This window comes from Myotis myotis, unplaced genomic scaffold (assembly GCF_014108235.1).
Source record: "Myotis myotis isolate mMyoMyo1 unplaced genomic scaffold, mMyoMyo1.p scaffold_m19_p_2, whole genome shotgun sequence".
Classification (NCBI taxonomy): Eukaryota; Metazoa; Chordata; class Mammalia; order Chiroptera; family Vespertilionidae; genus Myotis; species Myotis myotis.
In genome coordinates this window covers 175,608,553-175,667,906 of record NW_023416324.1, presented here as the reverse complement: position 1 = coordinate 175,667,906, position 59,354 = coordinate 175,608,553, and the positions used below count along the sequence as shown (strand labels likewise).

At 38.4% G+C, this 59,354-nt stretch overlaps 1 protein-coding gene across 6 annotated transcripts; it reads right to left on the bottom strand.

The window, feature by feature from the left end:
• Nucleotides 1–25,032: 25,032 nt before the first annotated feature.
• Nucleotides 25,033–58,551, bottom strand: DCUN1D1 (defective in cullin neddylation 1 domain containing 1). Of its 6 annotated transcripts, XM_036347370.1 has the most exons (10): nt 58,398–58,413; nt 51,125–51,195; nt 50,128–50,199; nt 46,165–46,381; nt 44,362–44,530; nt 43,750–43,761; nt 42,019–42,149; nt 31,668–31,750; nt 31,344–31,440; nt 27,902–29,794 (listed from the first exon to the last, which is right to left on the bottom strand). In XM_036347370.1, exons 3-10 carry the CDS (start codon nt 50,149–50,151, stop codon nt 29,715–29,717), a joined length of 813 nt encoding a protein of 270 aa, XP_036203263.1. In that variant the 5' UTR covers nt 50,152–50,199; nt 51,125–51,195; nt 58,398–58,413; the 3' UTR covers nt 27,902–29,714. The 6 variants fall into 6 exon arrangements, with proteins under 6 accessions (XP_036203262.1, XP_036203263.1, XP_036203265.1 ...); XM_036347372.1 differs by lacking the exon at nt 50,128–50,199 and having other exon boundaries at nt 58,398–58,466; XM_036347369.1 differs by lacking the exons at nt 27,902–29,794; nt 50,128–50,199; nt 51,125–51,195; nt 58,398–58,413 and adding exons at nt 25,033–25,187; nt 56,826–56,960.
• Between the last annotated feature and the right edge of the window lie 803 nt (nt 58,552–59,354).

Below are 59,354 nucleotides of genomic sequence, written 5' to 3'. Positions count from 1 at the left end.
TCACCACTCCTGTTCAATATAGTATTGGAAGTGTTAGCCATTGCAATTCGGCAAGAAGAAGAAATAAAAGGTATCCAAATTGGAAAAGAGGAAGTAAAACTGTCCTTATTTGCAGACGACATGATATTATACATACAAAACCCTAGAGACTCCATCAAAAAGCTACTAGACTTAATACATGAATTTGGCAATGTAGCAGGATACAAAATTAACCCCAAGAAATCTGAGGCATTTCTATACACCAATAGTGAACTTTCAGAAAGAGAGATTATAAAAACAACCCCGTTTACCATCGCACCAAAAAAATTAAGCTACCTAGGAATAAACTTAACTAAAGAGGTAAAAGACCTCTACTCAGAAAACTACAGGACGTTGAAAAAAGATATAGAGGAAGACATAAACAGATGGAAGAACATACCGTGCTCATGGATTGGTAGAATCAACATCATTAAAATGTCCATACTACCCAAAGCAATCTATAAATTCAACGCACTTCCCATTAAAATACCAACGGCATACTTCACAGATCTAGAACGAACTCTCCAAAAATTCATCTGGAATAAAAAAAGACCCCGAATAGCTGCAGCAATCCTGAAAAAGAACAAAGTAGGTGGGATCTCAATACCAGATATCAAGTTGTATTACAAAGCCACTGTTCTCAAAACTGCCTGGTACTGGCACAAGAACAGGCATATAGATCAATGGAATAGAATAGAGAGCCCAGAAATCGGCCCGAACCAATATGCTCAATTAATATTTGACAAAGGAGGCAAGAACATACAATGGAGCCAAGATAGTCTCTTCAATAAATGGTGTTGGGAAAATTGGATAGATATATGCAAGAAAATGAAACTAGACCACCAACTTACACCATACACAAAAATAAACTCAAAATGGATAAAGGAATTAAATGTACGACAGGAAACCATAAAAATTCTAGAAGAATCCAAAGGCAACAAAATCTCAGACATATGCCGAAGCAATTTCTTCACTGATACAGCTCCTAGGGCACTTGAAACTAAAGAGAAAATGAACAAATGGGACTACATCAAAATAAAAAGCTTCTTCACAGCAAAAGAAACCATCAACAAAACAACGAGAAAACCCACTGTGTGGGAAAACATATTTGCCAATGTCATATCTGATAAGGGCCTAATCTCCAAAATTTATAGGGAACTCATACAACTTAACAAAAGGAAGATAAACAATCCAATCAAAAAATGGGCAAAGGACCTCAATAGACACCTTTCAAAAGAGGACATTCAGAAAGCCAAGAGACATATGAAAACATGCTCAAAGTCACTAATCATCCGAGAGATACAAATCAAAACAACAATGAGGTACCATCTCACACCTGTCAGACTGGCTATCATCAACAAATGACAAGTGCTGGAGAGGATGTGGAGAAAAAGGAACACTTGTGCACTGCTGGTGGGAATGCAGACTGGTGCAGCCACTATGGAAGACAGTATTGAGTTTCCTTAAAAAACTGAAAATGGAACTCCCATTTGACCCTGTGATCCCACTTCTAGGAATATATCCCAAGAAACCAGAAACACCAATCAGAAAGGATATATGCACCCCTATGTTCATAGCAGCACAATTCACCATAGCTAAGATCTGGAAACAGCCTAAGTGCCCATCAGTAGATGAATGGATTAGAAAACTGTGGTACATCTACACGATGGAATACTATGCTGCTCTAAAAAGGAAGGAACTCTTGCCATTTGCAACGTCATGGATGGAACTGGAGAGCATTATGCTAAGTGAAATAAGCCAGTCAATGAAGGAAAAATACCACATGATCTCACTCATTCATGGATAATAGAGACCATTATAAACTTTTGAACAATAATAGATACAGAGGCAGAGCTGCCTCAGATTGTCAAACTGCAGCGGGAAGGCCGGGGAGGGTTGGGGGGCAGGAGGTAGGGGGGTAAGAGATCAACTAAAGGACTTGTATGCATGCATATAAGCATAACCAATGGACATAAGACACTGGGGGATAGGGGAGGCTAGGGGACTGTCTAGGGCGGGGGGATAAAATGGACATATATGTAATACCCTTTGTAATACTTTAAGCAATAAATAAATAAAAAATAAAAATAAATAAAAATAAAAAAGGCTGGCTGAGTGGAAATTCTACAACTAGAAGGAAAGAGAAAAGCGCATTGAGTCCGATAGGAGGTGCAGAGGTGTGGAAGTGTGGAGGTACGGAGGCACGCGAAAGGGGCTGGCAGCTGGGTACGCTGTTGTCTTCTTCAGTCGGGAGGGAGTTACAAGCTCCCGACTGCTCTGAACTCCAGTTCTGGGTGAGAGCCTGGGGACCTAGACTCATCTGGAGAGAAACTACTATCTGGCATCGGGCTGGAGGGTGAGGGCAGCTTTCTCACAGAGGTGCTTGCAGCGTTCACTGTTCCTGCACGGGGCCAAGGGACACAGACCCAGGGACCTATCAGGGGAGGGCTGATGGCAACAATTGCTGTTTGCACCACCCTGTGACTCCCTGAGACCACGCCCCATCCAATTTACAACCCCACCCAAGCTGTGCACAGAGGCTTTTGCATACGAATGGCCTGGCCTTTCTCTGCCTAAAAACCTGTCAAACTGCAGCTGGGTCAGAGAAACCCAGAGCTTCCAAAAGAAGGCCTAAGGCTCCTCAGCAGCCTGCATTACTTCACAGCTGCACCTCATCTGGGCACCTCCAAACCCCAAACAATGAGGAGAAATCTGTAGATCTCTCTGCAGCTCCTGCTGGGTGGCCTCAGGCAGTGGCAGACTTTACACCTCCTTGGAGATTCAAGAGCCAGTCTACCCAGTGGTTAGAGTGAGACCATCCAGATTATAACTCCTCACATCCATAAGAGACACACTCAGGGGACAGACTCAGTGAGCGCCAAAGCCCCACTGAAGCAAGTCCTGCCCCATAAGGGTGTCTCCAGCACAGAAATTCTCCCACTGTAGACACAACTTGTCCTCACAGCCACTTGACCTGGAGGTCAATTCCTATCAGCGATACCAACAGCAATAAAGGCTTAACTACAACAAGACTGTGCACACAGCCCACAGAGGGGTGCACCAAGGGTGTCCACCTCAGGTAATTAGGGAGGCTGAGCCATTGGGCCCTATAGGACACCTAGCACACAAAGCCACTCTATCAACACAGGGAAGCATAAAAAATGCAGAGACAAAGAAACAGGTCACAAATGAAAGAAATGGAGGAAGGCAAACTACTGGATATAGAGTTCAAAACCACAGTTATAAGGCTACTCAAGAATCTTCTAGAAACCTCTGAGAAATATAGTGAGACCCTCAAGGATATGAAAAAAGGACCAATTAGAAATTAAGCATAGTCCTAACTGGTTTGGCTCAGTGGGTAGAGCATCAGCCTGCGGACTCAAGGGTCCCAGATTCGATTCCGGTCAAGGGCATGTACCTTGGTTGCGGGCACATCCCCAGGAGGGAGTATGCAGGAGGCAGCTGATCGATGTCTCCCTCTCTCATCACTGTTTCTAACTCTCTATCCCTCTCCCTTCCTCTCTGTAAAAAATCAATAAAATATATTTTTTTTAAAAGAAATTAAGCATACACTGACTGAAATAAAGAATAATATACAGAGATCCAACAGCAGACTAGAGGATCCCAAGAATCAATTTAAAGATTTGAAATACAAAGAAGCAAAAAACACCGAACCGGAAAAGCAAAAGGAAAAAAGAATACAAAAATATGAAGATAGTGCAAGGAGCCTCTGGGACAACTTCAAGCATACCAACATCCGAATTATAGGGGTGCCAGAAGAAGAGAGAGAGCAAGATATTGGAAACCTATTTGAAGAAATAATGACAGAATATTTATATATTAGAGATGGTAGTGAAAGACCTCCCCTCACAAGAAACCTCAAGGCCAAATGGTTTTAAGATAAATTCTAACAAACTTTCAAAATAGCTAATTCCTTACTATGCAAGCTTTCCCAGAAAACAGAGGGAAGTGAGAGGCCTTCCCCAGCTCATTTCATGAAATTAGTGTAATACTGACTCCAGGGCCAGAAAAAACCCTCAAAAGAATAAATAAAATTATAAGCCCATTTTGTTTATATACATAGATGCAAAATTCTAAATAAAGTAATAGTTAAATGAATCCAACATAGCACTAAAAATAATACACCATGAAGAATCAGGATTTGTCTCAGTAATGCAAGGACTATTCAACATCAGAAAAATCCAATACACTTGTCCATATTAATGAATAGGGAAGGAATTATAAGATAATTTTAATTGAAGCAGAACAATCATTTTGCAGAGTTCAATACCTATCTATAAGTGTTAGCAAGGTAGGAATAGAAAGGACTATTCTCAATTTGGGAAAAGTTACATATATCCAAACCCTACAGCATATATCACACTATATGGATAAATCTCAGACATTTAAAATAAGAAACAAGATTAAGAGAGCCATTATTACCACAAATGTGCAACATAGTATTAGAAAGCCTGCCTAACACTGTCAGATAAAAAGGGAAGGTCATAAAAGGGGAATAAAAGTATATGTCCAAAATATTTACAGACCAAAGAAAACACCTTTAAATAATCCAGGGATAAAAAAAACAACTCATAAAAGAAATATAATATTCTGATTCAAATGACAAGGAAAATAAAATGTGTGGGATGTATCTTAAGCAGTGTATCTTAGAGGGAAATGTATAGGTTTAGTGACTTTATTAAAAGGTTTAATTAATGGACAGATATGCACAAAAAATGAAACTAGACCACCTTCTTACACCAGACACAAGAATGAACTAAAAATGGATTAAAGACTTAAATGTTAGACTTGAAACCATGAAAATCCTAGAAAAAAACATAGGTAATAAAATCTTGGACATTTCTCATAGCAATATTTTTTCCTGATATATATTTCCTCGAGCAAGGGAAACAAAAGAAAAAAAAATGGACCTACATCAAACTAAAAAGCTTTTGCACTGCAAAGGAAACCAACACAACCCACTGAATGGAAGAACATAGTTGCTGATACATCAGATAAGGGCTTAATATCCAAAATTTATAAGGAACTTATAAAATTCAACACGAAAAAACCCCAGTCCAATTATGAAATGGGCAAAGGAACTGAATAGACACTTCCCCAAAGAGGACAGACAGATGGCCAATAGACATGAAAAGATGTTCAACGTCATTAGCCATTAGAGAAATTTAATGTCAGAATGACTATCATCAATGAATCACCAAACAAGTGTTAGGAAGAATTTGTAGAAAAAGGAACCCTCGTGCACTGCTGGTGGGAATGCAGACTGGTGCAGCCACTGTGGAGAACAGTATGGAGTTTCCTCAAAAAAATTAAAAATGGAACTCCCATTTGACCCAGTGATCCCACTTCTGGGAGTATATCCCAAGAAACCAGAAATACAAGTCAGAAAGAACATGTACATTCCTATGTTCATAGCAGCACAATTTACAATAGCTAAGATTTGGAAACAGCCTAAGTGCCCATCAACTGCTTTATTTGACAGAGACAGAAAACACATTCTTCTCAAACTCACATTGAACAGTCACCAAGAAAGACCAACCAGATTATGGCCCATGAAACATATTAACAAATTCGAAACAATACTATGTCTGCTCTTAGACCACAATGGAATTAAACTAGAAATCATAACTGGAAAATCCTATTACATGGAGATCAAACACTTCTAAATAACATATGGGTCAACAAAGAAAGCTCAAGAAAATTTTACAACATTTCTTACTAAATAAAAGGGAAACCACAACTTATTTGTGGAATGCAGCAAAAACACTGCTTAGAAGAAAATGTAAAACATTGAATGCATATATTAGAAAAGGTAAAAAAAAAATCAATAATCTAAGTTTCTACCCTAGGAAATTTAAAAAGACCAAATTAAGTCCAAAGTAAGCAAAAGAAATAATAATCAACAGAAATCAGTGAAATTAAACAGAAAATAAACCAAAATTTTGTTCTTTGAAAAGATCAATACAACTTAAGCCAGACTAACTACAAGAACACAAATTACTAATATTAGAAATGAAAGCAAAGACATCACCACAGATACCAAGTACATTAAAAAAGGTAATGAAGTTTAGGAACAACTGTATGCTCACAAATTTGATGAATTAGATGAACTGGCCAATTCATTGAAAGATGTGTTGAAATTCACACAAGAAGAAATAGATTATTTGAATAGACCTATATTAATAGCCTTCAAAAACAGACAGCAGCAGGCTTAGGGTTTGCTGGTAAATTCTAACAAACATTGAAGGAAAAAAATTATACCAGTTCTCTATAATCTCTTACAGAGGATAGACTCAGAGGGAATACTTCCTGACTAATTCTATGAGCCCAGCATTACCCTAATACCAACACCAGACAATTATAGGCATTATAAAAATAAAACTACAGACAAATATCTCCTATGAACATAGACATAAAAATCCTTAGTAAAATGTTTGCCAATGAGTTGAAAGGCGCGCCGCCTGCCTCTCCGGGCGGTGCGGGAGGAGGAGTCTGGCCGCTGGGCTCTGAAATCCCTCCACGCCCGCCATAGGGCCTGGCCTCCCCGGAGCGGGTCCGAGTGTCCGGACCGGCTGCGTGGTGGCCTGCGGCGGCCGAGGGGTGGGGCCGGGCGGCTACCGACCACGGGGGGGGGGGGGGGGGGGTCATGGGAGCGGAAGGCCTCACCGCCTGGCTCTTTCCTCCCTTCCCCCGTGGTCGGCTCCGCGCTTGCCCACGCTGGGGCCGGGGGTTCATGCGGCCCTTGGGGCCCGGGGCCTGCGTGGGCCGACCGCCGGGCCCCATGGGGGGGGGGGGCATTGGCTCCCAGGCCCACGGCGGGAGCCCGGCGCGGGCTGCCACCCGCCCGCTGCCCCCCGGACCGGGCCCAGTGCAGCGGCGGCGGCAGCGGAGTGGGGCGCGTGCCCTAGCTCGGGGGGGGGGGGGGGGGGGGGGGGGGGCGGCGCCATGCTGCAGTGCACCGGCCCCATGGCCGGGCCTGCTTCGAGCGGATGCCGCTCCTCCAGAGCTGGGCCACTCCACCGGCCGCACCCCGTTTGCTGGGCCTGTGCCGCCCAGACGCACTGGAGTCCCAGTCTGCCCGCAGGCCGGCTGCGGGTGCTGTGCGGGGGGGCCGTCCTGCCTTGTGGCGGGTTCAAGTGGCAGCGGCAGGAGCCGGACAAGGACTGCGCCCTCCATCTTGCCTTGGTTCCTCCATTTTGGGACGGTGCCATGTGCTTCCTCACGGGAAGAAGCCGCTGCTAGCCACACCCAGGATTTCTCTGGACTAACCAATAATAATCAAGGGAAGTGCACGCCATCACTATGACCACATCCTGTACCGACTTGCGCCTGGCCAATCGGCGGGGCCCACAGTCCCCTCTCCTGCCCTCACTCCACCCCCCTTTAAAACTCCCTGTCCCATCAGGCCTCTCTCTCTCTCGGCCACTGGAGCTTACCATTGCATCGGTGAGTGTGGCAGGGGAGCCAAACCTAGGTTTGAAATAAATTACTCTTTGCTTTTGCATCGGACTGACTGGCTCCCTGGAGGTCTTGGGAACTTTGAAATCTGGGCACAACAGAGTGACGTTGGCATCATGGTGGTGTAAATCATTCCTTTTTTCCTTCCTCTTTGTCTTATAACAAATCAGAGATCCACCTACTTGTGCACCCAAAAATGGCTTGGACCAGGGAGGAGACTGAGGACCCAAAAGAGTGGCAGCAGCAGGTTACCATGACCTCTGACAGTGGTGGTAGGAGATGAATAGGGGGTCTACCTGGCCACTTGTGCTGCAGCTGGAGGGACCTGCTGCTCTCTCTGAGGAATGATTGCAGTAACTTAGGGGGCAGGAAAGGGAAGAAGGCAGACAGAGTTGAAAACACTTTCCCTGCTGTCTGCCTTGAGATTCTGGCACGAGGTCTGCCCATAGACCTTTGAGACCACCTCCAACTCTACTAGAGGATCTCCCTACCGGGCAGTGAACATACCCAAAACCCCTAGCACATACCTCCCTTCACTGCCACCACCCCTGCTTTTTGCCCTCCACCAGTTTTTTTGTTGTTGTTGTTTAATGGTGAGTCACCTCTGGTAAGAGAAACCAAAAACTTGTGCTATAGGGCCACTTTCTGTAAAACAAAAGAAGGGCTCCTAATTACCAACCTGTTAAACTGTTAAAGTCAAAGTTAGGCAAAGTCTTAACTAAATAAGAAAGGTATTCACTACTTCAGATATGGCAGCAGAGGCACTTTTCATCAAGCACTATGAAAAGTCAATAATACTATCACACAAAAAATACAATATTCCAGCAGCCAAACCCAAAGACACAGAATATTGTGATCTAACAAAATGCAAGATAGCTGTTGTGAAGAAATTCAATAAGCAGAAAATAAACAAATGGGACTACATCAAAATAAAAAGCTTCTGCACAGCAAAAGAAACCATCAACAAAACAACAAGAGAGCCCACTGTATGGGAGAACATATCTGCCAATGATACATCTGATAAGGGCTTAATATTCAAAATATATAAGGGACTCATACAACTTAATAAAAGGAAGACAATCCAATTTAAAAATGGGCAAAGGGCCCTAACTGGTTTGGCTCAGTGGATAGTGTGTCAGCCTGCGGACTGAAGGGTCCCAGGTTCGATTCCGGTCAAGGGCATGTACCTTGGTCAAGGGCATGTACCTTGGTTACGGGCATATACCCAGTAGGGGGTGTGCAGGAGGCAGCTGATCGATGTTTCTCTCTCATCAATGTTTCTAACTCTCTATCCCTCTCCCTTCCTCTCTGTAAAAAATCAATAAAATATATATTTTTTTAAATGGGCAAAGGACCTAAATAGACACTTCTCCAAAGAAGACATACAGAAGGCCAAGAGACATATGAAAAAAGCTCAAAAGTCACTAATCATCTGAGAGATGCAATCAAAACAACGAGGTACCATCTCACACCTGTCAGAATGGCTACCATCAACAAATGACAAGTGCTGCCACAAGGCTGTGGAGAAAAGGGAACACTAATATAGTGCTGGTGGAATGCAGACTGGTGCAACCATTATGGAAAACAGTATGGAATTTCCTCAAAAAATTAAATATGGAACTGCAATTTGACCCAGTGATCTCATTTCTAGGAATATATCCTAAGAAACCCACAACACCAATCAGAAAGAATGTACGCATCCCTATGTTCATAGCAGCACAATTTACAATAGCTAAGATTTGGAAACAGCCCAAGCGCCCATCAGCAGATGAGTGGATAAAAAGGCTGGGGGGGGGGGGTTGTATTATTTATACCATGAAATACTATGCAGCAGTAAAAAAGAATCTCTTACCCTTTGAGACAACATGGAGACCTGGAGGTCTCCCTTCCTCTCTGTAAAAAATCACTAAAATATATTCTTTAAAAAAAAGGAGAAATTGTGAATCACCATGGAAAACACCAACTTACAAAGATAGAAACAGAAGGAAAAGTAAATAATGGAGAGATAAAATGACCAGAAGGCAATAAAATGGCAGTAGTAAATCCTTACATATCATTAATCCCCCTGGATGTAAACGGATTGAACTCACCTATCAATGGCATTCAGTGGCTAGCTGGATGAAAACAAACAAAAAACAAGAGCCAACTTTATGCTGCCTACAGGAGACTTATTTCATCTCTAAAAATACATAGAGGCATTCCAAGCAAACAAACGAAAGAAGGCAGTGTAGACATACTTATATCAGACAAAATAGACTTCAAACCAAAAAGGGTAACAATTTGTCTCTAAATTGATCTATTCTTGTTCATCAAATTATGTTGATCATTATATCCCACATATGAGTGAGATCATGTGATATTTTTCCTTCTCCGACTGGCTTATTTCGCTTAGCATAATGCTCTCCAGTTCCATCCATGCTGTGGCAAATGGTAAAAGTTCCTTCTTTTTAATAGCGGCACAGTATTATTCCATTGTGTAGATGTACCACAGTTTTCTAATCCACTCATCTGCTGATGGACACTTAGGCTGTTTCCAAATTTTAGCTACAGTAAATTGTGCTGCTATGAACATAGGGGTGCATATATCCTTTCTGATTGGTGTCTCTGTTTTCTTGGGATATATGGAAAAAAATTGAAAGCATTTCCTTTGAGATCAGGAACAAGACAAGGATGCCTACTCTCACCACTCTTATTCAGTATAGTACTATTCAGTAAGTACTGAAAGGTCTGGCCAGAGCATTTAGGCAGAACAATGAAATAAAAGGCATTCAAATCAGAGGATAGAGTAAAATTGTAACTACTTGCTGATATATAGAAAATCCCAAAGAGTTAGTAAAAAAAAAAAAACTATTGGAATTGCCCTGGCCAGTGTGCCTCAGTTTGTTCGGCATCATTTTGTGCAGCAAAGATTGCCAGTTTGATTCCAGGTCAGGGCACATGCCTGGTTTTAGGCTCGATCCCTGGTAGGGAGTGTGCAGGAGGCAACCAATCGATATTTCACTCTTACATTGTTGTTTCTCTATCTCCCTCTCCCTAAAAATCAATTTTAAAATACATTTTTTAAAAACAATTGGAATCAATAATTTTAGGATAGAGGCAGGATCCAAAATCAACATGCACTAATGATGAAGCATCTGAAAAAGAAATAAAATGATCCCACTCTTGTGCATAAATACGTAGGAATAAAGTTAACCAAGGAAGTGAAAGATCTGTACAATGAAAACGACAAGACTTTGCTGAAAGAAATCAGTGAGACACAAACAAATGGAAAGACAGTCCATGTTCATAGACTGGAAGGATGAATATTGTTAAAAATGGCCATACTATCCAAAGCTACCTACAGATTCAATGCAATCCCTATCAACATACCAAAGGCATTCTTCACAGAAATATAAAAAGCAATCCTAAAATGTGTGTGAAACCATAAAAGACCCCAAATAGCCAAAACAATCCTGAGGAAAAAAGAATTAACATGGAAGTAACACGCTTCAAATTATATTATAAGCCGTAGTAATTAACATGGAAGTAACAGATTTCAAATTATACTATAAGCTGTAGTAATTTTTAAAAAAAGAGTATGGTACTAGCGCAATAACAGACACATTGAACAGTGGAACAAAATAGAGACCCCAGAATTACTGTAAGTCCAGCATATACCATCAGCTAATGTTTAACAAAGGAGCCAAAACCACCCAAGGAAAAAAGGATAATTTCCTTAACACATAGTGCTGGGAAAACTGGAGAAACATATGCCGAATGGTGATGTTGGACCCCTGTATCGATACCACTCAAAAATTAACTCACAATGGATCAAAGATTTAAACATGCCCTGGCCAATGTGGCTCAGTTGGTTGAGGGTGGTCCCATACAACAAAAGGTCGCTGGTTCAATTCCCGGTCAGGGCACACACAAAAAATTAATTAACATAAGACCTGATACCATAAAACTAGATGAAAAGATAGGGAAGAATCTTATTGATAGTGGTCTTGGCAGTGATTTTTTTGGATGACAACAAAAGAAAAAATCAACAAATAGGACTATATCAAATTCAAAAGCTTCTGCACAGCAATAGAAATAATTACCAAAATGAAAAAAAAAAGCCTGTAGAAGTGGTGAAAATTTTTACAGACCACATTGGAAAAAGGGTGAATATCCAAAATTTATAAAGAACTCATACAACTTACTAACAAAGAACAAACAATACAATTTTAAAATGGGCAGTAGAGCTAAATAGACATTTTTTCAAAGAGATCATCAAAATGGCCAACAGGCGAATGAAAAGATGCTCAATGTTGCTAATCGTCAGGGAAATGCAACTCAGAACCACAATGAGATAGCACCTCACACCTGTTAGAGTGGCTATCATCAAGAAAACGAGACAACAGGTGCTGGCAAGGATGTGGTGAAAAGGAAATTATCATACATTGTTGGCAATGTAAATTGTCCAAGCGCTATGGAAAACAATATGGAGATTATTCAAAAAATCAAAAATAGCCCTTGCTGGTTTGGCTCAGTGGATAGAGTGTCAGTCTGCAGACTGAAGGGTCCCAGGTTCGATTCCAGTCAAGAGCATATGCCTGGGTTGTGGGCTTGATCCCCAGTAGGGGATGTGGGGGAAGCAGCCAATCAATGATTCTCATCATTGATGTTTCTCTCTTTCCCTCTCCCTTCCTCTCTGAAATCAATAAAGAAAAATTTTTTTTAAATCAAAAATAGGTCTACCATACAATCCAGCAATTCCATTTCTTGGTACATATCCAAAGAAATTGAAAACAAGATTTCAACAAGATATACACACTCTCAGGTTTATCACAGCATTATTCACAATAGCCAAGATATGAAAACAACCCAAATGCCTATCAACGGGTAGATAAAAACGATGTGGCCCATATGTACAGTGGAATATTTAACCATGAGAAAGGAGGCTAGCCTGCCATTTTCAACAATATGGATGGGCCTTGAGCACATTATGTATGCTAAGTGAAACAAGATAAGTTCTGTATGATATCACTTATATGTGGAATCTAAAAAAGTCAAATAAAAAAAAAACCAACAAGAACCACAAAGCAACAAAATGGTAGTTGCCAGAGCATGGGAAGTGGGGGACAGGATCAGTCCTGTTTAAAACACAAACCTATAGTGAGTAGTAAATAAGCCATAGAGATCTAAGGCACAGTATAATGAGTACAGACAATACTATTGTACTATAATTATGTACTGTGACAATCATATTACAATATGTAAATGTATTAAAGTAGCATGCTATACACCTTAAACTTGCACAATGTTAAAAGGCATTTAAATAATAAAGTTTATGAAAGTGCTAAAAAAAAAAAAAAAGCAAATCCAATCCAGTGTTTATTCCAAGTGTGCAAGGCTGGTTCAACATTCTAAATTCCATGAAGTGCACACCTCAAGTGCATATGGTGTTGTATATTAATTATATCAATGTACCACATCAATATGCTAAAGTAGGAAAACTACATTGTCTCATCAACAGATACAGAAAAAGCATTTGATAAAATTCAATACTCATTCATGATTAAAAAACAAAAAAGCTCTCATCAAACCAGTAATAGAGGTCAGTTTCCTCAACGGAAGGACACCTTCCAAGAGAATCTACAGCTAACACACGTAATGATGAGAAACGGATTTCCCACGAGGATAGGGTACAAGACAAAGATTCCCCTTTCACCATCCCTTTCAAAATCATACTGGAAGTTCCAGATAGTGCAATAAGAAAAGGAAAAAATAAAACTGTCTTTCTTCACAGATGATATGACCATCTATGAAGAAAATAAATTTTAAAAACTTCTGGAACTAATACATGATTGTAGAAAGGTTGCAGGGCACAAGGTTAAAATATAAAAGTTAATCATTTACCAGCAATGAACAAGTGGAATTTGAAATGGAAAACAATACCAATTACATTAACTTCCCCCCCAAATGAAATAATCCAATTGTCCCCATCACAGTAAATGACACCATCATCCATACAATATTCAAATCAAATTTTTCTCTCCTTCCCTCTGATATATAATCCACCATTAAATTTTTTAAAATATATTTTTATTGACTTCAGAGAGGAAAGGAGAGGAAGAGATAGAAACATCAATGATGGAGAGAGAATCATTGATCAGCTGCCTCCTGCACGCCCCCCACGGGGGTCAAGCCCGCAACCGGAATTGAACCTGGAACCCTTTAGTCTACAGGCCGATGCTCTATCCACTGAGCAAAAACAGCTAGGGCTCCACCATTAAAAATTTAACCCCCCTTTAATATATATCTCTAGTCTGCTCACCCCCTCTTCTACCATTGTCACACCAGTTCAAGCCAGCATCACCTCTAACCTAGAGAGCAACCTACTAACAGTGGGGACCATTCTCCACAGTCATCATTTAAAAACCAAACAAGTTTGCTTCCTGGTAATGTCTCCAAAGTGTCCGGTTGTACTTAGAAATTCAGACTGAAGTGCTGGCTCAAAAAATCGTAAGAGATGTGGCTCCTGCCTATCCCTCTGACCTCATCCCATGCCACTCCCCCTCGCCCACTGCACTGACACCTCATTGCCTTCCCTTCTGTTCTTCAAACTTATGCCTCAGGGACTTTCCACTATGTTCTCTCTACCGGCACGTGGAATGTTTCCCTCTGCTATATCTTCATGTGGCTATATTTTCTTTCCTTTTGGAGCTCTGGCCTGCTGAACCAACTCAGAATCTAGAAGCAGGACTAGATAGATTAAAAATAAGTAAACCAAAAAACTCAGATATACCAAAGTTTGTGAACCAATAAGCTAAGGTTTCTTTTCCTTATGTCTATAAGTTACAGAGCTGTTAATGAACCCAGAAATAAAAAGCATCTGAGTATCCAATAAGTTTTCTTGTTTCCCTTAGAAATACTTTTCACATTTGTGCATGTAGTTGGTAGATAAGGCCACATATCACTGCAACATGTCCAACAGCAATATATAGGCCTAAAGAGAAGAGGTGTAACATTCTGTTATTACGTTACATAGAGAGTTGCAGTCAGCAGCCAGCCTGTTCCATGAAGTCATCCAGGGATTCACAATTTTTTTCATCCTGACGATCTGTCATCCAAGGGCATTATCACCACCTATTTGGTTGAGGTTGGGTTGACATGGGTTCTAGTTGACAGAAGATAATTTAGAAGTCAGGCTGTTTAAGACATTGGTCCAGAATTAAAGATTCATCAAATCTGCTTATTCTATTGGTAAGAACTTAGTCATGCTACACCTAACTAAAGGCAGGAACCAAACAGGTAACCACTTGCAGCTACAACTGTGGAAGCAGGGAAGAGCAGGTTTGATGGATTCTGCCAGTGTATGTGGAGCAAGATTTTATTTACCACTTAAGGTTACTCAAGGACATCTGTTCTACCGCAGAATGACCCAACAGATGGGAGCTAGTTGGTTGCATAAATTTCACATGAAGGCATTATGGAATCAGAGACTGTTGATATAGAAGGAATCCTCATTTGACTGATGTGAAAACAGACTAACCCTCAAAGTCACAGTGATCAGTAGTGGAATTTTTCTGATACTTGCACGTTCTCAATTCCCACAATTGCAACTCTAAGCTAGTATCAAGATGTACACACTGTGCTAGTTGGTTTGGCTCAGTGCATTGAGCGCCGGCCTCGGACTGAAGAGTCAAATGCATGTACCTCAGTTGCAGGCTCAATCCCGGCTCCCGTTGGGCCACATCACATGTGGGAGGCAACCAATCGATGTATCTCTCTGTGTCTCTATCCCTCCCCTTCCACTCTCTCTAAAAATAACAATGGAAAAAATATCCCGGAGTGAGGATTAACAACAACAAAAGATGTGCACACTAAATAACTGGCTAGTCATACAACCACCTCTAAGTTGCTGAGACATCGTTGAGTTTATTCCATGATGTCTCTGTTCCATACACTGAAAGCAGTATGCCTCATTCTGTTGAATTAATAAAAATCTTAAGTAAAATCTATTCCTTTCTAAAAATCTTGCCGTAGAAGAAAAATACTGATTGAAGAATATATACTAACGCAATAAGAAATAGCTATTGTGCAGTAGTGTTCTAGTCCTTAATGACTGTTATTCATGGGTTGATTGCAAAAGTAGAATCAGGTGCTTACAAATTGGAAAACTGTAACAATGTTTAAAGGCTTTGGAATTAAGTTACAGTTCAGATCTTGGCTCTACCACTTATTAGCTAGTTAGAAGTTACTGCCTTGGAGCCTCACTTTTTCTCATTGTAAGATTTCTCATTAATAGAAAGTTATAAACAAAAATTCATTTGATTAGGGTTACTTTACAAGTGACAGTCTAAATCCACCTGCTTCCCAGTCTGTAGGGAGCAGAGAGAGCAGCAACTTTAGAATGAGGTCAAACTACAGTCACTTCTACTAGTAATTCACAGTAGTTATGGTCTACAAAGTTGCCGTAAATACTGAAACACTGCTTCCAGGGAAAAACTGGTCCTGCAAGCCTCTGGTCACATTTCCATCAACCAATCCATATATAGCCTTGTTTTATTTGTGTTTCTCTTTAAAGACACTTCATTTAATATAAAGTGATTCATTTACATTGAACTCACAGCCTCATAATTCTAACTCATGCCTGAACAAAGCTAATCTAACACTTGTATTTTCTCTGTAAGGCACATCACAGCCTTCTTGTGCTTAGGGACACTAGCCGGCACTTCAGCACTATACTTGGTGGCCATTTTAAATAGCAAAATCACCCACACAAAGCACAAAAATGTGGGAAACTGAATATATCATGAAAAGACACTTGTTTACAGTCTGAGAGCTGAAACCTGATGGCAGAACATCCATCACCTTGTTCAATTTCAGCTAGGAGTGTGCAGGGCCGTCAACGCAAATTTCTGTCACTCGACATGCAGCCTCAAATGACTGCTTAGGTGCTGCCAGTACTGATTTGGGCATTACAAATAGATTTCAGAAAGAAGGCAAATTCAATACGAAATCAGGAAATAACCACCAATTATACATTTTTAATTGGTAAATCAATACCAAAGATGTAATGTATAGTCACTCTGTGTGTGCTGAAGAGTTCAGAATCAAATAAAGCATAGCCTTGTTACCAGTACTGTCCTACAGTCTAATGGAAGACACACAAGTATCATCATGGTGTGCTATGGTAGTGCTACTGAAACAATAAGGAGAGAGGGGGGTGGGGTGCAGAAGCACCGAGAAAAGCCATCCCCATCAGCCTGAGGCAGCAGAGCAAAGCTTCCCAAGATGGGAACTCAAGAAGAGGGTTGGTTGCTGTTGCTATTGTAAAAATTAGTATGAATCATTTAAAGGAAAGGGCGTGGAAAGTGGAAACTCCAAGGAAAGACTGTGAAAAGCCCCCAAGGTGCACCCACCCACCCACACAAAGGCTGCCATGAGCTGGGAGCAGGCAGGACGTGCTGTGCGGAGGAGCGGATGTTATCAGTAAGAACGCTCTCTTGCTCACTCACCAGCCTGTCTCTCCTGCAGCATCAATTCCCGTCTTCTGGATCCCTCACCAGCACACAACCATAACATTCTTTCTCCCACCTTTACAAAAGATTTCCTTGACTATGCTTCCCCTTCCGGCTACCACAGATTCTTTGCTACCTTTGTAGCGAAACTATTTGAGAGTTGTCTGTCCTCACTATCCCATTCCTCTCAATTCTCTCTTGAACCCACTCCAGTCAGGTTTTCCCTTTCCGTGACTCCGCTGAAATCTATTCATCAGCATCAACAATGGCTTCCATGTTGCCAAAGCCAGCATTTAGTTTGAGATGTGTGTTTTTTAGCGACTGCAGCCTTTGACATAATTCCTCTCTCTTCCTGGGAACAGTCTGTTTTTCCTCCAGCCTCACTGGTCGCCCCATCTCCGTTTTCCTTGCTGTTTCTTCCACACCAAACTGATCTCTTAATTTGGAATGTTTCAGGGCTCAGTCTTTAAACTTCTCTTTTCTATCCCTATTCACTCTCAGTGATTTAATCCTGTCTGAAAACTTTAAATACCATCAAAATCTGATGACTCCTAAATGTGTATCTTCCAATTCTTATCTCACCCTTTATCACCTGATTTATACATGTAAATAGCTACTCAAAATTTTATTAAATCATACAGGAATCATACACGTGTATCCTGAACTGAGCTCCTGATCCTTTCCTCCAAAACCTGCTTCTCTCATATCCTCTAAATCTTAGTTAATAGCAATTCCATCCCTCCAGTTGCTCAGGCCAAAAACCTTGGGATCATCTTTGAACTCTGTTAACTATGATAACCACACCAGCCCTCCCCCCTCCCCACCCACCTTTACGTATTGTTCCTCAGAAAATCCGGTTAGATCTACCTTTAAAATATATCCAGAGTTCTACTTCTTTTTGTCAACTCCACTGTTATTACCCTGGCCTAGGTTACCATCATCTCTCATCAAGATAATTGCATTTAGCATATTTCCAGGTCCACCCATGCTGTACCAATGGGTAAGAAATCCCTCCTTATATTACGCTAAATGAAATAAGCCAATCTGAGAAAAACAAATATCACATGATCTCACTTATTTGTGGAATCTAATGAACAAAATGAATTGACCAACAAAATAATACCTTAAATATGGAGGCATGGAGCAGACATACATACCTCGATGTGGGTTTGGGGGATGAGAAGAAATAAACCAAAGAACTTAATATATGCATAGCCCATGGACATGGGCAATAGGGTGGTGAATACCTGGGAGTGGGGGTAAGTAGGGGTGGGGGAGGGGGGGGAGGGTAGGAGATATCTGTAAAACTATAAATAAAAAATATATTTAAAAAAAGATAATTGCATGAACTTCTTAGTTGACATTAGTTATCGATTGTTGTGTAACAAATTATACCCAAACTGAGCATTTTAAAATAGACATGCCCCAGTTTCTGTGGAAACAGAGTATCTGGGTCCCTCACATTCAGGGTCCCTCACGAAGCCGCCGTGAAGCTGTCAGTCAGAACTGCAGTCTCATTTGAAGGCTCACCTGGAAGGATCAGCTTTGAAGCTTGTTCACGTGGTTGCTGACAGGATTGAGTTTCTTGTGGGTTGCTGGACCACAGCCTGTTCCCCGCTGGCTGTTAGCTAGAGGCCACCTTCAGCGTTTGCCACGTGGGCCTCTTAAAGGCAGCTCACAAAATGTCAGCTGGCTTCCGACAGTGAGCAAGTGGGAGCCAGAGAGAATATGTAAAATGGAAGCCACTGTCTCTATAGCCCAATTTCGGAAATGATATTCCAGCCCTTTCGCCATATTCTATTTATTAGAAACACGTTTCTAGGTCCAGCCCACTCCAGGGGATTGCACACCAGTGTGAAACTCCAAAGGCAGGAACAATAGGGGTGTTTTACAGGCTGCCAACCACAACTGGTCTGCTTTCATCTTACCCCCCCCTCACCCCCACCCCCACACACTTTTCTCAACACATCAGCTAAAGCAGTTTTGTTAGAACTCATGTAACAGCCTGTGATTACTCTGCTCAAATCAATGACTTCCCAACTCTAAGGAAAAGCCACAGCAGTAAAGTGGCCCACAAGGCCACAGACAACCTATTATCTTTGGCCTCCTCTCCATGTTAACTCCCTGCCTCCTCTCCAGCCTACTTGCCTCCTGGATGTTCCTCAAACATGGTACCAACTCAGTTTCTTTATAGTGGCTATTTGCTGTGCCTGCACACTTTTCTCAGATATATGCACAGCTTATTTCTTCGTGTATTTATTCAGCTGCCTCAGTGAGGCCCTCGCTGATCACCCTATTTAAAACTGCACATTCTTCTATCCCCTTCCCCTTTTTCTCCCTGCCATAGCATTTCTCATTATATATTGCAGGATAGTGTACTTACTTGATTACATCTTCACACACTAGAATGTAACCTCCATGAAGGCAATTACTTTGGTTATGTTCTGTTTACTGCCGTATTCCCAGGATAATGCCTGACACACTAAGGAATTAGAGGCATTTATGTGAATGACTGAATAAATTGTGACAGCTCTGGGGAGTCACCAACGGATCTTAAGCCTTTTAGATAAATCATTCTGATAACAGAACAAGTAACTGGAAGAAAAATAGACTAAAGGCAGAGAGAACGTATCAGCCAAAGCAGGCACTTAGACAATACATGATGAAAACTCAAACAACAGTGAGACACTAAGAATCAAGGACATCATATGGACACAGGAAATAGTGAGGGAAAATGAGGAGTGCTCCCCTAACTGGTCTACAAATTCAACACCACCTTCAAAATCCCAGATGTTTTGTTATAGCAGAAATTGACAAGTTGATGTTAACATTTGTATGGAAGTGTAAGAGGCCCCAGAATAGCCAAAACAATTTTTAAAAAGAACAATGTGAAGGGCTTGCACTACCTGATTTCAAAACTTTACTAAGTTACATCAAACTATGTGGTTCTGACATAAGGACATATAGATCGATGGGAATTGAGAAACACACACACACACACACACACACACACACACACACACACACACTTACTTGTATTTTCCTCATGGGTGCCAAGACCAATCAATGGGGAGAGAGTAGTCTTTACAACAAATGGTATAGGGATGACTGGATAGTCACAGTATACAAAAATTAACTCAAAACAGGTCAAGGATACAAAGATAAAAGCTAAAATTAGAATACTCTTAGAAGAAAATGAAAGTGTAAATTTTCTGACATTGGATTAAGCCATGGATTCTTAGATTTGATACCTAAAGTGCAAGCAACCAAAGAAAAAAAATAAATTGGACTTTAGACAAATTAAAGTCCCACGCCACAAAAAAAAGTTGTAAAAAGTGAAATGACAATCTAGAAAATAGAGAATATTTGTAAATCATACATCTGATGTAGATCTAGGAAAAGGAACTCAGACAAATCAACAATGACAGATAATTCAATGTAAAAATGGGCACACAGCTACCCAAACTGACTAATGAAGAGAAAAACTGAACAGACCAATAACTAATAAGGACACTGTACCTGCAGTGAAAAACCCCACAACGAAGAAAAGCCCAGGAAGCCAGACGGCGTCACTGGAGAATTCCACCAAACATTCAATACCGATCATCCTCAAACTCTTCCAAAAAATCGAAGAAAAGGGAATGTTCCAAACTCGTTCTGTGAAGCCGGCATCACCCTGACAGCAAAGCCAAAGACACACCACAAGAAAACCACAGACCAACATCCCTAATGAACACTGATGCAAAAAGCCTCAACAAAATACTAGCAAGTCGAATTCAACAGCGCATTAAAACGTTATACACCACGACCAAGTGGAAGTTATTCCTGGAATTTAAGGATGACTCAACATAGGAAAATCAGTTATTCTAATATGCCAAAGTAACAGAATGAAAGATGAAAACCACGTGATCATCCTAACTGGTGGAGAAAAGCATTTGACCCTTTGGATTAAGGGAAAAAAATCAACAAACTAGGAACAAAAGGAAACGATCTCAACATAATAAAGACCATATTACCAGTGATGGCGAACCTTTGGAGCTCGGCGTGTCAGCATTTTGAAAAACCCTAACTTAACTTTGGTGCCGTGTCACATATAGAAATTTTTTGATATTTGCAACCATAGTAAAACAGATTTATATTTTTGATATTTATTTTATATATTTAAATGCCATTTAACAAAGAAAAGTCAACCAAAAAAATGAGTCTGCGTGTCACCTCTGTGTCATAGGTTCGCCATCACTGCCATATATGAAAAGCCCACAGCTAACATTATACTTAGTGGTGAGATGCAAAGCCTTTCCTCTAACATCAGAAACAAGAAAAGGATACCCACTTTTGCCACTTATATGCAACATAGTACTGGAAGTCCTAGTCAGAGTAATTTGGCAAGTTGAAATAAAAAGCATCTAAACTGGAAGAAGTAAAATTATGTCTTCAGATGACAATCTTTTATGTAGAAAATCTTTTATGATAACATACAAACAAAACCCTCGTCTTTTTATATGAAGAAAATATTAACAGGCTTAAAGTGAGAACAAGTAATACAATAGAATTAGGGGATTTCTCACTACCCCACTTTCATCAATGGATAGATTATCGAGATAGAAAATTAATATGAAAACATTGCACTAAATGACATATTAGACCAGACTCCTGCAACTCAACAACAAAAATCAAATGACCCAATTTAAAAATGGGCAAAGGACTTGTATAGAATTTCTCCAAAGATATACACGTGCCCAACAATCACATGAAAAGGTGCTCAACAGTTCTAATCAGAAAAATGCAAATCAAAAGCACAATGAGATATCACAGTATACCCATTAGGATGGTTAGTATCAAATGAAAAAAGACAAAACAAAATAATTGTTGGTGAGGATGTGGAGAAATTGGAACCCTTGTGTACTGTGGGTAGGACTATAAAATGATGCAACTGCTATGGAAAACTGTATGCCAGTTCCTCGAAAAATTAAAAATAGAACTACTATATGATCAAGCAATTCCAATTATAGATGCATATACAAAAGAACTAAAAGGTCTGGTCTCAAGAGATATATGCACACTTAAATTTATAGCAACACTATTCACAACAGCCAAATGTCCACTGACAGATCAATGGATAAAATATGGTATACACCAGCCGTGGGCAAACTACGGCCCGAGGGCCGGATCCGGCCCGTTTGAAATGAATAAAACTATTGAAAAAAAAAACCATACCCTTTTATGTAATGATGTTTACTTTGAATTTATATTAGCTCACACAAACACTCCATCCATGCTTTTGTTCCGGCCCTCCGGTCCAGTTTAAGAACCCATTGTGGCCCTCGAGTCAAAAAGTTTGCCCACCCCTGGTATACACATACAATGACTATATCCTGTCACATGCTACTACATGAATGAAACTTGAGAACATCATACTAAGTGAAATAAGGCAATCACAAAGACAAATACAGTATAATTCCATTTATATATCTAAAATAGTTAAACTCAGACACAAAATAGAATGGTGTTTAACAGGATCTGAAGTATGAATATGTATTTTCAATTCCCTTATACTAGAGGCCCGGTGCATGAATTCATGCACGGGTGGGGGGGGCTAATTGGGGGGAGGGCCAGCTGGGGGGAGGGGCCATGGGCAAGTTGGCTGGCTGGCCCTGCCCCCTGGTCAAAGGGACAATTTGCATATTAGCCTTTTATCATATAGGATTGTCAAGACTGGAATTGCTAGGTCATATGCTAATTTTAACGTTTTGAGAAATAGCCAAACTGTTCCAACGCAGCAGCACCAGTTTACAGTCCCACCGATGTTCCAATCTGTCGACATCCTCAATACTTATCTTTTTTTTATTAAAGCAATCCCAATGGGTATGAAATGATATTTCATTGTAGTTTTGATTTGCATTTCTCTAATTACTAATTATGTTGAGAATCTTTTCATATGCTTATTGGACATTTGTATCATTTTTTGAGAAATGTCTTTCAAATCCTTTGTTCATTTGTAAATTGAATTGTTTTTTATTGTTAAAAGCTCTTTAAATATTCTGGATATAAGTCCCATTATACTTTTTAATTAGTGGTATATTTGTTGATATAATTACCACAGCTTTTTATACTATACTTCATTAATTGTGAAAGTATTTTCTAAAATACATTTTTAGGGATATCAAATGTCACCTTAAATATAAATTGCATATTTTAAAATTTAAAAAGCAACCACTGCTTTTTCAAACAAATGAATTCCAAACCAAGGAGTGGGAAGTATGGGACCCATAGGTTAAAAGATTAGAGATACATGCAATGTATGGACTGTCTTTGACTCCTAACTTGAACTGGAGGAAAAAAAGAGCCAACTTAAATACTAACTAGATAATTACTAAGAACATGTTAACACTGATGGTATTATGGTTTATGTAAGAGTCTTTTAGACATACATAGCAATTGCTAAGATTTACTTCAAAATAAATCCAATTGGGAAGATGGATGGCATGCAGATAAATCAAGACTAGCCATGAACTGATCATGTTGAAGTAGGTTCATTATACCATTCTATTTTTGTGTGTGTCTGAAATTTTCCATTTAAAAGTTATAAAGCACTATTGCAATGTCCACTGTGTGTAAGAACACAGGAAGCTGGCAGCAACTAAATACTACCAACTACATTTTTATTAAGAATTCCCAGTCATCTCAGAGCAAGAGCTCTGGGAAACTTAATGAGGGTGTGACATATCCATGCAGTTCTTTGTCAATGTGTAGGTAATACCACCAGTCACAGGCTAAGTACCTGTATCAACCAACCATGATACACACAATAGCACAGAGCACCAGCCATCAGCACCACTCAACTACGCAGTTCATCTCACCAGAGTTCACTACAGGACCAGAACTGCCACTGGAAGAGTGTAACTACCCCCACTGGCTACAAAAAATACTACCTTCAGGTAAATACATGTCTATTATAATTTTATAGCAATCTCCCAGGCCACCTCATACTCACCCAAATTGCACATCCAATAGACACATGGAAGGGAATTGGATAGTTTTTAGAAAGTTAAACATAAATTTTCCAACCAAAATAACAATTACATTCCTAGGAAGCTACCTAAGAGAAATGAAAACATACGTCCACACAAAGACATGTACATAAACATTCATACCATTCATAACAAAAATGTGAACAATCCAACGTCCATCAACTGGTGAATGGATAAACAAAATGTAGACTATCCATACAGTGGAACACTATATAAAGGAACTAAGTACAGGAATATACCAACTGAAAGAAGCCAGATACAAAAGACATCAAATTGTATTAATTTCATTTTTATATAGTTTCTAGACAGGGAATATTTATAAAAACAGATCAGTGTGGATGCCTAGGGCTGGAGCTAGTAGCAGTAATTAACTGCAAAGGAGCATGAGGGGAACTTTTATGGCTGATGGAAATGTTCTAACACTAGTTTGTGACGATGATTGTACAGTCTATAAATTTGTAATTAAATCGTATACTTACAGGGGGTGAATTTTATGGCATATAAATTATACTTCAATAAAGCTATATTTTTAAAGTACAGTACAACAAACTCTTAGGAATGACTATTTTAAAGCTCTGGCTGACAACCATTGTATCTTCAGTACAACGAATATATAATCAGGATTAAGAATATTACTAGCATTTGTTTAAAAACAAAACATGCTATTTTTAAAGGATTACAAGTACACACATGTCTAAACCTTACTGAGCAAAATATGACTTTTAGCTATGTGTAATGTTACCAAATCAGTCTACAGCTTTCATTAGCCTTTTCTCTTAGCCACTTTGTTTTCTCCTAACCTTATGCCCTACAGTATTCCTTTTAGTGAAAAATCCATTTGTTAGTGCCCAAGTTTTCCATTAGATACCAATTTTCTTAGAATATTTCATAATCTGAAATAAAATTTTAATATATATATATATTTAAATATAAAATGAGCATTATCCTTTTTTAAAAAAATTTGGTCATTAAGCTACTCACATGCTGCCTCTGGTAAGTTTCAAATTTTTTTATTATTTTAAATCAAGCTTTCTTTTCATTATTTCGGTTCAAATTATTTTTTGCTTTAAAATGATCTGATTCTTCTTTTCAGAGCAGTGCTGTTTTCTATGACCAGGCCAGCTTTAATTTCAGTTTGATTCCATCTCTTTCCAGTCCACTGAAAAACCTGTCGAAGAGGATTTCCCTCTAAGCCAGCCATTAAAAAAAATTTAACCAAACACTTTCCTCCCCCCCACCAAAAAATCTCATATGCAATGCCAAGTTCTACAAGGATGAAAGTAAAAAGCTACAGATGAAGTGGAAGAAGAGCCAGCCTGCTTGCTATAGCCCAACCTCAAGAAATACAGCAGCCTTAAGGTATGGCTTAAAAACCAATGTTCTAGGACAAGCAACACTGATTTCTGCACAGCACAAATAAACAAATAAAACATACTTAAGCAAAACTCGTAAGAAAAACTTGGATGTATAAATTAAAATACACGTTTTATAATCTCAATTTTAAAAATAGATAATTATAATGATTTACAAAATAATATGCCTTTAAAATTCCATAAATAAAGACATTGCTTTCAGGAATTTCATCTACTACAACAAACGCTGTGCATCTTTTATCAGAATTTCCCTCCTCATGACATTAAAAAAAAAGTCAAAAGCCACATTAACACAAAACATTGAGCCCAGTGGAAAGTTGTCATATAAATTAGCTGGTCAGCAGGAAATGCCAATTATCCAACAGGCCATTAAGAAAAAAGGATGGCAAGAATGCTCTGGTAAAACCATTTATGTAACTGTATTGAGATTAGAAAAACAAACAGCAGCATTATCTGCCTCCAGAATCAGATACAAATCAAGCCAAGTATTCAACCAAAATGGCAACAAATAGTAAGGATAAACCTGGGAAAGGAGGGTGTACTATTACGAATTTTCAAATTTATCTAAACTGTCAAATATAAACCCCTTCCCCTCAGAAATCAAAGGTAAAGGTATTGTAATAAAGAACTTCACATTTGTATAAAATAAAAATAGAAATTATTGCTATATGGTTGTAAAAATGGAGGCAAGTAAAGAGTTCAGAAATATACTTGTTTATAATCAATTAAATGGTGAGCCATAATTTGAACCCTAATTATCACATTATGTAGAAATCACAATCCAGGTATTGTGTCCTCAGTTATTGAGATATATGTTAAATAGTTCACATTTTAAAAACATTTTAGCATTACATTACCAAATTTGATAAAATCTTATCAAAACATCTATGTATTCAATATAAATCATATTGTTAAAAGTATAAACATTTAAAGAAAACTGCTGAGGTGCCAAATAAGTATTTTCTATTAAATATACACACATTTAGAACTACATAAATTAATTCTTGCTAAAAGTTGATTCAGGTTTACAAAGGCATACTTTGTGAACTATAATAAATTTCCCCAGCACCACTTTCTTTTTTTTTTTATTCCAAAATTATTTCATTAGGTTTAACTTTCTTCTGTCATTCATAAGTAAAAGTTACAGAAGGTTTACAATACGTAGTCTTAATAGTAACATGTTTTTAAAAAATCTAAGCAAAGTGCACATTAAACTAGCTACAACTACTCAAACTTCTTATCATCAAATAAAAAATAGAACACTTCATTCACTTAAGACTTTCTGAGGAAAAAAATAGTATACCTTGCTTAAATAAGAATTCCCCAGTAAGGATATTATATAAAAGATTTCCCATGTATTTTATTAAGTTTACTTTCTCTCATTAAAACTTTTTTTAAAAAGTCTAATGAAGAACACATACTTACAATGCCATATTACACAACTACAGTACTGTTAATTACATAAAAGCAGCCCAGTATAGCTGTAAACATTTTAAATGTAGTAAACAAGACTTGGCATGTCTTTTCTCCCTAAAACTTGCCATTACAATGCTCTTTCCAGGGAAATTATTCTTCCTGGATAAGTTTCAGGTATATTTTAGTCTTTAAAAATATTACACTGAAATAATGTGTGAAAAGATTTAGGCATGGCAATTTCACTGAAGCTTTTATTGCCTCTGTTGTAATATGACAGGGATTGTAAGGAACACAATTGAACTTACAGAGATATGCCGGTGATAGTCACTGAAGATAATCTTGATCTCAAGTATTTTTATATGTGGGCACTTCTAATTTTATACACTTTAGTATTTTAAAAGCATTATATTTTAAAATGTGTACCTGTTTTGACATTTGGCAAAGAGGAAACTGTACCTGTGGCTCAGTTTAAAACAAAGAATCAGCATGGGGAGTTTACCAGAATGAAAATGGAAACACTAATGAATTAAAGCAATTCAAGTGCGTGCATGCGTGCGTGCGTCTTTCAACCTCTTTCTCACAGACATGCACTCACATGCATGCACTCACACACACAACCATACGTGTAAGCATTTTTAGTACAGAATATTCCCTGTAACCAGACATTTATCCTCAGAGTAATCATACCACATTAAATCAGTCTTCTCTTTTCAGCCCTAGGAATAATATTGTTTAATTCTAAGATGCCATCATAGAGTGAACAACCTTAACTTTTATGCTACATAATTATATTCAAAGATTATGTATTTTTGTTTATAATTACACAGTAATTATAAATGTTTAGTACCAAACTGATGACAAATACTATTTTGTTGAAAAGGTCTTACATTTAAAAGGAAAAGTCTGTAAAACCCCAAGGCACTAGGCCATGAACCAATATCAGACTTTTATGAAAAACAATTTATAACAGGGGGAAAAAAACGAATGGGATCTCATTTCAAGACACCGCATACTTGAATTAATCTATCTGAAAACAATACCATAACTCAAAATCTTCAAGACAGGAAACAAAATAATACATATATCTTTTAAATTTTTTCATAATTGAAGTTCCTCTTTATATTTACAAATATGAAATCAGGAAATACTTGAAAGGGAAGCAGCAGGATTCTTCTTTTTTCTTCCTTTTTTTTTTTTTTTTCCCAAATAACCAATTCCAGTAACCTGAATAGAAATTTTCAAATTTTTCTTTTGGAAGAATATGATTGGAATATTAATAATTAATATAAGATCTGTGGGAAACATTCCTAGTCAACTTCAAAATTATGTAAATAAAAAGTGGTCTTAATATGTCATTTTTCTTAAAATCATTTCCACATCTAAAACGTACTGCTAATCTGAAATACATTCCTTTGATAATTTCAACATTAGATCTTAGAGAGTGCATGGATACAACAAGCAAAACCTATTCCTGTTAAAGTCCATAGGCATCCAACATTTGAAGTTTTACATTTTTTAACCTACCTTACAGAAATCTTTTAAAAAGCAATAAATCCTCCTTCATGTGTTAGGAAGTGAACAGGAAAATCAGCATTTTCAGCATAAAAGCAGTTCATAGATCTTGTAATAAATATAATACATACAAGATAGAATTCTGCTTTGATGTGAAAACATCAAATTTGAGTGAAACAAAAACAGTAAAGAGACTGAATAATTTACAAAAATAGAAGCCAGATTGGTATTTTGCATCAAGTGCATGCTTGCTTGAAAATCTTTGCTCCTGAAGTATTTGGCAACCACAGTGATTAGCAGTTAAAGCAGTTTCAACAAAATAAGGTCATCAAAAATGGACTATTTGTCTGAAAAAGCAGTACCTATGAGGATTGAACGTCATGGCTCATTCACAACCATTTTCAAAATTTAATTCCTACTATCTTCTTATAAATTAAGAAAATTTCATTTTTGTTCCATGGTGTGCTAAAAAAATAAAATAAACCCTCATGCCTAAATTTAGAATATTGTATTGTGTAGCAATCTAAAACATTCAAAACAAATTAAATAGTTTAACTTATTCAACAGGCATATAAGCATTTCAAAATCATAATGAAACCCAATTATGTGCTGCAGAATGTAGACAGTAGAATCTAACATTATGCAGACATTTTCTAAATAAAAGCTCTCTGTAGGACAACTATATATAAACATAGGTAAGATAAGTAGAGTAGGTCTGTGGGACCTTTTGAAATCGAGGGTCTGAAACACAATAAATTTTTCAGGTAGGCACAAGAAGTTATCCTAAAAAATTTTCACGTTGGTTATTTTGACATTTTTTTCATCAGATTCTCTACTCACATCAACAATACATGTGATTTTCCAGGAAAAAAAAAATCCCCCAAACCAAAACACCATTCCAGATCTGGTACACTTAAATATATCACTCTCATTGGAAGTGCTATTAGCATAGTCTTTGCAACTAGCCCAAAGCATATATTTAAGAGGTTTTTAGAAATTGTTTGTAATGTTCATGTTTAATTCTTATGCCAAACTGTTTTCTGATGAAGACAGCATTGTGCTTTATGCAAGAATGGAAACCTCAAAATAATCACCATAAAGCTTCTAAGACTTATGGGAGAATAAACTAGGATGGTCCACAGATATAAGATGAAATCCACAATGTAGAAGTTTTAAATGGTTAGAGCAGCCCAGACTAGAAGACAAGCCCAAACCAACATTAGAGGAGTGAAATATGATATGGTCCTAGATGTATCCTTAAAGTTTTGTCTCAACCCTCAGTCTGAATTAGGAGGATTGATCTTCAGTTCAGTCCAGCCAGCAGAAATTGACTGTGCAATTTTCCGTTGTATTTATTGTACAGACTATGTACATTCTAGAAGGTTCCTTTAGTGCTACACTGTTGTACTTTTTGTCCCAGCAATTTGAGGGCGTGCAAATTCCACAAAGTCATCAATAAGAACAGGCCATGCTCCTAGGGGGAAAAATATATGGGAGGAAGGAAAGAAAGAAAAGCAGGAATAAGACTAACATTTTAATAGGTTCCTTTATATTTTAACTACCTTCCACATAATAAAGTATCATTATACATATTCCCATTGATAGGACTTTCAAAATTCAAGCTTTATAGAGTTTCTACCTAAAGTTTTCTTGTATTCTCTCTGCTCTATTATTCTAACACTTGATCATTTTTTGAGTGATAAAAATAACTCTTCTGGTAATCCATCAATAATATGGTTTGCCTGGCCAGAGTGGCTCAGTGGTTGAGTGTCGACCTATGAATCAGGTCATGGTTCAATTCCTGGTCAGGGAACATGCCCAGGTTTCAGGCTCCATCCCCAGTGTGGGGCATGCAGGAGGCAGCCGATCAATGATTTCCTCTCATCTATCTCTCTCTCTCCCCTTCACCCTTTCTTCCTTCCTAAAATCAATAAAAATATTTTTTAAATAATAATAATAATATGGTTTTCTGAAAGCCACTGAAGTCAGGCCACTGCAGTAATTTGGTCAAAACTGGCAACCTAAGGAATGACCATAATATACCAGCATGCTGCCAGTGCTGAAAGCATTAGAGGGTAGGAGGAAACAAATTTTCAGGCATTTTTTGGAAATCTTACAAAAAAATCTTAAGAAAATTAACAGCAAGTATCCAAATCTATCCTTTTCATGATAAATACTAAAAAATTTTAAACTGCACGCCTCTATACATTCACATGCCAACCTCTAAATCAGAAAGTTTTCAGTTTCCTGTAAAGCACAATTATCATTCATATGCAAAATTAGGCTTTTCTTACTTTTTAGTGAAGACTATAAATTATTATGAAAAGAGAGACTAAAGTAAGACCATCTCTGGTTAGATTATATGAATGGCTCCAAGACACTTTCAAGGAGGCCAAGGTCACTGGAGATTTCTCAAAGAACACCTCTGTCTGTTCAACAATCTCAAAAACAGATCCAGCTAATTTTCAAGGGGGGACTCGGTATGTATGAAGAAGTCAATGTAAATCATTGCCACTTCTAGATAAACAGGTAGATGGTAGCATCATCATCTTTACATGAAGAAATAACAGAAAAGCATTTAATCAGTGAATATTTATTGAATGCCAATAGTACTATAGTAGGCAGCTGAAGTACATTTCAAATTAGACAAAGTCACTAAACTTAAGGAGTTTAATATTCCAAGTTCAGAGATAAGACAAACACATAATAATAAAAGATATACATATAAGTATAAAAGTACTTTCCTAAGAGAACAGGTTTCCTAAAATAAACTGAAAATCTCTAAACATGAATGAAAATTACTCATGCCTTTCTGGAAGACATGACTACTGAGTTGGTATTTAAAGAAACTATAGATTGATAAAGAAATGAAGGCATTCCATACATTTAGAAGAGCACAGATAAAAGCTCAGAAGAGGGAAATCCAACTCCAAGAAAAACAGAAGTAGACAAGAAGTTCAAAAGTATATGATAAAAGAAGGCAGGTAAAAACAAAAAACTGGAAGGGCAAAACTTTTTATTACCTTCCTCATCATAATTAGACATGTCATCTGCAATCATTGTACTGAAGTCTAGAAGAAGATTCCAAGTATCTTTTGGTATGGATCGTTTATGATGTTCCTATTTAAAAAGAATCCAAATCACTAAAAAGAGTTGTTTTTTTTAAGTCCAGATGATACTAAATACAAGAATGCAAACCAATTTGTGTATAGAAATTTTACTAATCAAATTTCTCATTCTATGTTCATTACATGCTCTGATAAGAGTCAATCATGCTTTAAAATATTTATTTTCAAACAAAACAAAATTTTAGAGAAAACAAGAAACTGCAGAAAACATGAACTTACCAACAAAAATTTATTCCATAAGTCTAAGAATTTAAATCTTCCATTAAGCACTAAATTCCAGTAGGCAATGGCCATTTCTAGATCTGTAATATTAAAAATAAATTATGTCAAATGCCATGAATATTCATCCTTAAAAACAAAAAAAACAGGTGAGACCAAAGAAACTTAAAAAAAAAAAAAACACCTAAAAGAAAACACTAACCTTTGTGCTCTGAATACTAACATATTAAAATTCCCTGAAAGAAATAAGCCCAAGGTTTGTATCCTGGGCACCAATGGGCAGTCCATGGGGGCAAGAAGAATACCACTTACCTCAAAGGGTATATCTGAAGTTTCAATTAGATAATGTAATAAGCATACTTGACTAGTTCATCAGTACTCAAATGTTAATGCATACCAGTATTTCCCAACCTCAGCACTTTTGACGTTTTGAGCCAGATAATTTTTTGTTGTGGAGGGATGCCCCATGCATTTTAGCAATAGCAGCATCCCTGGTCTCTAACCACCAGATGACAGTATCAGCTCCATCCTATCCTTGGTGGTGACCACCAAAGATGTCTCTAGACATTGTCAAAGGTCCCCTGAGAGATAAAATTGCCCCTAGTTGAGAACCACTGACATACACCTACAGTTGTAATGCAAAGAATTTCTATATACAATCCTAACCAATTTTCCAAGATGTTAGTTCTCTGATCCTGTCCTTGAGGAGACTATTAATTTTTATTTAAAAATTAAAATAATGCCGAAACTGGTTTGGCTCAGTGGATAGAGCGTCAGCCTGCGGACTGAAAGGTCCCAGGTTCGATTCCGGTCAAGGGCATGTACCTGGGTTGCGGGCACATCCCCGGTGGGAGATGTGCAGGAGGCAGCTGGTCGATGTTTCTCTCTCATCGATGTTTCTAACTATCTTTCTCCCTTCCTCTCTGTAAAAAATCAATAAAATATATTAAAAAAAAAAAATTAAAATAAGCCGAAACCGGTTTGGCTCAGTGGATAGAGCATCGGCCTGCGGACTGAAAGGTCCCAGGTTCGATTCCGGTCAAGGGCATGTACCTGGGTTGCGGGCATATCCCCAGTAGGAGATGTGCAGGAGGCAGCTGATCGATGTTTCTCTCTCATCGATGTTTCTAACTCTCTCTCTCCCTTCCTCTCTGTAAAAAATCAATAAAATATATCTTTTTAAAAAAAATTAAAATTAAAATAAACTGAGATTTGTTTTAAAAATTTGATGAAATAATATAATGCCCATTTAATTATGATTGTAGCAGAAAAGGGTAAAGAAGCAATACTGCCACATGACAAAGACCTATTCCTGTCATATGACAGAGAGAAAGACCCATCATTTCTTTCAAGGAACTAAAGCAGTTAAAGTACCAAGCTTTAATGAGTAAATTTACATCTCCAGCTCAGGAAAAATTACATCCTAAGTAACTTAACACAATGCGGGCAGATCACGAGCATTCTCGTGTTTTCCTATTACACAGTGTTTTACATAAATGTTAAAGGCATGCCTTAAAATTAAACACCCATTGCATTTTGAAGTTATTTATTACATGTTCTTACAAGCTAATATCTTTTTAAAGTATGATATTTTGTAAAATGTTTTTTGTATTCGTTCAATAGAAACTTATCTGGCCACTGGGTAAAGCTAGCAATAAAACTACTGGTGTGCAATGTGTTAAAAGTCCTTTTAGATATTATCTCCAAAACACTCTTGATAATCTGGGGAATCATGAGAGACTAGGAAGGACTCCAAAAAGACTCACATCCTACCTTAAAGGAAAATATAAAAAGGCCATAAGGAGAAAAAAAAAAAAAGTCCCATCTTCATAGGATCTCAACCACTTCAAGAACAGGGACTACATATACGCAAACTGGCAGACTGAAACACACAGCAATTACTGAGAAATTGCTGAATGAATGCCACTTCCTATGGTCCCACGTGCAAATGTACTTACCTTCCTTTAAACTCAATGGAGGTTTTTTCCTCCTATCCAAAGATAAGCCCCTAGCACCACTATTCTGGATCCAGTACCACCCTGCCTCTTCAAGGAATTTTGTCTATTGTCTTTTGATTAATTTTCCTCCCTTCCTACATCTTCAACTTTGCCTTCTTCTGGCTTTCCCCCTCAGGTTATCAGCTATGTTTAAAAAGTATTTCTTGGGTCTTTCATTACCTTACTAGCTATGCTCTTTCTCCTTCCCTTCACAGATAATCTTCTACTGTTATACGTAATGTGTTCCTAAAATATGTCTGAAAGTCAAACTCAAGTCCCCATGTTTTAAGAGAACTAGAAATATGACACCACCAATTCCTATCACAATTTCTTTTTAATCTTTGTAGTCTGTAAAGCTCTATACCCAAAATTCCTTCCAGGTTCTTTCATTTTGTCCTTTTCTTTATCAACCAATTGTCAAGCTTTAAGTGCGGTTAAAAGTAAAACTACTGTTATTAGCAAGCAGAACAAGATCTGCTGTTATTAATATGCTTAATAATTTTCCTCTGCACTTCAAATGCATTAAGTGTATAAGAACTAAGCTCATTAGTGTTACATTTTTTCTTTTTAACTAATTTTAACAAAATAAGAATGAGAAACAATGAAATATTCAAATAACTGCAAAACATGAGACACCTATAAATGCCCATTTGTCAGCTAATACCTAACCTAAGACTCCGACAAGAATAGGAGTGTACATGTCTGATGTTTGAAAGTTCAGGTTGTAAAAGAGAACTTTTTGTCATCTACATTCATTACCCCATTTCCTCACCTCCCACACACTATTTAATTGTATAAACCAGTCTCTACCGCTGCAACTCACTCCACTAAGTGATCTCTGGAGGGTTACCACACCCTTTTGGTTCCCAAGTAAACACTTTTATGTCCTTAATTTACCTCGCCCTCTGCAATATTTGACAGAACAGAGCACACCTCCTAGATGGAACTTCTTTCAGCTTTAATGGTAGTACCTTACTGACCTTCCTCTGTCCTCTCTAGCCTTCTTACTCCTTTTTACAGGCTCCTCTTCCTCCATTCATCCATTAAATGTCGGTGTTCTGTAACACTTTATGTCAGCAATAACCATTTCTACTTCCCTCAGATTTTTCAAACCTTTACCCTTTTTCACACTAACAACTCCTAAATCTGAAACTTCTATCTCTATTTTTCTAGATTCATATATCTAATTGCCTAAGCAGCAGTTCTCAACCTGTGGGTCACGACCATCGGAAAACACATATAGCATATCAGATATTAACATTACGATTCATAACAGTAGCAAAATTACAGTTATGAAGTAGCAACGAAAATAATTTTACGGTTGGGGGTCACCACAACTTGAGGAATTGTATTAAAGGGTCGCAGCATTAGGAAGGTTGAGGACCACTGGCTAAGGACATCTTCAAACGGGCAGCCACAAAAAAACTCAAATTCAATAGGGCTCACACTGAATTCATTATCTCACCTCTACAGACCTGCTATTCCATTTCTCTTAATAAATAGCATCACCCTACAGTGTTTCTCAATGAAATGTCTCATTCTGAGGAACTGTCCTACGTACTGCATTTAGCATCCCCTAATGTCAGCAGAAACCCTCAGTCATTATGACACCCAACAGACATCCCCCACGTTTCCAAATATCCCTAAAGTGTGTTGAGAAATGTAGGGAAACCCCTCTCTTCTTCATCACATACTTCCGATTGAAGCTCTCTCATTCTAACTTCTCCATCTCCACTGGCAAGGCCTATACCAGGGTCATCTTCATGTCTAGCTAAATCACTGCAACAGCTTCATAACCAGTCTCTCCCTCTAGTTCTGCCCTTACTCCTTTTAAAGGATCAACAGTGCTTTCAAATGAAGCTTTCAGGCACATTAATTTGGTGTCACTTCCATGTTAAATTCTTCAATGATTAAAACAACAAGATACCACTACACACCTTTTGGAATGGCCAAACTCCCAAACACTGATAACACCAAATGTTGGCGAAGGTTTGGAGAAACAGGAACTCTCATTCATTGCTGATGGGAATGCAAAATGGTACAGCCACTTTGGAAGACAGTTTGGCAGTTTCTTATAAAACTAAATATATGCTTACCATAAGATCCAGCAATCACACTCTGTGGTAGCTATCTAAACGAAGTGAAAACTTATGTCTACACAAACACCTGCCCATAGATGTTTACAATAGCTTTATTCCTGCCAAAACTTGGAGGCAACCAAGATGTCCTTTAGAAGGTGTACAGATATATTGACTGTGGTACATCCAGATGAAGGAATATTATTCAGTGCTAACACAAAATGAGCTATTAAGCCATGAAAAGACATGGAGGAAAATGCATATTAATATTACTAAGTGAAAGAAGTCATTACATATTTGTCCAAACCCACAAAATGTACAACACCAAGAATGAACCTTAATGTAAACTTGAACTTTGGGTGATAATGCTTGGGGGTGCAGGGGGGAGGGTTAATATGGGAGAAGCTAAGCATGTGTGAAAGGGGGTATATGGGAAATCTCTGTACTTTCTGCTCAATTTTGCTGTAAGCCTAAAACAGCTCAAAAATTTTTATTGAAGCCCTAACCAGTTTGGCTCAGTGGATAGAGCGTTGGCCTGCGGACTCAAGGGTCCCAGGTTCGATTCCGGTCAAGGGCATGTACCTTGGTTGCAGGCACATACCCAGTAGGGAGTGTGCAGGAGGCAGCTGATTGATGTTTCTCTCTCATCGATGTTTCTAACTCTCTATCCTTCTCCCTTCCTCTCTGTAAAAAAATCAATAAAATATATATTAAAAAAAATTTATTGAAAAATGTTTACAATGATTTCATTTTCAGATAAGATCTACATCTCTAGTCAAATGAACTTACTAGCAGTTTAACTCTCAAAGGTGCTCCATCTCTCTCCATATTAGAGATGACTTCTTTTTCTTTTGTCCTTGAAACTGTGTAATTCAATCTTTGAGAGACTTTGCAAACTCACCCAAACAGACAGACTTAAGATGCTCCTGACACCATGCTCTCAGAGTAAGCAGTCAATAAATGTTGAATGAAAAAGGAATACTCAAAAAGAAGTTAAAATTAAGAGTTGAAACAGGGATAAAATTAAGTTGAACAGAGATAAAATGTTAACTGCCACAAGCACAAGAAAAAGTGTCTTTAGACAGAAATGTCTAAGTGACAGAGAGAATAGCCTAACTAGACAGAAGTGCTTTAACATAGTTTCAGCCTCTTAAATTTCAACTCTAGCACTAGATAATGATCTTGGACAACTGAATTCACGTCTCTAATTCAGTTTAAAATAATTGTATGTACTCTCACAGGTTGTTGTTAAAGATTAAATGAGTTAATACATATAAAACATTTAAAATGGGGCGTGGTAAATAATGACCTTACTATTACTTTTTTTAAAATAATTTAAAAAATGTATTATTATGGGTTCTAAAGCAGTATTGAAAAGAACAAATTCAATAATAAGATAAAAGGAAATAAAAGCAGTTAGAATAGAAGGAAAATGCAGAGAAAAAGAGATAAGCCCTTACAGTAAAATTAAAAATGCAAACAGAGCCCTAGCCATTTGGCTCAGTGGATGGAGCGTCGGCCTGCAGACTGAAAGGTCCCAGGTTTGATTCCTGTCAAAGGTATGTACCATGGTTGCGGGTACATCCTCAGTAGGAGGTGTGCAGGAGGCAGCTGATCGATGTTTCTAACTCTCTATCCCTCTCCCTTCCTCTCTGTAAAAAATCAATAAAATATAATTTTTAAAAAAATGCAAACAGAGGTAATCCCTGTGTCATTCTTTTAAGTAGAATAAAAAGGCCAATGTGGGATTTCATAAAAGATGATCAACTGAGTGCCAGATGAACATGAAAATGAATTAAGATTGGATCCAAACACTGTCCCTACAGGAAACAAAATGTTGCCAACTCACTAGGGAGGACAGAATAGTGATTAAAAATCCTATTCAAAATGTTTTCATTTACTTAGAAATATCTACAGTTAGCACAACATAGTGTAATTTTAAAAATGCAAAAATTGGAGTCAGATCTGAGGTTGAATCACAGTTCTCACATAACTCTAAAGTTATGGGCTTTAATAAGTCAGCCTCTCTAACATGATTTTCCTCATCATGAAAAGAGGATAACAGGTTTCTTTTTACTTAGCAGAAAGGGTTGTTACAAGAGCCAAAGAGGATTTTATAGATGAAAATACACTTTAAAAACAATCAATTATTAAAGTAAATGTTTAACAATGTTAAAAACTTTTTAATCATTTAACAGGTGTAGAATTCTACCTGAAAACCACAGTTTACAAGAAAATAACCTACAGACTTTAGTCTAATTAAAGTTCAGGATGGTCCTCAAAATGACAGGGCCGCTAAAGAACAAATGCCATTTTTGACCAAATAAACAATCAGCCCCACAAGAAATAACAGACTCACGGTGTTCTACATTAAACAGCCTCGGTCTGAAGTATTATGTTCAGCTTCAAGAGCTCTATTCTGAGAGAAACTGAAAGACTAAAAATGTGTCTACAAGGGACAGTAACAGGAATAATAAAGGTCTCCTCAAATGAACAGTTAAAATAATTAGGATACTGACCTGGAACAAAGGCGAAGGGTGATAGTAACCTTTTAAGGTTAGACTTCCTCTGTGTTTGAGGACAAATAAGAGCAATGATGGAAGTTATAAAGACAAAGATGTTAGCTTGTAAGGAAGAACTGTGTGATAAGCGTATCCTGTGAGAGAATGGACCACTTCCTAAAACAAAATGCCCACTTTCCCTATGTTCAAAAGTAGAAGCTAAATGAACACCAGGTACGGATGCTACTTTAGATCTAACAGAGGACTTATGAAGTCCCTTTCAAAAATTTAAGATTCAGAAGACTATCAGAAATTGTAGGTGACTGAAGCAGCTGGTGATAAAGGAAGCACCCCATCCTACTATTATAAGAAATAAGGTTATAGACAATGACAAAAAATGGAAACACCAGCTCTTACTATCACTAGCACAGCTATCCTATATAATAATCCTATATAATAAAAGGCTAATATACAAATTGTCCCCTGGACTAGGAGTTCAACCAGGGGGTGGGGACAGCCAACCACCTGCAACCCCTCCCCCGGGGTGGCCCTGCCCCTAATCAGTCCCCCCTACCCCAATCAGGGGCAGGGCTGGCCCGCCAACTGCCCGCGGCTCCTCGCCCTAGCCAGCCTGGCCCAATCAGCCCCAATTGGGGTGGGCCGGTCAAATCCCACCCATGCATGAATTCGTGCACTGGGCCTCTAGTCTATATAATAAAAGCCTAAGTGACTGTTACAGCAGAAGAACCAGTCGCTATGATGCGCACTGACCACCAGGGGACAGATGCTCAGTGCAGGAGCTGCCCCCTGATATTCAGTGTGCTCCCACAGGGCTCACAGCTGGCACGTGCAGAGCAGTGTCGGGAGCCTCTCCTGCCTCTGCAGCAGCACTAAGGAGCAGCGAGCCGAGTGGTACGGAGTGGCGAGCAGGCAGGCGGTAAGGAGCGAGGAGTCCCGGACTGTGAGAGGGAACAGGCTGGGCTGAGGGACAACCCCCTCCCCCAGTTCATGAATTTGGGGTACCAGGCCTCTAGTATATGAATAAACCACAGTGCTGTCACTGCTACTCTCTGCCAATTTGTTTTGGACCTCACTTCCTCTCCTATGATTTTCTAATTACTCTCTGCCAAATACACTTCAATATATGAGCCCGTAAACTCTTGGAAAGGCTGTCAAGAAAACTGTTTTCTCTTTAATCAAGTTCTTCAACTAAACAAGTCATTACATTTCCTGACAACCAACACCATTGCAAAACAAAAAGAGAAACTATGACTTACTTTTATTACAGTTTTCTTTTTTGAATTAGGACAATTTTAGTTTTAGTTTCAAGTTTATGGGAAAAATTGCGGAAAAAGTACAGAGTTCCCCCAAACCTCTCCTCCCTTCCCCTCATTTCCAGTATTTTTAACATCTTGTAATTGATAAGCCAATATAGGTATATTATTAGCTAAATACCGTATTTTACATTAGGGCTCACTCTGTTGTACATTCTATGGCTTGGAGGAACTTAAAAACAAATTTGAAAATTGTGGTTAAACATACATAACATGAAATGTATCATCTTAAACATTTTTAAGTGTGCAATTCAGTAGTGTTAGGTACATTCACACTGTTGTATAACTAATCTTCAGCACTCTTTTCATCTTGCAAAACAAAAACACTATACCATTTTTCTTAAGCTCAATACCTACTAGATAAAAGAATAAACATAATTTTTAAACTTTTTTTTTGATGTTTCTTTTTTTTTATTATTATTAGTTAAGGTATTACAAATGTGTCCTCATCCCCCCCACATAATTTTTAAACTTAATTCTTCTGCATAATCTTTTTCTCAGTTTTGTCTGTAATCTAAAAATCCAATTTACCATATTAATATATCCAATAGCTAAAAAAGTTCAGTTTTGCTTTATTTTCATCATATAATAAAAACTAAGATTCAATATCAAAACTACATATTCACCCAAAAATATTATTTATTTTGTACTCCAGTAAGAGCTAAGGGATATAAGTAAGAAATAGATTCATCCCCTTTAAATCATCATTGATATTCACATTTTGTTTAATCTTACCAAAATAATGTGTTATATTTCTAAACATAACAAAAATAATTATCTTAGTATATACATATACATTAAACACCTTAATTGGTTTTTATGTGTCGAAAGCAAAAGACTAGAAAAAATAGCCCAGTTAACTGGTTGCCACAGATATAAGATAGAGAAACCAACCCTAGGTATACTAGCTTATTTTATCTGCAAAATGAGAAATTTTTCTGTAAGAATATCCAGCCTAAACTGAAGGATCAGTTGGAACTGAGGCTTCACTGTTTAGAATTTTGCTTTACAGATATTTTATAAACCAGTTTCAGGTTGGTCACTCTTTAGGCCAATTCTTCCATACAAATGTTCTACATTCATCCCTTCCTCACTAATGTTCAATCACTTCCTCGGTCTAATCCCTATCCACATATCTTTTTCTCAATGCTTTTCCCCCCCTCTGACCTAAAATATAAAGAAGAATTAGTACAAAAGACTCCTAATAGCCTCTCCAACTACTGTATATTCAAAATAAAAAAACAAACTCACTTCAATCAATGGGTAACTTATTTAACCTACCTGTGTCTCAGTATCCTTATCTGCAAAGTAAGGATAAAAAAAATGGCTAGTGCTCTATTATTATGTACTTGGGACAGTGCAAGTGGTGAATTATTGAATGAAATAATAACTTCATGAAGTTGTTAAACATTAAATGTGGCAGTGTATGTAAAGTCCTTACCACATTGCCAGGCAAACTGAAAGCTCATGTTAAATGGAAGTTACTGCCATCATCAAAATCTTCAGTGCCTCCCCATTGCCCACAAATTCTAATTTAAACCTTTCTGTCCTGTTTTTAAAAGAAGCCTGTGGTTACTGAGCCTTAATGTGTTTCACCAATTTAATCGCCAAACAAGCACTAAAATCAAGTCAACATTTTCTGGCTTCCACAAAGTCAAGTTTATTTCTCAAGTTTCAGACCCTCATTCATAACTACCCTCTCACTGGAACACCTTCTATCTTCCCTTGCCCAGCCAAAGCAAACCCTTTAGTCACATCCCATCTTCCCAGGAAGTATGCCCCGACCATTCCAGCTTTTACTCATTTCCACTTTTATCTAAAACCCTCACACATGTTATTTTATATTATCTGCTACTGTCCAATCTTTCTGGGTAAACGTAAATTATACTGTAGCTTTTAGTTCCATATTCTCTCTGCCATCCCCAAATGTATGGATATTACATACAGTATAGATTAATCTAAATTGTTAACAGTAGTTATTTCAGGTTAAGATTATGAATGATAATCATCTTTTTTAAAATTCTTTCTTATGGTCTCCAAATAAATCATTTTATGATTTACAAATCCTATAATGCTATTCTACAGATCCATAGTGAAATAACTTATGATCCTAAGACCTTATAATATCTTCTGGGAAATAAACAAATGGACATACATATGTCAGGGGAATTTTAACAAGTATTTATTTTCTGTACAGTTCTTTAAAAAAAAAAAAAAAATCAGTGGTTCACATGTGATATCCAGGGTAACCAACCCTATTCTGAATGTGCTCAGTATTTTTCGAGTAACCAGAAGTTCACTGTTTCTCACTGCTTTTCAGGAACTGGTATTTTCATATTTTTTGCTCAAAACACATAACTTTCTATTACAAAACAAAAGTGACACTGTCAATGTATTTGAATGTATTTGAAACACCAAATATAATTTTTAAAAATTCTTACCTAATCCTTTTTGTCCTGGATTCTTTGCAAAATTAAAAGTAAACTGGTAAAAATCCTTAAATCGTCCTGGTTCTTTCAATTCTTGTTCCATCTTGGGTATCTGGGCCTTTAGTTTTTCTATGCTGTCACATCTACATTGTAAAATTAAATTTATAAAAGGTAAAACTTTTTCACTATAAATTAAGGACTTAACTTATTCCTATGATAGCTTATCTTTATTTCATAGAACTTTTTAAAAATCAGACAGCTGTCATTCTTTTTACATTATATAAACAAGTATGGGTTTAGTTAGAGGAAGAAAAGGTCTGAAGTGATTAAATGTTAGAAATAATTACTATCTTTAAAAGAAATGGGCCATTACTTTTAATTACATAACTCACTGGACTATTAACACACCTGAAATGTAGAAGTCAGCTGTTGTGAACAGATGAGAATGTATACTAATTAACAACCACCACCAGTTTAAACTGTAGTAGATACTCCTTTGATGGTAACAAATCACATGTCTAGCTTCCAAACTAACTGAAAGCATAATTTCTTACTTCGGTGAGAATGCACTTTTCTTGAAAAGTTACTTTTTGTTATATAAAGTATAAGTATCTGCTGAGCACCCTACTATTTCCAACTGAAGTTAGAATCCACAGTAAGCTTTTTCTATTTTTTGCAAAGCATTCAACTTCTAAGGGGTTGAAAGGGTCCAAGTACTAGTCTTACTTTCCATATAACAGCCTTAAGGTAGAAATATTCTATTTCTTATAGAGTCTACAAAAGCAATCACTCCACTTTTTCTTCTGATCTTTTTGCTTTTATTTTCCTTCTATGTTCTTTATAATGCCTCCCAGATCATTACTGGTAAATTAAAATTTCGATTTGGAAGTTCATCATTTTGTACATAAATGCAGTTTCAAAAGAAAAAAAAGTGCGTTTTAATAACATCTGTCTTAGCATAGAAAACTGCAAGTTCAGGATGGGGCTAGCTTTGGCTGTGGAACACAGTGTCTAGGCCAGTTATTAATTTATTACCTCTCAACTTTAAACCCACTCTTCTTTGCCCTAAATTGTGACTATCTGTAGTGGACTATAAATTGTGAGATTTTCTTTTTCTTGCCAGTTGGCTCACTGTTAGGTTCTACCAACAGAGGGCAATGAAAGGCTAAAAGAGGAAAGGAACCTTTCCTATCCCAGTCTGTTTTCTGCAGAGAGCAAGGGTTTCAGCGTGCTGGAAGGTCCCAGCAGTGCTTACCAATGGTGGCAGCTCACATGGCCCCATAGCAAGTGGCCTCTAGCCAGTTTCTCTTCATCAGAGTGGCAGACAAGGCAGGCATCACAGGCTTTGTGTTCTGCAGCAGCCATGCCCTCTCCTCTGAGATCCCTGTGGGGATCTCTTAAGTGTCTAGGTTCCTTGCTTATTCATTTCCCTCAGTTCCAGGGGTGGTGGCAGTTTCTTGCAACTGCTACCTCTGTTATACCTCAAAACTTTCTTTTGCTCCTTTTACATAACACAATATTTTAAATTTAACCTATTCAAAGTACTGATATATTTTTGTGTCTTGTCTGGACCCTGATTGATTACAGTGCACCTCAGGCTCAAGGTCAGAATGCCTGGGTTCAAATCCTGACTTTAATACTACCTAACTCTAGTTCTCTGTACCTCACTTTCCTCATCTCTAAAATGGGGATATAAATACTTCTCATACACAGTTATTGTGAAGAGGTAGGTGAAGTACTTACTTAGCACAGTTCCTGAAATAAAAAAATGTTCAACAAATGTTAGCTATTATTATTTAATAGTCATCCGCTAAAAACAAAGGACAGCCTGTTACCTATCCATAGACTGAGTATTTTTGCAGCCTCATTAAATACAGACAACTAGAGGCCATAGGTAAAACCTCTACCCATGACTTTTCAATTTATTTATCCCAAGTCATTTAAGCTAATCAGATATCAAGATAAACTGAACAAAAAGTGATTAGTAACTTCTAAAATTTTAAATTCTAAGAGCTGTTCATAAATTCAGAATTTGCAGCCTCACATTAGGAAATACCTTAAAACTTGCTCATTTCAATATTATGTTAAATATTAGTAATTTTATTAGTAATTAAAATTTATTTTAATATAAGTACAATGTAAATGGAATAGGCTGTACTAACTATACAGGTAACTTGACAAACCCAGAAAACTGGATAACATGGGAAGGAATTAGCAGATTAGCCCATTTCTGTTATAACAATGCTTGTGGGCTGACAAATTTATGTTTACATTAAAAAACTCATACCATAATTCATTTCCATAGTAATTCTCATAGTAATGAGCCTTAATTTCCTTTGATAATTATGTACTCACACTAATTCTGTCATGCCGTCCATGAACTCTTGCTTGGAGAACTCGCACTGTGTTGCTGCTCTGAACTTCCATGCAATGATCAACACACTAATGCTGGCTGGATCGAGGGCCAGGTCATCACAGAACTGTTGTATACCATCTATTCCAATTTTATTTTCATCTTGAGGATCTTCACAAATAACAATGCAATATTAAATTAATGCCATACTTTATTATACTATTCCTAAAACTAAAAAGGTAATGCTGTATGCTCCATTAAAAAATAATCACATAGATCAAAGATGAAGCAGCATTACTAAATATTTCCTCCCTGTAATATTCAAAGCCAATGTGCCCTCAAAATAGCACTCTTAATATGAACAGGAGGTGGTGGGGGGTGGAGGGAGCCTAATATATGGTGACAAAAGATGGTTTGACTTTGGGTAGTGAGCACACAATGCAACATACAGATCATGTATCATAGAAATGTATACTTGAAACCTATACGATCCTAGTAACCAATGTCACCCCAATAAATTTAATAAAAGTGTGAAAAGATGGATTCACACTTCATGCTACATACTAACATAAACTCTAATAGAAGGATGAACAGGAGAATACACAGGGTGGGGCAAAGTAGGTTTATAGTTGTGAGTACACAAAACACAGAGTTCATTCTTGTGTTATTAATTATTGTTTTTTTCCATACAAACAACTGCATATCTACTTTTGCCCCACCCACTTTTATATAAGATGGACATGTGATTTTTAAGTCTCATTTATTCATATGAAAAATGTCCCATACTCATACACATTCAGAAAATCAGACAGTCTATATAGAGATAAAGGATTTTTACTGAACCTATCCATATTTTAAGTAAGCATTCTAAATTAACAGTATTCTATACAAAAAATCTTTTTTTCCTTAAAACTAAGTTTACTCTACCACAGCAATTACGTCTTGAGAGTATCAGAAAAACTATAAACTCAGCAATTAAATCCTAATCTCAACAATATAAATATCTGTTGTTCAAGTTAAAGAAAAATACCAACTATGAATATTTACTTATCAGACAGAAAAATCTTTAAATAATGACAAATACAAGGAGAAAGAGGCACTCATACGCTGCTGCCAAGTGTGCTTTGCTAACATCTCTAACAATAAAAAAAAAAAAAGGTGACTTTTCTGATTTGGGAGAATGAATTATGCATAAAATATCCCATTTTTGAAAAAAATTTTAAACTGTGTATACATATTCCTGCATAAATAAAAAAGACATGGAAGGATCCACCAGAATTAAATGCTGGTTCCCTCAAGAAAATAAATAAGGAAAAAATGGAGAAACTATTAACTTTTTCTTCAATCATCTATTTTGTATTGTTTAAATATTTTAAAGAGTATATTACTTATAAGTTCTTTAAAGGTTATTAAAGTTATCATGCAGGTTTTCTTAAAATCAGTTCAGCTGAGTTTTATGAAATGGACGGGGGGAAGGAAGGCCCCCAGCCCCCCTTCTCAAAGGCTGTAGAAGGGAAGTATACCCCCCAGCCCCTCTTCTCTATTTCCTCTCCATCATGGGGGAGGAAATAAAGAGGCTAAGAAAAAATTTTAGTGGAAAGAGAAAAATAAATTATCTTAGATCTCTTTGAAGTAATTCTAAGATCTACAGAGTTCTGTTAAGATATCCACCTATATCATATGTTCTATGTATTATACATATATATAAATACCTATAAATATGTTCTATGTATTATTTCTCACAAGCAGCCTATAACTTTGGAACACCTGGTTCAAAATATTTAAAGTTACAAGTAAACACTCACCTTTGTATCTATTGTATAGTTGTTCTAACTTCTTCCTGTCCAATGATCCTTTTACACTCTCTCGTATATAAAGTTCAGGATTTTGGAAAAAATTGTCTGTTGCAACATCTAACTTCCAGTCATTTTGAGACAGGCAACTTACTGCTGTTTTTTCACTAGATTGTGTGAAGATCATAAACTGACGAACTTTATCCTTCTGCGATGATTTCAACTTGTTCTATTGAAACCAGAAAATAAACTGAAACACTATGTAAAATCACAGAACACTAAAGTGGTATTCCTATATGCCTGACTAATCACTCATCAATACTTTTTCCTCATAATTTATTAAAACATTTTAGCTCAAGATTTATTTTTGATCTACTATTAATCAGAAAGACAAATTTTTAAGAAATCTAAAACACAAAATTTAGTATCCTTTTGGAAAAGAAACTAGGACAGAGGCAAAGGAAGTTCAACCATCCTGCATTTCTTCTAAAAGTGGATCCTGAGAGCACTATAAAGGCTGTAGAAGGGAAGTATAGCTACTCTCAAAACCTTGACCAAGCACAAAGTTCTAAAACAGCGGTTCTCAACCTGTGGGTTGCGACCCCTTTGGGGGTCGAACGACCCTTTCACAGGGGTCGCCTAAGACCATCGGAAAACACATATATAATTACATATTGTTTTTGTGATTAATCACTATGCTTTAATTATGTTCAATTTGTAACAATGAAATTGGGGGTCACCACAACATGAGGAACTGAATTAAAGGGTCGTGGCATTAGGAAGGTTGAGAACCACTGTTCTAAAGGGATATACATATAAAGACTGGTGGGGAAGGTGACATTATCTAGCTAGCCAGAACAGGCAAATGACCCTGGGTAACAATGCGATTAACAGGTTTCTGTTGCAGTCCTAAAACCCACTATAAAAAACATAGGATACAATTCTCCTCCCAACCCTACCCCTTGTTGTCTTGCTATTTTATAGCAAATGTGAGAAAGTAACAGACTATGAGTAGCTTCTATTTCTCCTGGTGGTGTTCAGAAACCAAGATAATTACCAATAAAATTTCATATTTTCATTCAAATCAGAAGCCCTGAAATATGAACTAACATGCATCCTTCCAACAAAGGTAAACAGGATTCTCCCTTTTTCCCCCTGAAAGAACCACCTTTTCCCCCTAGCCTGAGCCTAGCATAGCCTCTCTCCAAAATGCCTCTCTACTGTAATAACAACCTTTTCTCACTTGCCTTATGTTGATACTGATTCATTTCTCATCTGGCCTGAACCCTAAGCAAAATGAAACAAGGCAATTAGGCCCTGCACTCTCTCCCACTATTAAGGACCATGTTCTCCCTCCTCTCCCACCCAAGCTAGTCTCCTATGGAATGTCAGCCTCTCCACTATTATTCTTGTCTCCTAACACCATCTCTCAGCAAAATACTTGGGTTAGCCCTGGTCAGTGTGGTTAGGGTGTCTGGAGCGTCATCCCACACACCAAAAGGTGTAGGGTTCAATTCCCGGTCAGGGCAGATAGCCTGGGTTGTAGGCTGGATCACCAGTCTGGTGTGTATGGGAGGCAATGGATCAATGTTTGTTTGTTTCTTTTTCTCTCTGCCTCCCCTTCCTCGCTCTCTAAAAAAAAAAAAAAAAAAAAAAAAAAAAAAATCAAAAAAAAATTTTAAGCTTGGGTTTTTCCTGAGCTTCTACAGCAAATGAAGAAGGGAAAGGGATGTATGATGTATGTATGGCATACATTAATAGATACAGAGTCCTGTGGTATAAGCAACCATCTGAGAACCCCAGAATCTTTTATCTGACAGATCACAAACTTCAACCCCCTGATTGTACAGATGAGAAAACAGACCCAGAAGTTTAAAGAATTAGTTCAAAACTTATCCAGGTTATTATTAGTGCAAATGGGACAAGAACAGAAAGGTCTTATAAATCCAAATCATAGTAATCTTATATAAACCACATTACTTGTTGTACAGATTTATAAGCCTTTTGAAATTTTCCGGAAAAAGACTACCAAAAATATATTTCCACCTATCCCAAAGTAAAAATAACACTATACAAAAATCAAACATGAAAAACGTTTATGCCCTGGAATCTGACCTGCCAGCCATACTCCTCTCTGTAAATATGCTATTGCTTAATATTACAGATTAAAATCTTAACCTCTGTTCATTAAATTTGAGGAACTATAACTCCACTAAACTTCTGTTACTTCACTAATAACTACCACCTCTGGACACTAGTAACTCATATCCCATTATATAATACATCTCTTAAATGTCTAAGATTCTTCCATTTTGAAAAGTGATTCTTCAAGACATAATTCAATTGCAACAAACCCACAATGAAATCAAATCCCAAGGAAGATTCCTGTCTTATTTAATATACTGTTTAATTAAAAGGAAGCCACTTTGATTTCAATTTTTGTTAGTAAAAACTCTTTTTTTTTAAAATTTCTATACCTTTCTCCCTGGGAAGATACAGTATCCTAACATGTTTCAATCCTTCTTTGAAAAACAGGGAAGTATTGAGGGTCCCTATGGCCATCAGTGACCACTGTATAATGTATAAGGTGTTGGAGATTGACTGAGAAGAGTAACTACTGGCCACATCCTGGAAATTATTTTTCAATTAAACCTGATACAACTTCTTTTGTATAACTTTCCCCCTATTCTCCTAATTGTTGTTGGAGGCAGCAAAACAATCAGGATTATTTGGGGTTTCATCATGAAGTGTTAAATCCAATGCACTGTTCCCTGGAACTTGAACCACTTTTGTTGAAGAGAAGGAAAAACACAGCTTAAGTCAATTCTGCAAGCCAAAAAGAGCTGTTCACTCTCCTAATGACTTCCTGTCAGAGAGCAAGGTATCAGAAAGTTGGGGGAACAAAGATAAAAAAATCATCTTACCCACACGAACTAATAACAACATTATACATTTATTTACAATTATTTAATTCCAGGTCATATTTTATTTGAAAAAAAAAGTGTATGTATTAAATAATATCTATATATACACATAAACTATTTAACTGGTTTAAATTTCCAGTATATGGGCAATATAAATATATTTTCAGAAAAAAGGCTGCAGCTACCCATTTCTAGCACCATAAAAGCTAATGAGTGATACCTGGTAGAGAACTGATAATATGGGTTGCTGCGAGGCCAAGTAGTAATAAGCAATCCCATTCCTGCAAAGTCTGATTAGTATCCTCTGCCTCCTTCTTGGATTTATCACATACACTTATCATTTCTCTATTTACTCTCTGTACCTAGAATAAATCTTAACACCTGTTGTCCTACTGAAGAGGATGTACTCAATTCTGTGATCTCAAACGCTGTCCTAGAGTAAAGCTGGAGTGGACTACGTTGACCTGCCCTTCTCCCAAGCCTATATATGAGAGCTGTAACACTCGCACCTCCTTTTCCCCGGCCATATGGGGGCACCAGGCAAGGTGTTTTGAGAGTATGGTACCAAAGGCTGTAATTTTTATCAACTTAAGGAAGAGAAAAAGGGTATCTAGCCAGCAAATAATTATTTTATAGGAGATGAGAGGATGGACAGAAAACTGAAGTGGAAAAGAAACAGATGGATGTTTTCTATTTCTACTATAAACCCAGTGGGGAATCTTCCTAAGACCAAAAACATATGACAACTACAATGACTCAGCACTCAACTGTCGTATATGCCACTTACTTTAAGATCTACTTAAAAAAAACTAGAGTGGTCACTAAATAAAATTAGGCAATACAATATTCAGTACTCAAATGTAAAAACTATCTAGATATTAAGTTTTCAAGGAAATTCAATAGTGGTATGTAAAATGTATAAAATACAGGATATATTCTGATTATTTTTTATTTTAGAAAAATAAAAGGAGAATGGAGGATGAAGAGGAAGAGAAAGAAAGAAAACGAGGGAGGAAAGGAATGCTGTCTCTTGTAATAGAAGGCTACTTACAACTGTATTGAAGATTACCAACATTAGAAGTTCTACTATAATCTGGACAATAAAAAGCACTTATTTGTTCATCTTGCCAAAATAAAAAAAAAAATGGTTGTTAATACATATTATCTAATACTTAAATCTATCACATGCTTGTAACTTTTTTCACTCAAGAAATGTAAAAATCACATTTAAAATAACAGATTATCTAGGAAAAAAATCACACAAATACTTTGAATGTAGCCAAGAATCATGTAAGTAGTCAAGTATTTTTTACCACTGAATCTACAAAGTCCACTGTGATAAAATATGGACTCAAGAAACGCTCTATGGTAAGAAAATAATAATGATCATAAAGTTAAATTTCTCATGTAAGTATTTCTCTCAAGAAAAATAATAAACATGGTAAATGATTTTCTAGTTAACTAAGTCCTGACAATTTGAAATGAAATAATTTTAACGGGTAAGTGATATTTGTAAAAGCTAAAAATTAAGACACATTTTATTATTTCTATTATTCTAAATCTTCATCTTCTCACCCTTGACTTAATTCTAGTTATCTCAGGAGTTGATGAATATAACTCACAAAAGGCAACATTTTAAAAATCACAACACTGTAATGACCACTCATAATTCTCACTAAAAGCTCTGTATGTTGATTCTGTGTTTTCCATATGATTAACAGTTTAACTTCATCTGAAACTTAAGAACTAGTTTAAGTCCAGAAAATGATACTTTTCATATATGATACATAGTATTCAATAGTTAAAGCCAAGTTTTACAATATCCCAAACCACTCATCTATAAAAAAAACTTCCCATAGGTTAAAGGTCTGAAATCAAAAGTGCAGGAAAATAATCAATTCAACTAACAAGCACAGTTCTGCAAGAAAGCCAGGCTAAGAATCTGAGGAATAGCTAGAAATCCTATTCCCTTTCACCTGTACAGAGGAGGTATATGGTTAGTGAAGAGTGCAGACTCTCAAGCCAGACAGGCAGCATTTCAATCCTACCTGTGCCTCTTAATTGCTGTGTGATTTGGGGAAAATTAATCTCTGATCTCTGTGTGCTTCAATTTCTTCATCTGTAAACAGGGTGTGAAGGTTACATTAATTCAGGTTAAACTCTAAGAAATGTAACTAGCACATAGTAAGTCCTCTTTACAAGTGCATGACCAAAGAATAATAAATACTCCAGAGAAAAAAAGTAATTCTATGTAAACAGTAAAGTAAGAAAGATGATAACTATAATCAGAAAATTAGCAGCTAATATTTATTTGAACTCCTACTGTGTGCCAACTATGCAAGGTGGTTATCTTTGATTCCATTTTACAAACGAGGAAACCAGGCCTCAGAGCTCAATTTATCTAAGGACACAGACCTGTCTAAAAAGCAACAGAGCCTGGTGCCTATCTACAAGGCATGATCTTTCCATTTATTCTATCATCAAGTAAAAGAGGAAAAGGGCAAAAGTGCAAACACTGACTATGTGTGCACTGGGGGAGGAGGTGAATTGTGAGCAATATTTCTTCACATCGTTTTACAGAAAAGTTCAATAATCAATTGACCTTTCCCCTTACAAATGTAAACAATTCTGCATTCTGCTAAAATGTACCCATTACGCTTATAACCTAACTAAAAAGGTTAATTTATGGAACTTCCCTTTTAGAGTTTCCTGGGAAGGAAAGGGTGGGAAAAGAGAGGGATAGGTTATTTTAAGGTTAAGTAATTCAACAGGAAGAAAAATGTGTTTGTAGTCCGGTCAGTCTGTATTTTAAAACATGACCATACTCTATAGCTTTAAATGTGCAGAGGAGGCAATAAGAGTCAGGGTTTCCTTTTCCAATGAGCAGACTTGAAACCCAGAGGAAAATACAAATACATGTACAGGCTATGGCCAGAAAATATAAGCAAATGTGTACAATTTCAAATATTAAGAAAAAAAAAACCCCTCAATATTCTTTTAAATGATAATCTGCAGTTTAGAAACATTACTTATGGTTTGGCCTGTGACGCTTATCATTCATCTGTAAACTTCCTGCACTCTGAATGACAAAATGAACTCTTTTTTAAGAGGTGCTATACTACTATTACACCAAATCAAATATGGAATAATGTATAATTATTATATACTATACAATTAGTATACCCAATGATGTTTTATATTATGGCAATTCACCTGGGAAGAAGTTCAGAAAGTATACTTGTAAGATCCAAACTTACAATTCGTATTTTTTTAAAAGAACTTTTCTCACAGGCTTAAAAAAAATTATTCTGTTAATGGAAATTTAAAGGATTTCCTCTTCCCCATTCACAGATTATTTAAAAGATGACTACCATGTAAATAGAATGTTTTGATTCTGGTTCAGAGAAAACTGTTTTGACTATTAAAAAGTTATTTTGCTAATTCCAGATTATCTACGATAATAGGATAGAAATTACCTCCTTAAAATACTTGTGTTAGTTATCACATTTCAATTGATTCTTCCAAACTTACTGCTTCTACTTCTAACAAGCAATCAAGGTAGCTAATTTAAATTTGCTTCTCCTCTCCATACACATCCTTTCTTTATTTTAAAAAAATACATATTTTTTTATTGATTTCAGAGAGAAGGGAGAGGGAGAGAGACAAAAACATCAATGAGGAGAATCACTGATCGGCTGCCTCCTGACACCCCACACCTGGGATCGAGCCCATAATCCAGGCATGTGCCCCTGACCAAAATCGAACCCAGGACCCTTCAGTCCGCAGGCCGATGGTCCATCTACTAAGCCAAACCAGCCAGGGCAGACATCTTTTCTTTAAAAAAAAAAAAATCAGTCCTAGCCGGTTTGGCTCAGTGGATAGAGAGAACGTTGGCCTGAAGACCAAAGGGTCCAGGTTCGATTCCAGTCAAGGGCACATACTTCGGTTGCAGGCTCCTCTCTGGCCCGGGGCCCTGGCCGAGGCGTCCAGGAAGCAACCAATCAATGCGTTTCTCTCACAGTGATGTTTCTTTCTCTCTCTCTCTCTCTCTTTCTAAGAAATCAATAGAAAAATATCCTCGGGTGAGGATTTAAAAAAAAAATCAAAGTACAATAATGTTACTAACAAGAATTAAATGAGAGTTTTAAGTTCCATAAAGAACTTATGATGACTAAAACAACAGTCACGCAATATGTTTCATAAGAGAATAAATGATCCCTGAAAAAATGAAATCTCCTAATTCTAATATTTAGTAAATCCAGAAATATAAGAATCCTATGAATAATAAGCCTCTAAATGTTTATTGAAATGAAAACTATAACAAAGGAATGGGCCATGTCAACTTATCTCTGTTGCTGAACACCATGTTCAGTGTTGAGGGTTGAAAAGTATATTGCAAGAGTGCTTTTCTAAAGTTAAGTTCTTTTTAAAAAAATAAATATTTTATTGATTTTTTTACAGAGAGGAAGGAAGAGGGATAGAGAGTTAGAAACATCGATGAGAGAGAAACATCGATCAGCTGCCTCCTGCACACTCCCTACTGGGGATGTGCCCGCACCCAGGTACATGCCCTTGACCGGAATCAAAACCGGGACCCTTCAGTCCACAGGCCGACGCTCTATCCACTGAGCCAAACCGGTTACGGCTAAAGTTAAGTTCTTTAGAAAAAACTCTTTAAAAGTAAATCTCTTCCATTTTTACAATGAAAACAAGCAGCCTAATCACCGATTAGGCACTAATTATATAAATGGGTTCCACATAGTGATAAAAGATGATTTAGGGACATTTTTTCCCTTCTGTTTTTGCTTTTTCTTAGGTGGGGGGTATACACCTAAAGTGACTAGGCAAACTAGATAGTCAGCAGGTTATTCAAGAGCTTGTTTGTGTCCACAAAGCAACTGAATCCTATTTGGAACTATTTCTCTTCTTCAAATGTCATGGCTAACACTATCACAGGGTGAACAATACATACTGAAACTTAAAAGGGGGATTTCTCACAGATTTTTACTATGCTGGACCTAATCTCTGAGGCCACTTGGCTTAAATGAGCTCAGCTGTTTTAAAACTTAAAAAGAAGACCACTACTGCAATGAGTTTATTTTACATTCAACTTTTTTACTGTATGCACCAAAAGAGTTTTAATTTTTCAATTACTTAAATGTTTAAATGAGATAACTTGATTATGTATGGAAACAACTATTCAGTATAAGAAGAAACCAGAGTGAAACTAATAAAAAAATTCCACACCTATACGAAAAGGATGCTTGCTGAGTTTTTGTTGTTGTTTTTTTAAGAGGAGGGGGTACAGTGTGTAATGAGAGACCAAGCTTCTCATCCCTGCTCTGACACATACTGGCTCTTTACCCGGGTCATAGCACTTAGAACTGATAAATATTCATTTCTATGTATGTTAAGAAGAAGTAGCAGTAACTACCTCACAAATTGGAATGGAGATTGAATAAAATAATGGTGGTAAATTAACCAACAAACAGTATGTTCTCAATAAATGTTAATATCCTCCTTTCTCCCCAATGGCCCAGTTTTCAGCATGTAGCCATTAAACTATACACAAGCTACTATAACATATTCAAAAGCAAGCTATGAAAGATATTTCTGTGCTGTTTTAACTAGGTAAACTCAACAGTCAACTAGTTTTTATTAAATATTGGACAGTCATTTTAAAGAGAACTCAAAACTCACAGAAGCTTCATGGTAAAGAAAACTATAATATGGGTTTTGTCTTCAAAAACTGCTTTAAAAATAATTATTATAATATTGTAGTAGCACACTATGGGACAGCAGAAACAAGGTCCATCATACCACTCAGAATCCTTCAGTGGGTTCCCAATTCTCTTGGAATAAAAACCCAATAGCCTTTCAATGCCCACCCCCATGCCCATCTCCACTCCTCACTCAGACCTCATCTGCTCCAATGCCAATACGACACTGTATGGGGGAGAGGGAGCCCCATACAAACTGCTCCAGCAACACGATCTCAATGTTCAAATCTCTCCCCACTGTGTTTCTGTGGGACTCACTCCTTCATCTCCTAGTCTGCTCAAAATCCACCTCACCAGTAGTGAAGACACCATTTTGCAACCCCACTTCCACTGCGCCCCCTCCACTCTCAATTCCCCTCCCTAAAGGGGCTTTTCTCCAATAGCACTTAACACCTTCTAACATAGTAAGGAAGAAAAAGATATACGATGTTTATTATCTGTCTCTGCTGACTAAAATGTAGCTCTCACCAGAGCAGGGATTTTCAACTTTCAGTGAAACAAACTATACATATACATATACATATACATATACATATACATATACATATACATATACATATCCCCAGTGCCTGGAACAGTGCCTGGCACATAATAGGTATTTAATAAAAAATCATCAAAATTAAGGCCCTTCTTTAATTTGCTTTTATATATATAGTCAAACAATTGTAAAACAAGTTCTTAAAGAGACCATCTTGAACAGGCCTATAGTCATTTGGATGTATAAACACTGGTATTTGTTCAAAACACAATCTTAAATTTCGAAGTCCACGCATTTAAAAAAATTAAAAAACAGTAATTAACATCATTAATTATTCATTTAAATTTTGTTATTTAAAATATTCATTAATAATACTTGGGTTTTCATGTTTGAGTAATATATTTTATTTTCAAATCCAATTTTCAACCATCTCTAGCGATTTCATGTGAGTCAAAAGACTGTATCACAAACATTGGGGGAAATAGTAAGCCAGGAGAAAATAGTTTCAATTCTACAACAAACAGTTTTGCAACCTTGAACCTCAAAACCTCCTTGATCCTCAATTTCTTCTTTTGTGAAGAGGGAGTAAATAGATGATCTCTGAAGTCATTTTAGGTCTAAAAATTCTATGATACTTTGAATCAAAAATCTAGTAGGTTACACAGTCTACACACTTCTCACAAATAAAAATAAAAATCATGAGGGTGGCTTAGTGATTGAGCTTCGACCTATGAACCCGGAGATCACAGTATGATTCCTGGTCAGGGCACATACCCAGATAATGGGCTGGACTGCAGGCCGATCCCCAGTGTGGGGTATGCACGAGGCTGCCAATCAATGATTCTCTCTCATCATTGATGTTTCTCTTTTTTTCTCTCTCTTCCCTTCCTCTCTGAAATCAATAAAATATATAAATCATTATAACCAAAATTTTCATAGTTGAATGGAACTTTAGAAATCATCAAATCCAATTATGTCATCTTACAAATAAGAAAACCCAAATATTCTGACCACTTTTTAAAAGATTTTCAGGAGTAACAGAATATTGTCTACTTTCTGAATTATTTTTAAAGTTATCTGAACAATTTTTTTCTTATACAAAATATTTCGATTATCCCATCATTTAAACTTGTCCCCAAATTGGCAACGTGTCCTAGCAGTGGGCTGCATTACACACACAGCAAAACAAAACAACACACACACACACACACACACACACACACACACCAAAAAACATGAGTCCAAAAATTACATCGAGAAGCAGTTATAAGAAGTTTATAAGACAATTTTTAAGCAGAAAATTCTTATGGCCTAACTTCTATGGCCCTAAACTAACTAGAGCACTTCAAGACAATTCTAGTGACATGACCTGAGTTCGGCCACAGAAGGGCCTTAAATTAGTAATATCTTGTCACTACTGGTACAATTAGATGAGTTATGGCTAAATTCCAAAACTAGCTATTTAATATTAACAAAAGGATAGAAGCTTACACGCTCCAATCCAAGCTGAACTCTCAGATGAAGCACACGAGAAACCTGAATTCCTGAACAGGTGATGCGCATCACCGAGACCGCGGCTCCCCACAGGATGCTGCCGCCCGGAGATCACCAAGAACAGAACACATTTCCATGCGCTCTCGGGGTTCACAGGGGGTTACTGCTCATCTACAGGCCAAGAGTCTGGGAACCTGAGGAGTAATGTCTATGACAGTCATAATACCAAGAAACTAGAAACTGTCTGACGCCCTAGACATAGGGCGGGGGGGGGGGGGGGAGGGGGACTTTGAACACTGTAGTATCAATCCCAACACCGACCTGCACTTTATGACAAAGTTTTCTTGCAAGCATGGAACCTCCCCTAGGATATAAGCCTTGAACCTACGGCAAGCTAAGCGACATATCTTATATACGACACCAAACTTTTGCCAAGTTGGAAGCTGGGGCTCGATAAGTGTCATTCAGCAGAAATAAGACCAACTAAAAACAAAAGGCACTGGGCATTCCCTGAGCGCGCGCGCGCGCACACACAGACACACGCACGCACCCTCCTCAAAGAGGCCTTTATGCTGCCCCTGAGCCCGCGGACAACAATATCATTTTTACTGTCTATTCATACAGCAACCTGCCTGGAATTCAACTCATGCTCAGACTTTCAGGCCAAGCAAGCATCGCTTCTGAAAAACAAAGGGAGTCCCACAGAGTCAGGTGCATCATCACCAGAATGTAAACATAACTTGACCACCACGTTAAACATGGTGTGTGTGTGTGTGTGTGTGTGTGTGTTTTCCCCCCCAAACAAAAAGAGAGAGAGAGGGGAATCACTTGACAAACTGTCTTTTAAAAAATCACAAGTGTTCTCTTTAACTGGCGTAATAAAGCAATCACTCCTCCCACCCCAAGCACATACAATATGGGCTCAAAGGCTAGCAAGTGTGCTTCTCCGCATTTCGTGAAATGAGAACAGGTTGCACTTCCGTACTCCCCCCCCGCCCCCCCGCACCCCGGCCCCCAGCCCGGCGGGCTCCGGGCTCCCCGGGGAGGGAATATCCTCTCCGCCAGCGGCCAGGACGCGCGGAGGGGATGGAGCCAGAGGCGGACCCCCGCCCCAAGCAGCCGCCCGAGACCCGCGGTGCCGGCGCCGGCGGAGGGGAGCCCGGCAAAGTCCTTCCCCCTGCGGGGCGGGGGAGCCTCCGCACCCGGAACCGCGACCCGGTCCCGGCCAGACACAATGGAGCCGGCGGCCCGGCAGGAGCGGGGCCGTTGCCGTCCCCTCCCCCCCCGCCCAACGCCTCCCCCCGCGCCCGGCCCGGCGAGGGCACCGCGGGCCGCTCCGCGCCCCAAACTCCCGGGCTCCCGACTAGGCCCGGCTCCGCTCCGCCTCCTCGGCTCTCGCGTAGCGGCGGCGCCGGCGGGAAGGGGCGCAGGAAGCAGGGAAGGCAGGAGCCGAGCGGCCGGGGAGCGCAGCGCAGGCCGCGGGCCGGGCTCGGGGCGGCGGGGTCGCCGCGGGGCGGAGGGGCGGGCGGGTGCGCGGCGGCGGCGGCGGGCGGGCGGCCGGTGCCTCACCATGTTGGTGTCCTCCAGGCCTCTCCCCTCCTCCTCCGGCTCCGCAGCGAATGGACGGCGGCGGCGGCGGCGGCTCCTCTCACGGGCTCGCCGGGCTCCCGCTCATGCGCAGTGCGGCCGGCCCGGCGCGGCCCGAGGAGGCAGCCCGGGGCCTGGGAGGCGGAGGGACGGGCGGGGGGCGGGAGCCCCGCGCGGGGGTTCCCCGGGGCGCGGGGTCTCCCGGGCGGGCGTGGTGGGGGGCGCTGGGGCGGGGACGCCGGCGGGGCAGGGGGCGACGCACGCCCTCCGCGCGCTGACATCCTCCCGCCGCCCGCGGGCTCCGGCGGGGAGGGGGCGCTGGGCACCCGCTTCCTGCGCTCCTTCCGCCGGCGCACCGCGCGGCCGGGTCTACACGGGCTCCGGGAGGCGGGAGCCGCGGCCAGGGGTGCAGCGAGGGGCGACTGGAAGGCATCGGACTGGGCGCCAGCTGCATCCCAACCACCCCATCCGTGCAGAAGAGGCGGAAAATAGTGAAAGCCTCACCCCCCGTCCTCCTCTCCCCTGCACCCCCAGGTCCAGTAGCTGGACGGCATCGGGTCCCCCACGTGCACGTCCCGGAGGAGACCTCCGTCCCGCCGCGCGGGAGCTGCACTGCCCTGGAGTGGCGCGGGCTCTTCCCAGGCGTCAGCGGCCACGCGGGACCGGGAGCAGGGTCCTGGGGTTGCAGGAGGAGGACGGGGCGGTCCGCACCCCACGCTTTGGATGCGGCTAGTGGGGAAGTTGCGGTATCAGCGTAGCTGTTTGCTCTAAATTCCCAATCAGTTCCCCCTTGCTAGGATACGTTTTGGGAAGTAATGAGCATGCTTTTCACTGACGACGGGCGGACGTCAGGGTGGGTGAACCGTCCAGGCTTGGTTCTAAGTCTCGTGAGGAGGAGGGCGCCAGGATTCTGAGCTGGGGTCCAGCGGACAAGTATGC

What these genes read in the sequence shown, in the direction of transcription:
- DCUN1D1 (XM_036347369.1), bottom strand. Translation starts at nt 56,897, where the DNA reads ATGCGCATCACCTGTTCAGGAATTCAGGTTTCTCGTGTGCTTCATCTG. An exon ending in ACTATACAATAGATACAAAG is followed by an intron (nt 44,531 to 46,164) that starts GTGAGTGTTTAC and finishes TTATTTGTGAAG; the next exon opens with ATCCTCAAGATGAAAATAAA. An exon ending in TATGGAATAAATTTTTGTTG is followed by an intron (nt 31,441 to 31,667) that starts GTAAGTTCATGT and finishes CTTTTTAAATAG; the next exon opens with GAACATCATAAACGATCCAT.